General features: G+C 38.7%; 1 protein-coding gene and 1 non-coding gene across 11 annotated transcripts; both read right to left on the bottom strand.

Moving 5' to 3' along the window:
- Positions 1–34,373: 34,373 nt before the first annotated feature.
- LOC131024359 (uncharacterized) lies at positions 34,374–56,767 on the bottom strand. 10 transcript variants are annotated; one of them, XM_057953864.1, is made up of 23 exons: positions 56,428–56,764; positions 56,008–56,220; positions 55,850–55,880; positions 55,580–55,764; positions 55,153–55,285; positions 54,538–54,634; positions 53,502–53,671; positions 52,829–52,995; positions 51,513–51,701; positions 51,324–51,431; positions 50,792–50,872; positions 47,737–47,880; positions 47,481–47,563; positions 45,154–45,295; positions 44,982–45,065; positions 42,724–42,885; positions 42,556–42,643; positions 42,118–42,195; positions 41,911–41,977; positions 41,735–41,834; positions 35,781–35,897; positions 35,596–35,649; positions 34,374–34,697 (listed from the first exon to the last, which is right to left on the bottom strand). In XM_057953864.1, the coding sequence occupies exons 1-23, from the start codon at positions 56,536–56,538 to the stop codon at positions 34,572–34,574; spliced, it is 2,730 nt and encodes a 909-aa protein (XP_057809847.1). In that variant the 5' UTR covers positions 56,539–56,764; the 3' UTR covers positions 34,374–34,571. The 10 variants fall into 10 exon arrangements, 3 of the variants coding, with proteins under 3 accessions (XP_057809847.1, XP_057809849.1, XP_057809848.1); XM_057953866.1 differs by having other exon boundaries at positions 51,324–51,413; XM_057953865.1 differs by having other exon boundaries at positions 55,859–55,880.
- Positions 56,768–68,314: 11,547 nt separating this feature from the next.
- On the bottom strand, positions 68,315–68,420 carry LOC130987237 (small nucleolar RNA R71). Its single transcript, XR_009089629.1, has one exon. It is a non-coding gene; the product is annotated as a small nucleolar RNA R71 (small nucleolar RNA).
- Positions 68,421–72,089: the final 3,669 nt, after the last annotated feature.

Here is a 72,089-nt window from a genome sequence, read left to right as displayed (position 1 = left end):
TTTTTGAGACGTCTCACTCCAATAAGCTCGTTTTTCATTTTCAGTAAAGAAAGTACTTAATTGGTGTAAACCACGCCACTTACTCCTGAAAAGTAAGTTTCTTAATAACCAAAAAATTTCTGTTAATTTAAATATTAGTATTTGATAATTTATCAACTTACTGGAGTAGGAGTATAAGTATTAAATTTGATGAGTATTGTATAATAATTAAATTTACTGATTATAAAGCATATAATTTAAGGAATCTCATTTTGAGCAAATAACACTAAACTATCAATAACAATATTAATAGACGTCATACAATAATTTTGGGCTCTTAAAAATACGACACTGCATTATATTAAAGTTCATATTTAAATAGCCCAAAATAATTACAAAAATAGAAAAAATACGAATAATATAAAAACAAAATATAACAACAAATATGTTATACAAACAATAAATAATTTGTACTATTATTAAATAAATCAATATTACAATTTAAATTCTAATTTTAAAATAATGTAGTGACCCGCTCTTTTATATATTTTAAATCCAGTAATGAGTGTTTATTTTTGTTCATCAGTGAATGAAAACGATTATTATCCTGATATGAATTCAGCTTATGATCCTGAATTTATATGTTTAAAGCAGTCAATAATTATTATTTCCAAGTTATAACTGACTTAGCAAAGTCATGTTAATTATTAATCAAGAAATAGAAGCAGTTATATTTTATTAGTGCTACTAGAAATTGAGGATTTATTCCGACAGCAAAGCAGATTAAATCTACGGATTTTAATTTAAGTCATATTATAGTTTTTTTTTCAATATTGGAAAATGAAGGAAGCAGATATCAAATAGATACAGTAACGGATGATAGAGAATAGAAGCCAGTATTTTATTACAGTTCACGAATACAGTTCTACTCCAGCTTGGAGAAAATCGTTATAGTATTATACAAGGTTGAATTTACGTGGCCACCTTACTCGCCACTTCACTCAGTTGGCACAACAATTAAAGAAGAGAGATAGAAGTCAATAAAGCTAGTAGAAAGAAAAAAAAAAAATGTGCACCACAATCCTTTGACCCACCACCACGTTTTTCCCTCCCTCAGCCAACCACCACCACTATCTCACTTTCCTTTAAACTTTACAGCCAACCACCACCTCCATGTTTTTTTTAAATTCAGCCAACAAACTAATCCATTTCATTTCCTTTGAAAAGTTTACCTGCATTAAAACGAGAACCATAGTTCATTTCAGTAATCTTCCCAGTTACAATTATTCAGCTTTAGCAATCAGTTCAACAATCAAACAAAGCAACTTCAAGGTGAGTTATTCTTAAATCTCCCACTACTGCCAAAGTCTCCTTCATTAGTTAAGGGCAATGGCAGTAGTTCAATTCATTTCAGTTATTGTACAATACGTTCAACCTCCAACAACAAGCAATCAGTTCAAGCATTTGAGGTAATTCACAATCCCAAATAATCTTCAGTTCGCATTCATATCAGAGGCATAATCATATTTCACATGACATGAATAAACAATAGAAAAACTCATGCTTTTCACCTTACTGCACTCTTAGGAGCAACAAGCTTGAGAATCTCCCTCCTTAACAACTAGAACTAGAGAAGAATAGACAGAGTGGAACTTAGCTTTTAGTAAGGGAGGGGCCGGCTGCCCAAGGGGCAGCGAACCACCTACTGCTGACGGGAAAAGAAGAGGGCGGCGAACTCTCGTCGTCTTGCCTGCATCGGAATAACAGCAGCGGCGCGGTGAGAGGCGTAGGCCTTCTTACTCCAGTCGCCGGAAAATCAGAAATATCAAAGCGGAAGCGGAATGGCTGAGGAAGGAGACCAACCGGTTTCAGGGACCGGAGCAGAACTTACACGACGACGAATGAGCTTCCGTTGGCGTCGGAACTAGGCGCAGGGACAGCTGACGCCGGCAAGATCAGATCTTGGCCGAGAAAGAGGGAGAGGGAGGAGAACGCCGGGGATTTGACGCGTCGACAGATGACGACGACCGAGCAGGCGGCTGGATGGCCGGAGAAGAAGACGTCGAGCGAGCTGGGAAGGGCCGATCGACTGGTTTTGAATCAAGAAGAAGAGCAGATTTGGGGAGGAAAGAGAGAGAGATCCGACTGATAGGAAAAAGGGAGGAGGCACGACCTTGCCGGGCTTAGGGCGGCGACGCCGACAACCTCGTCGGAGCCGAGGTCGAGAGAGCTCGACTGGATTTTGAGTTTTTCAGTGAGAGAGAAAAGAGAGAAGCGTGCGTCTGAGAGAGAGAGACCGAGTGGGAGAGATAAGGAAGGATTTGGGCCATTTTATGTGGGCCGAATTTTGGGCTTCTTTTTATTTTAAGTTGGGCCGAAATTTTTAAAGATTTGGGTTTTTTTTTATGTTGGGCTTGATTTTAATTTAATTGAATTGGGCCAAATTTTTGGGCTCTATTTATTTTAATAATTGGGCCGAAAATTTTACCTCTTATTTATTTTCTTTGGGCCTTGTTGTATTTATTTTCATGTGGGCCTTTATTGTTTCTCTTTGGGCCGAGTTTACTAATGAAAGCCCAACTGCATTTTATTTTAATTGGGCTTTATTTTAATTTATTGGGCCTTTGTTATTTATTCAAATTGGGCTTTAGTTTAATTCATTGGGCCTTTGTTATATTATTTCGTTGGGCCTCGTTTGATTTATTTAATTGAGCCCAGCTAATCAAATTATTTATTTATTAGACCAAGATTTATTTAATTACTTGAGCCGATGAATTATTTCAATTGGGCCTCTCATGTTAATTATTCAAGCCCACTACTTAATTAATTATTAGGCTGCCTTATGTTGAGCCTTTTATTATTTAATCTTATAACATTACTTTCCTATTTATTAAGCCCGATTAATTATGAGGTTATAAAGCGAATAAGTTGAAGTATTTATTTATTTTCTATTGACTACGAGGAGCGGGGTTTATTTAATTGACGGATTAGAACACCCTAAGAGAACGGATTAATTTTTGTTAATTATCCGGCTTCATGAGACGAGACTTAGCTTTTGTTTAAATCCGATAGCCTGGATTAACAATAGAAATTCCCTAATTATTATTTCAGAATAATAATTCATGCATAAGGATCATGCATCATTAATTCTGTATTCTCATTATTTGAGGATTTTACTCGAGCAGTATCTTATTTATATTCTCGTAATAAAGGTCAAGCACGAGATTAATCGGTCAAGGAGCTACTGTATCACAGAAAGTTTCTATCAGGTGGGCATTACTTTCATATATATCAAATGAGTTTAAATGTTACGTTCAAGCAAGTTATTTCATGACTAAATTAATTGAAGTTATTTCAAATATTGTCTTGCCATAAAATATTTAAATTTCAGTATGATATCTATCTGATGTGACTTTATCATGTAATCGAATTCGGGTCTTGAGCAGTTGATAGCTATCCTGCCAGGGCTAGTGTACACCAGTGACCGTGAGTCATCTAGCGGGTTGGCCGGTCAAGTGACCGTGAGAGGTGGCCACCTCTCCGGCACACAGTTCCAGATATGATAGATTACAAGAGAACTTAGTCTGCAGACGAACTTTAAGAATCACAAATGAATTTAGTAAGCTTGGGCCTTTTTAGCGAAAAACTCCCTTGCTGTACTGATGATGGCATGACAATTTACAACTTTACGAAGCATGTTATATTTCATAGTAGGCATATGTGCCCACTGAGTACTTTTGTACTCAGCCCTGCATATATTTCTAAATGTGCAGGTTGAGCAGCTGCCGATGGTGATGAAGTGACGAGCGGGACTCTTTTGTCTTATTGTATTAATGAACTCTAGGGTTACATGTCTTCATACATGTAATCAGAACCTTATTCCGCTGCGTACTCAGAAGTTTTATGTTATTTTGGATAAGTCGGAGTTATCCGAACTTACTAGTTATTTGAGTCTATACGACTAAAACTCCGTTATATTATAAATATCCCTGTTGTTAACAATGATACTGCGATCCTTTCTTGTTTGATTATCCCCTTTCTACCCCGCTTCTAATCTCCCTCCATTAGTCACGGTTTCCCGGCTTAATTATCCTTAATTAGGACCGGTCGTGACAGAGTGGTATCAGAGCAGTTCATTTGCTCTGAACCCTAGAGTTACCATTTTTCTAGTATGATCACTAGTATGAAATAGTCAGTCGACAAAGCTCACACTTCATCACATCGTCATGCTCAGCAAGAAAGAAGGTGGTAATGATTTTAAAACATTGAGAAGTTCACGTTTTATATGAATGTACTGATGCTTACATTCAAGTTTATGCTTATTGATTGATTAGATATCTCAATGAACTTAGATGCGTTAAGAATGCATGATCACTGTTACGAGAAGAACAATAGAAGCTAGAAACTCAGTTATATTTCACTATAGCCATGGTGAAGAGCTAAGAAAGAGGAAGAGAATCCATGAAAGCAGTGCAAGCAGAGTGCCACGCACGAATCACTGAAGCAGGCATAGTTCTTCATTCAGGTTGTTCACGCGAGACGGAACACCGAATCGACTATTGCCTTATTGATGATAGTTTAAGTATGATATTGCTATAGCGATGAGTGTGACTTATGTAATCAGTTAGCTATCCTAATAAGTTGAGACTCATTCTAGCCTCGATTATCACAGTTATGGCATGAAGAGAACCTTCATGATTTATGTTGAACTTAGAGTAGACTCATGGTATAACACTTTGTTATGATGTTATAGCATGCGATTAGAACTTCAACTTACATTCTGATACGGAACCTATTACATTACCTATTACATTACACGGACATGGTTTAGAATCCCTATTGATTACGATCACCTGCTACAAATCGAAAGGAGGATAGGTGCCATGGGTAACTAGAAGTTACCAACCATTATGATTGACTAGAAAAATCTATACAAGTGCGTAAGACGGGAGGAGTTCCTGAAGATGGTTTGGAGTTTAACAAGAGCTAGAAATATCGACAATGGTTCGATGTTAAAGTTAAGAGATTGAGATTATGATGAGAGACTAAGCAGGTTAAGTATGCATACCTTATCGATCAGAGACATTCCCCAGTTAGAACATTTTAGAAAACATTCAGTTTAGTAGCCAGAATGCAAGCATTGACTAAGGTCATTCCATGACTTAGCATTACACATGGGGACACATACCCTATAAAGGTGCTCAGATGAGCAAAAGCTATTTCCTTATTGAATGCGTGATGATTCAGAAGGTCTTTTGCAATAACACGGAAGAGTGCTTCAAATTATATGGTTGCATTTCAAGCGCTATGTGAAGGAACACTAAGTACTAGAAGTACTACATTAAGATCATATAGAGGAACATTATTGAGTAAGGTCGAGCCTACCTTATTTCGCCTATAGAAGATGTTTAAGGATTGCATTAAACTAGGAGGCAGACTCCAAGTTTGAGAAGCTCTAGAATATTCTCAAGGACATGTTCAAGATATTAAGAAAAAAAGGTGATTTTAGACCAAATATACCTTTTGCAGCCAAGGAACAAGAATTGCCAAGTTGGAAAAGTATTTCCGAATGACTGAGAAGTAGTTGTGTCGGACCTGGCCAGTCCACATGGCCAAAATCTCAGTAGTCGTCATATATGGGTCTTTAAACCTATATATTTTAAACCTTCATCTGAAAAGCCAAACGGGTTCAGACTATTAGGTCATTTCGTTTCGACCTTTCAGTCAATTCATTTCTACCCTATGGTTATTCATTTTCAATTATTTGGCAAATTATTGAAACATTTGCCTAATTGCCATTTGTGATTTGAATCATTGTGATCTACTAGCTGTTGGTAGATTTTCTGTGACCCAAGGAAAACAGATACTCATCAGATTAAATCAGTCAAACACGTATGCTTCAACCCAAGGGTCAAGCACGTAATGCATACAGACATTCTCTTGTGCATTTAGTAGGACGTTATTTGTGTACTTCGAAAACGATGATCATTTCGATGCTTTTGTATGCCCCTGTTGGCTTAGTTATTTTGACAAGTATTAGTACGAAAATGCTGGTTCATAGGGCATTTCGGAACTGAGCTCTTTCATGATGACCTTGCTAGATAGCTAGTTCATCGTGTATAATGCTTGGATAGATCACCAGATCTATATTCAATTGTTGATGAAATAGTCCTCATTGATACTAATTTCCCATGTCTATGTAGCGACCCTATCAGTCTTTTGCGGCAAGTCACTTCCGCTATGTTATTTATATACTTTCATGAGGAAGAGTATGAGCGAGATTTGAGAATCAAGAAAACAATTTACAGAATCGATGATATGCATCTGTGTATTACATTGGTGACTATATGTCGACTCATCGGAATGCCAACAAAGCAAAGGCGTCCGAGAGAAGTTGGATAGAACGATAAGAACAATAGTATGCCTTGTGATGTTGCATTAACAACTTGTGTTTTGACCTAATAGAATGCCGCCAAAACGAGGACGACCAAGAGGAGGGGGCAGGATTCCCCGAAATGAAGAAGAGACCCAGAAACAGGGCCAGAACCAGAAACCGAAATAGTTCAACCACCTGTTCAGCCAAAACGATAGATTGAAGAATTATTCTTGCGACAGAACCCACCTACCTTCAACGGGACAGGAGACCCGGCAGAAGCTGAAACTTGGGTTCGCGCTATTGAACGCATTTTCAACTTCCTGCGTTGCACCGACCAAGAACGTCTGACTTGTATGTCCTTTCAGTTGACTGGGTCAGCTGATTTCTGGTGGGAAGCAAGGATGAAAACGATGACAGCAAGCAGTTAGAAAACCTGACTTGGGAACAATTCAAAGCCGGTATATATGACAAGTATATACCCAAGAGCTACCGCAAGAAAAAGGAGGCTGAATTTTACAATCTGAAACAAGGGAAGATGTGGTAACTCAATACGACAGGATGTTCTGCGATATGTCTAGATATGCGCCGGAACAAGTTGACACAGATGAGAAGATGGCTGAAAAGTTTTGTGCCGGACTGAGGCACGAGATTAGGATGGCTTTGACAAGCCACGGAGGATTGTCTTACACTGAGTCGCTCAGCCGAGCGTTAGACATTGAAGCAGCCATGCCAGGAGAAAGACCTGCAACTGTACCTACGCCAGCACCTTCACATGATCAAAATCATAATCAGAATTTTAGAGGAAAGAGGAGATGGGACAACAGTAACCCGAACCAAGGCGAGAAGAGGCCATGGCAGGGACGGGTTCAAGGCCAAACCCACCTATCCAGGCTCCACATCTGCGAGCAATTCAAGCTTTGCCCCAACCATATCCAAGGCAGCAACCACAGTATCAGCAGCCACAGCAGCACCAACAGCTACAGTACCAACCACAACCTCAACAACAGTATCAGCAACAGGCCCGCCAACAACAGCAGCGACAACAGAAACAACATGAAAAACCTCGTCATGCTAGAGCCTATGCTATGAGGCAGAAGCAGGAGAACAACCAGGGAAACCTGGCAGGTATGGGCATGCTACTCAATACTCCTGTTGTACTTCTATTTGATACGGGCGCATCGCATACTTTCATTTCAAGTACATGTGTTGATACATTAAAACTTAAAATGGAAAGAGCTGACCAGGAGTTGAGTATATCATCACCTATAGGAGGGATGACGACAGTAGATCATGTGTGCTTGAACCTAGAACTGAACATAGGGTCACACAAGTGTTGGATTTGTATACTGAAAGCAAGAACGTTTTATGCTTGTATACAATGTTTCCTAAGTTCACTATCTAATCTCCTATCTGATTGTGTTCATGATTGCATATGTATGTTCTTTATCTCTATATAAGTAGATTATATGGTGTGTTGTAGATCACAGAAGACCATATAATTGGAATAACCTTAAGAGATATAATATGATCACAGCCGAAATAACTCTAGGACAAGTTATTGGTTTAGGCTGCAGTATAGATGGAAGTAGTTTGTCTTGGCTACTTATCTATACTGGTACGTCATTACGTATTGATAGGACCAACAGTTGAGATGTATTCTTCTATCTGACTTAAGTGAAGAATCAAGATCTCGGTGACTCATAAATCTTAATACTAATAAGTATTCAGATATATATGTTAATTCGTATATCACTTTGACTTACTATGGGCGAGAGTTAAATGCTAACTCGAGTACTCTGTATCTTGGGTGATAGCGGTTAATATATGATATTTGATTATCTGTATTAGTACCCGTATCCGGTATAGGATAATGACATCCCCTTAAGGAGCTCAATAAGGTTTATTACGCTAAACCCTGCAGGTTGATTAAGTTCAGGCGTAATAATAAAGTTTGAGTGGTACTGCTTAAGGATTTATAAAGAGATTAATTAATTTAAGCTGTCAGAGCTCTAATTAATTAATGGATGTCGGATATTTTAAATACGGAGATTTAATAAGTCTAAATACAAGCCCCCGACTCATCACCGGCAATAAAGGGGTAAGTCAGTATCGGTTCTCTAGTGGAATGAACTGATATTTATAAATTAATTATGGTCTGGGCTGACCATAGATAAATTAATTTATTTGAGGCCCATCTTTATTCCTTGTATCTGGTCCCTGGACTGGCCCAATGTCTCCTAGCCCAAGAAGAGAGAATTCACGCCTCCTACACCTAATCTGTGCCTACACGTATTTATTTTATTATAAATACAGCTGTCAGCTCTCAGGAAAACACACTGATAAAATATTAGGGTTTTGAGAGCTGTGGGGCGCAGGGAAGAAAAACGTGTGGGGCTTATTTCTCTCTTGGGACTTTCATAGATCGTTGTCCATCCAACGGTGAAAGCTGAGCGGGATACAGTCGAGAAGATCAGAGCTGGAGTCAGATTTTCGCAGGAAACCAAGTTCTGGCAGTCTCCGTAAAATGGCCATAACTCCCTCCACAGAACTCCGATTCAGACGAATCAGGCGGCCACGGAAAGCTCTCTCCAAGACGAAGAAGTCGTATTTCTGGGCGAAATACGATTTGAGGACGTTTGAGGCTTCAAACGAAGGCTTGAAGCTGACTGGTCTGTTCAGATGCGAATCTGCGAATTCTTCTGAATTCTTCAGGTATTTCTGAACTCCAACATGCAGCTGTTAAATTCATAGGAGCATGTTAGGATTAATCGTTGTATGATAAATTAATAATAACCAAGAAACGATCATCGGGCAAAGCGGAACGTTAATTCAGTTTAATATTCCTTCAATTGGTATCAGAGCCCAGGATTAATTTCTTGGCTCTATTATTAATTTATGTACGATTAATAATGTGCGTTGTTTTTACTGCTGTTGTTCTTCGTGGTCTGTTGATTCGTGGAATACGTCGTTTGACGTTGTAATCGTTTTTCACCACGAGAAAATCCGTGGTTAGATTAGGATTTCAATTGTATTTGTTTTTCCGTTGTAAATCTGTAAAACCGAGGAACGAAACGAGGATGACGACGAATCAACAACGAGGAACGGTGTTTGGAGTAACGGAGGCACGAAGGGCACGGAGCGAGCAAGGCCGCCGGCGCCGAGGGCCGCGCGCGCACGATCGCTTGCGCGCTGTGCGTCGCGCGCCTGGGCCAGCGCCGTGCGCCCTTGCTGCTGCTGCTCGTGCGGATCAGTTGGGCGAGGCCGAGGCGAGGCTGGGCTGGGGCGAGCGGGGGCGGTGCACGCCTAGGGCTGCGCATGTGCGCTTCGCGCGCTGCGTGCCCGGACGGCGTCACACGGCCGCTGCTGCCGAGCTGCTGCTTGCGCGCCGAGGGGCCGGAGTCCGCTGCTGATGGCGCGGGTCAAGGCGTGAAGGAGGCGAGCAATGGGGGCAGCGCGCGCCTCGGGCAGTGCCTGCGCGCTGTGCGCGCGGGGTGCCCGGGAGGCGACGCATTGCCGCTGCCGCTGCTGCCGTCCAGTCCGCGCTGGAGCCCGCTGCTGGTGGCTGCGCGCCTGCTGCTGCAGCTGGTGGCGCCGAGAGCTGCTGCCGAGCCAGCGGGTGCCGCGCCGGGCTGCTGCTCGTGCCGAGATGCGCGCCGGGGTGCTGCGATGCACGCCGGGAGCTGCTGCGGCGGCGCTGTCCAGCGGCTGTCGAGGAAGGGAGGCGGCGGCGCCTAGGGTTCCAAACCCTAGGTGGCCGATTTTCAAACCCTAGGGGGCCCAAACCCTATTTTCAAAGACGGGCCTGATGAAGATGTTCGGGCCGAGTTTTTACGTTTTTGAGCCTTTTCTTTTCTGTTTTAAATGTAATAGATTAGAATTGGGATTCCACGAATGGGTCACGAAGAACTTTATTGTTTTAATTCTGTTCTTTGCATGTCGTGGTGTTAATCCTTTATGCTCTTTGCATGCTGTTTTTGTCTTTGCTTGTTAATATGTGTTTATTAACTGCGCTTAGACAAGCATGCTAGGTTTATCGTTTTCTTAAGCATGTTTTAGAATTCTGCGAGCATGTTTTACATGTTGCGTTCTAGATGAGCATGTTTAGGATTATGTGTTGAGCATGATCAAACCTTTTGAAAGAAAAAGACTAAGCTGTATTAATAATTTTATAGATGATTAAAAATTATTTAGATTTCCACAAACGGTCTCAAGACAAAGTGATTGAGAATATAAGTAAACGTCCACACAGCGTGGCTTACTTCATATTTGATTTCACAAGTTTGTTAAGTTGAGACTTCTATTAAAAATATTTAAATCCATTTAAGTAGTGGGAGTTATGCGGTAAACGTCCACACAACGTGGCTTACTCGTATGATTTTCATAAGTACTTTAGAGGATGGATTTTAAATAAGATAACTAAGAAAGTTAAATTGAATGCGGCATGGTCCTAGTGAGTATGTCAAAATTCGAGAATTTAATTTCAGAGTTAGATTGTGGTTATTACCTAATGATTTTTATTCTTAAAATTATGTAGACCTCCACATGCGGTCTCTAGACAAAGTGATTAGCAATGTGAGTAAACGTCCACCCAACGTGGCTTACTTCATATTTGTTTTTCATAAGCTTGTCAGAAGAGGTTTCTATAAAAATATTTAAACCATTGAAGTAGTGGGAGTTATGCAGTAAACGTCCACCCAACGTGGCTTACTTGTGTAATTTTCACAAGTACTTCGGAGAATGGAATTAAATAAGATAACCAAGAAAATTAAATTGAAAGCGGCATGGTCCGAGTGAGTATGCTAATTTCGAGAATTTAATTTTCAAGGTTAAAATGTGGTCATTGCTTAGATATCATATCAAGTACAATGTACAACTCCCAAAGGAGTCCCTTCTTGATGATGATATGGTCTAGTTAAGGTGCCAACTATTAATTTCTTTTGTCAAAAAGGTTAAGTTGACATGGATGGAAATTAAATGACTAGGTAAATAGTCTGGTTGAGGAGTTCGTGTGTAAACGTCCACCCAACGTGGCTTGCACATGGGATTCTTTGAGCGGTTGGAGGTTTCATTAATATTGTTTTATCAAAAGGTTACAATATTATTGTTACGAATTATGTGCTTTATGTTCGTTACTTTCAGATATGCATGTCTATGTCTCCTGTTTTCTTTATTCTTGCACAAAGTCTTTTAACCGGTCCACATATATAAAATGGAAACGCAGTTTTGGTTTTTTATCTTTATCACAAACTAACACAATTTTTGTGTTGCTTACTACTCCACGTTCTTATGGTCCGAACAATAGTCAACTGATGAGAAAAAGGAATTACATAAAAGGTGGCGTAAGACGAATAATGTGGCTATATGCTATATTATGAGTATAATGTCACGAACCTTGTAGCTCTAACATCAGGGCATGGACGATGCTATTAGCATCATGCTGAATCTTAAGAAAGTGTTCGGAGAGTCGGACTGAGCTGCTCATTTAAATTTGATGAGAGTAATCTTGTTATTTTTATGAGTGAGCACAGCTCAGTGCACGAGCATGCCATGCAAATTTTGACGGACTTGACTTGCTCAGTGGGAGTATCGACGGTGAGGCAAAAGTCGATATTATCCTGAACTCTCTTCCCAAGCCTTTTAATTAAGAACTTCCGCCTCAATGCTGTTATGAGCAAGAAAGATACTTCTTTTGAGTTACTCTAGTTACGGCTAAGGAAGTTGTGGGAAAGAGATGTGCAAGCACTTGTTATTGCCAAAGGTGAGCCATCTTCTTCGTCGAATGACGGGAAGAAGAAGGGTCCAAGGGGCAAGAAAGACAAGGGAAATAGTGGGAGTAGTGGTGTGATAAGATTGAGTATTGGAAATTTCTTCTTTCAATACTCAAGGCAAAGGGTTAAGGTATTTCACTTGCTATAGTAACTGAGACATGTCAGCTCGTTTTCTACTCAGTTGTGAGTAGTGGATAACGAAAGAAACTGATAATGATTGTTGCACCTTGCATGGCTTTTAGGCTGACAAGGAAGCTGAAAAGTGATGAGATGATTGTCTTCATAGGCAACGTGACTAGAGTCGCAGTTGTTGCAATTGGAGACTTGTCTTTAAGTTCTAGAGACATAGTTTAGTTTTTGAGAGTTCCTTATCATGTTCCAAATTTTTGAATAGATGGATCTTATGTCTTTTTTGATAGTGGTGTTTCTATCATAAGAAATGACAAAGTTGTCTATTCTGGTATTTTGAACATCTCTCTTCATACTATAACTTGTCTACAAAATACCTTTATATTGCATTTACATCATCGAACAAAAGAAAGAGAAAAAGTTAAGGCTAATCTCTCATGAGGATCTTACACATATATTGATACCCTAGATTAGGTCACATCTATCTTAACAGGATCCAAAGGCTCGTGTCTAAATAGTACATTGGATTCAATCCAGGTTGTACTATTTGGAACCTGCGAATCCTGTATAGAGGAAAAGATAGAGACCGGGTCATTCATGGCAAAGGGGATAAAGGGCCAATAATGTGTTAGGAATGATCTTTTCTGATTCATTGTCAGTGTTTGGGATTCCAGCCCAGTTTACTACACCGTGTAATCCCTATATAAGATGGTGTGGTGGAGAGAAGAAATAGGTCACTCTTGGAAAAATATGTCCGATGATGAGTTATGCATCTTTGCAATTAGTCCTAAAGAATCAGAAGGTGGTTATTAGCAATGACACACGATTCTTAGAAGTGGACTATGGGAATAATTACTAATCCAAGTCAGATAGTGTGTTTCAAGAAATTGAAGACATTAGACAGGCGATTCCATCACCCAAGCCAAGTATGCAAGAGTTTTGTACCACAAGACACTGCACGCACTGTTGACACACATGTGCCACCACAGATCCATTGTAGTGGGAGGGTTGTGGGACAACCCGATCGATTTATGTTCTTGGAGAGAATCTTTGGATTCAGTCCCTGGTAGTGAATATAAGAGAATCGACCCAGATATCTACTTGGAATTAGTGGAAGACGAGAATGTAGTTTTCTGGCACGCCTCAATGGAGCAATCCATTAAGAATATGGTTGTATACTAAGAAAATCTTGCTACCAGAATGCCGTAAGGCCGTAGGTTGCAAGTGAGTATACAAGAGAATGATAAGTCCGAATGAGCAAGGTCGTAGCTTTTAAAGCTAGACTGGTGGCGAAAGGTTATGCCTAGTGTGAAGGTATAGGTTATGATGATATTTTCGCCAGTGCCATGCTCAGAACATTCGGATCATTTTACCCATAGCAGCTCACTTAAACCATCGACGTTACGTGAGGGAGGGAGAGAAACATCTCGTGTCAATCGCTCTCGTGTCATCGGTGATGTGGTTTATCTTGCATTTTATGTAGATAATATCCTCCTAATTGGCGACAATATGGAGCTATTATCAAGACATAAAGCAATGGTTATCCGAACAGTCTCAGATGAAAGACTAAGGAGGTACAGTATACGTCTCTGTGATCAAGGTTATAAGGGATCACTAGAAAAGGATGTTGGGCTTATCTCGAGTGTCTTACATTGATACTGTGAATGCTCGTTTTAGTATGAATACCGCCAAGAAAGGATTGCTACCTTTTAGATATGGCGTTCCTTTATCTAAAGACTATGTCTTAAGATGCCTGTTGAGGTTGAGGAAATGAAGACAGTATTCTACGTTTCCGCAGTAGATAGCTTCATGTATGGATTACTATGTACGAGATCTTATTTTTGCTATGCAATTAGCATGGTTGTAAGATATCAGTATAGTCCTAGTTAAGACACTGAACTGTGGTAAATTATATTCTCAAGTCCATGACTAGAGAATAAGGATAGTTTACCAGCTAGACAGTTTAGTTCCCCTTTTGGATTATACGATTTCGGATTTCCAGGCTGACCGGAACAAAGAATAATTACCTCGAGCTATGTGTTTTTTCTTGGGAGGTAAAACCTTTTGGTTTGACCACTACCTCCAGGATCTAAGGGTAATTCCTAGTTTGCGTGGGAGCATCACCTTCGTGATACCTCAAGTGCAGTTGCGAACTCTAAGGAATCCAAGAACCACAAGGGGTCAAACACATGGAGAGTAAGTACCAAGTTATACGATTATTCGTAAATCGAGGTTATGTGCTCAAAGAATAAATTCTCACATATTGGAGAAACCTACTGATCTTTTCACAAAAGGCTTATCGCAAATGGTCATTGAAAGATGGGAATGCGATTGATGCCAGATTGATGCCACCCACTTAGGAAACTTTAAGTATAAGTGGGAGAAGTGTTAGGTGATTGGTAAATAGACGCATTGTATACTAAAAGTTTGCTTTAGTATAAGTGGGAGATTGTTGGATTTGTATACTGAAAGCAAGAACGTTTTATGCTTGTATACAATGTTTCCTAAGTTCACTATCTAATCTCCTATCTGATTGTGTTCATGATTGCATATGTATGTTCTTTATCTCTATATAAGTAGATTATATGGTGTGTTGTAGATCACAGAAGACCATATAATTGGAATAACCTTAAGAGATATAATATGATCACAGCCGAAATAACTCTAGGACAAGTTATTGGTTTAGGCTGCAGTATAGATGGAAGTAGTTTGTCTTGGCTACTTATCTATACTGGTACGTCATTACGTATTGATAGGACCAACAGTTGAGATGTATTCTTCTATCTGACTTAAGTGAAGAATCAAGATCTCGGTGACTCATAAATCTTAATACTAATAAGTATTCAGATATATATGTTAATTCGTATATCACTTTGACTTACTATGGGCGAGAGTTAAATGCTAACTCGAGTACTCTGTATCTTGGGTGATAGCGGTTAATATATGATATTTGATTATCTGTATTAGTACCCGTATCCGGTATAGGATAATGACATCCCCTTAAGGAGCTCAATAAGGTTTATTACGCTAAACCCTGCAGGTTGATTAAGTTCAGGCGTAATAATAAAGTTTGAGTGGTACTGCTTAAGGATTTATAAAGAGATTAATTAATTTAAGCTGTCAGAGCTCTAATTAATTAATGGATGTCGGATATTTTAAATACGGAGATTTAATAAGTCTAAATACAAGCCCCCGACTCATCACCGGCAATAAAGGGGTAAGTCAGTATCGGTTCTCTAGTGGAATGAACTGATATTTATAAATTAATTATGGTCTGGGCTGACCATAGATAAATTAATTTATTTGAGGCCCATCTTTATTCCTTGTATCTGGTCCCTGGACTGGCCCAATGTCTCCTAGCCCAAGAAGAGAGAATTCACGCCTCCTACACCTAATCTGTGCCTACACGTATTTATTTTATTATAAATACAGCTGTCAGCTCTCAGGAAAACACACTGATAAAATATTAGGGTTTTGAGAGCTGTGGGGCGCAGGGAAGAAAAACGTGTGGGGCTTATTTCTCTCTTGGGACTTTCATAGATCGTTGTCCATCCAACGGTGAAAGCTGAGCGGGATACAGTCGAGAAGATCAGAGCTGGAGTCAGATTTTCGCAGGAAACCAAGTTCTGGCAGTCTCCGTAAAATGGCCATAACTCCCTCCACAGAACTCCGATTCAGACGAATCAGGCGGCCACGGAAAGCTCTCTCCAAGACGAAGAAGTCGTATTTCTGGGCGAAATACGATTTGAGGACGTTTGAGGCTTCAAACGAAGGCTTGAAGCTGACTGGTCTGTTCAGATGCGAATCTGCGAATTCTTCTGAATTCTTCAGGTATTTCTGAACTCCAACATGCAGCTGTTAAATTCATAGGAGCATGTTAGGATTAATCGTTGTATGATAAATTAATAATAACCAAGAAACGATCATCGGGCAAAGCGGAACGTTAATTCAGTTTAATATTCCTTCACTCTGATGGTCTCCCCTTTATGAGCATGGGAAACCTCGCGGGAAGTCTTTGGTTACCCCAATTACTTCATCCCGTGAAGATGGCCTTCAAAGTGAAGTTTCTAATCAATTAATTTAAGAAATGAGATTCATAAAAGTAATTGCATTAGGAGACTCACTGCCAGCGGAGAATTGGGTCTGACCGGATTGGTTGTTTTTCTTGATGTTGCTTCTCTGTGCCTTGCTCTGCACACTTGATGAGCCCAGGGTTGTGCTCGATTTTGTGTTTGTTTTAGGTCTAGATCGAGTCTTTTTCCTTTAATTTGTGTTGTTTGGTCACCTGGGAGGGCGTAGTTCTGTGGTAGGACCAGCTTGTGGGCAAGAGGTGCTCCAGGGGTCGAAACTGCTGTCACCTTTCGTGAAAGAGGTATGCACCGGAAGTGAAGGGGATTCGGAGGCAAAATCATCCCTTATGCCCTTAAGTACCGCACGAAAGCTGACAGGCAAGAGGAGGAAAGCAAGGCAAGAAGTCAGGAGCACAACAGACGGGCGAAGCAGGACTGCAAGTAGGGGCTTGATATGGGCCGAAGGCGGCAGTTATCCAAAAGAGACCGATGAGGCCAAACCACCGCCTTATCCAGAAGGAAACAAATCTTCAAGATACTAGGTCTGAAAATGGATAGCATCTCCATGCCTTGCATGGATCCGGCCGCAACACTATGGGTTGGGCCTTCTGTTGCCCTAATCGCACCTATAAATACCCGAAGAGCTTTCAAAGCCAAGGGTGCTGAAACACCGATCTGTTGTGAAGTTTATTTTCATTCGTGAAGTTCAAGCTAGCCCAGGCTGTGGGCATAGTTCTAGGTTATTTGGCACATGTTTTGCACGGCACTTTTGGCCGTAAGTACTCATATTTCTCTTTAAGTAATTTCAGTTTGCTTTAATCATGTCTTTTGCTTTTGTTATTTACTTTATGTTCGGCTAAGTTTTATATTCTGATTTGGGCAAGACGATCTAAGCATGAACACTAAACTCGAGAGGTCTAATTTGGGCATAACAACTGTATGAGCATATTCCCGATACACTAGGTTTGATTCCAATAAGGTTGTAACAACTTGGTTAATTAATTGATCACTAGTTAACTAGGGAGTTCTGGCCACAAGTAATACTTTGGGCACAAGGCGAAACACCATCGACCTCCAAAATAGTACAACGAGTGTTGGAGCCGTGACTGCTGTGAAATATCGGCGTAAGAGTCAAGTGGGTCTATCTAATTCTTAAAGCATTCTGGGCAAAGCACAACTAGCGATAGGCCATCGCAGAGAGCGTGGATGTTGCCCGGGGTAGTTGATTTCCATTAACTAAACCTTCTAAGGGATCATAAACTGAAAGGATAGATTAGGCAAGAGGTTTTTGCGTGCGTGACGAGTGACAATAGGGGCGCAACAATTCTTATGCCTATAACCATTGGTATGTGAGTATAGTGATTTATCTTTGCACCAATGATCGAGTGACCAGTTCATGTTTAGTGATTCAAACCCAAGTCAGAATTGTTTTGTTATTTGATTTATCTACCTTTGTTATTTCAGTTTAGGTTGGAAACCCCGTTCTGCCCATAAGCACGTTGTGGTCAGAACACTGCAGGATACAAACCCCTTTTAGTGACACCCTTGTAGGAGGAGTTACTGCTCAGTTCCCTGTGGATTCGACTCTGGACTTATCACTAGCTAGTCTAGTTGTGGGCACAGGATATTTTATTTGCGCGAAGCTAAAACGACGGCTTCGTCAAATTGGCGCCGTTGCCGGGGAACTGAGAGCGCTAGTAATTTCTTTTGTAATTTAAGTGTGAGTTTTACCTTCATGTATGATTCGTCGTACCAGGAGTGCAGGTAACGAAGATCTTTTGTTCAACGCAGAGATTAAGCGACTTGTCCGATTGAACAACGGTAATAGACGCAGGGCAGAACAAGAAGCACGAGCGAGGGAGAGACAGTTAGAAGCAGAGAGAGAGATGGCAGAAATTCCGGAACCAGCAAATGACAATACCAACAAGACCCTCCGGGACATGATGTTCCCGAACAACCTGAACCTCCGGCCGTCAGCCATAGTACTACCAGAGATCACTGGAAATTGGGAGCTGAAACATACACTGATTCAAATTTTGCCCAAGTACAGTGATATGCCCGGGGAGGACCCTCAAAGGCACCTCCAAGACTTTGAGATGGCATGTGGAACAGTGCGCACCGCTAGTCAAGCTCTTGGCGAGTACATCCGACTCCTCACTTTTCCGTTCTCTCTATTAGAAGGAGCGAGGGAGTGGTTGTACGATTTGCCCGAAGAAAGCATTCGGACCTGGCAGGAGCTGCAGAGCAAGTTCTTGGAGAAGTATTTTCCAGCTGCCCGAATCCAAAACTTGAGGACTCGGATAAGCAACATCAAGATGGGATCGGGAGAAATCCTCTACGAGTACTGGGGAAGGTTCAAACAAATGTTGGCCAAATGTCCGCAACATCAAATACCGGATCATGACCTTATTCGGTATTTCGTGGGGGGACTTCGAAGGCAAGACAGGCAATGGTTGCATGTCGCATGTGGAGGATCGATCCTGAACAAGTCCGCAGCGGAGGCTTTCAAACTCATAGCCGATATGGCCGAGGAATCAAGGGATGAGGAAGGCACTATAGTCAGAACTGCTCCGGTACCAAACCCTTCTGCCCAAGACGATAAGTTGGATAAGCTATGCAACATGTTCAAGAAATTCATGACAAACCAAAGGACCCCCAACATCCGGAAACCTGTGAAGGCATGCCAACTTTGCATGGCAAATTCGCATGCAACCGATGAATGTCCACAACTTTTCGAAGATGAAGAGCTAAATGCTATTGGGCAACAGCCAGGAGAAAATAATGGGGGACAGCATCAAAAACCCTTTGAACCTTACAGGCAGCAGTACAGCAATCAAGGGTGGAGACAGCACGAAAATCTTAGGTACGACAATAATAAGTTTTTGGGGCCAAACCAAGGGCAAACGAGCAATCCACCACAATACTCGCAACAACCTCAACAGGCAAGAGGGTCCTCCCTGTCAGAACTTGTGCACCAAATGGCACAACAACAAGTGAAATACCAGCAAGAGACCGAAAAATTCATAATGGAGACAAGAGGAGGGATGCAGAATGTGAATTCCCAACTGTCACATCTTGCCCAAGCGGTAGCTCGACTTGAAAGCAAACAAGGGGAACTTTCTTCCCAAGTGGAGGTAAAGAAAGTGAATGCTATGACACTTGGAGGTGGAAAGGAATTACCCGACGTTGTTAGAAAGAAAAATCAAGAGGAACCAGAGGTCAGCAAGGAGGTTGGAATGGGATCGGCAGATGAGGAAGAACTTGCCCAGGAAAGAGAAACCAAGAATAAGGCAATAGGGAAGGGCAAAGAGAAATTGAGCCAGGGTGAGCCCATAATCCCCTTCCCAGGCAGAATGGCCAAGGAACAAGAAAAGGAAGAACTAACCGAATTGGTGAAAATCTTCAAAAATGTGGAAGTCAATATGCCCCTTCTAGTCGCATTACGCCCTATGCCCAGATGTGCGAAATTTCTCAAGGAACTCTGCACTCGGAAAGTCAAATACACTGACGATGTAAAATTTCAAGTGGGCGGGTCAGTGTCCGCGGTCTTACAAAGAGATATGCCCATAAAATGTGGGGATCCTAGAATGTTCTACATCTCTTGTGTAATAGGAACCATGAAGGTGGAGAAGGCAATGCTTGACCTAGGGGCATCCATCAACGTTATGCCTTTATCCATGTATCAGGACCTGGAGATAGGACCACTGAAGCCTACCCGAGTGGTGATTCAACTGGCGGACCGGTCAAACGTATATCCAGAGGGAATATTGGAAGACGTTTTGGTCAAAGTGGAGGAACTCATTTTTCCAGCGGACTTCTACATTCTTGACATGGGGAAGTCAAAAGCACGCGATCCAGTTATGCTTTTGGGGAGGCCATTTCTAAAGACTGCCAGGACACGAATCGATTGTGATACGGGCAAACTGACGTGTCAGTTCGAAAGGGAGACAGTGACATTCGACATATACAACGCCATGAAACATCCAGCTGATACAGAGATGGTAAAAAGTGTCGACATGATCGAGAAAGTTATTGAGGAGGTTTTGCCAAGAACAGCATTCAAGGAACCTTTTGATGTGATAATCCAGAATGGCATCACCGATGAAGATATGCAAGAGGAACCACTGCAGGAGGCGGTGAAGATGCTAAATGCGTGGAGCGAAGGAGTCAACCACACGGAGGCTCTGAAAATCCCTACCCTGAAGGAGGAAGACCGATTGGTACCCTCAATCCATAGGGCCCCCAAGCTCGAACTGAAATCTTTGCCCAAACATCTCAAGTACATCTTTTTGGGCGATAATGACACTTTGCCCGTAATCATCAATTCAGAGTTGACACTCGAGGATGAAAACAAAGTCAAGAAGACCCTGGGTAAGTACAAGGAAGCTATTGGATGGACCCTTGCCGATATTAAGGGCATAAGCCCTACCGTATGCATGCACCGCATATTGCTAGAAGAAGATGCAATTCCAGTCCGGGACCCCCAGAGGAAGCTAAATCCAGCCATGAAGGAAGTTGTGATGAAGGAGATACTCAAGTTATTGGATTTGGGAATAATATACCCTGTGTCCGATAGCAGGTGGGCAAGTCCAGTGCACGATGTGCCCAAGAAGTCCGGCATACAAGTGGTGGAGAATGAATTCTGGGAATTAATTGCTACAAGGTTGGAAACCGGCTGGAGGGTGTGTATTGACTACCGCAAGCTCAATCAGAAAACAAGGAAATGTCACTTTCCTTTGCCTTTCATCGACGAGATGCTTGAAAGACTTGCGGGAAATCAATACTTTTGTTTTTCAGGATGGATATTCGGGACATATGCAGATTTGGGTTGAAGAGGAGGACCAAGGCAAAACCACGTTCACTTGCCCTTTCGGCACTTTTGCCTATCGGAGGATGCCATTTGGGCTATGCAACGCCCCGAGCACGTTCAAAGGTGCATGATGAGCATATTCTCGGACCTCCTTGAAAACTACATCGAGGTGTTCATGGATGATTTCACCGTCTATGGGCAAACCTTCGATTCATGCCTAGCCAATCTGGAAAAGGTACTCAAAAGGTGCGTTGACAAGAGTTTGGTTTTGAATTATGAGAAGTGTCACTTTATGGTCAAAGAAGGGATTGTGCTCGGACATGTGATCTCAGGCAGAGGAATAGAAGTGGACAAAGCCAAGATTGAAATTATAGCCAAGTTACCATACCCAACAAACATCAAGAAGTTGCGAGGATTTCTTGAGCATGCTGGTTTCTACAGAAGGTTTGTCAAGGATTTTGCAAAAATCGCTCAACCCATGACAAGGCTACTCCAAAATGAAGTGGAATGGAATTTTGATGAAGACTGCAAGGAGGCTTTCCATATTTTGAAGAATCATCTGATCTCCGCACCCATAATACAACCTCCAGACTGGGGGATGCCTTTTGAGGTAATGTGCGACGCCAGTGGATATGCCATAGTGGCAGTTCTTGGGCAAAAGCGGGGAAAGGAAAGTCATGTCATCTACTATGCCTCAAAGACCCTGAATGGAGCTCAAATCAATTATTCCACAACAGAAAAGGAGATGTTAGCAGCAGTGTTCGCTTTCGAGAAATTCAGGTCCTACTTACTTGGGGGAAAGACCACAGTCTACACCGATCATGCGGCCCTGAAGTACCTTTTGGCCAAAAAGGAGTCTAAGCCCAGGTTGATCCGATGGGTTCTCCTTCTGCAAGAATTCGACATGGAGATTAAGGACAAGGCTGGAGCACAGAATCAAGTGGCCGATCATTTAAGCAGGATCGTGAGGAAAGAAGAAGGGGAACCAATCAAGGAGATGTTCCCCGACGAGAAGCTATTCTATTCTCAAGAAAGAAATGAAGACCCTTGGTATGCAGATTTGTGCAATTACCTATGTTCTGGATATGTGCCCCCCGGGTACACTTATGCCCAGAAGAAGAAATTAGCCAATGAAAGCAGGGAGTACATTTGAGACGAACCATATATGTGGAAGCAATACGGGGACCAAATGTTACGAAGATGCATCCCACAAGAAGAGCAAAGAAGCATCCTTGAGTTCTGTCATTCAAAGGAGTGTGGGGGACATTTTGGGCACAAGAGGACTGCAGCCAAAGTATTGGAATATGGATTCTACTGGCCAATAATTTTCAATGATAGTTACACTATTTGCAAGAACTGCCCACAATGCCAACGAGAAGGGAACATAACCAGGAGGAATGAAATGCCCATGATTCCCATCATGCCCATGGAAATATTCGACATTTGGGGGATGGATTTCATGGGACCCCTTCCCAGTTCGAGAGGAAACTTGTACATCCTACTTTTGGTGGATTATGTCTCCAAGTGGGTGGAGGCAAAGGCGTCCCCGACGAATGACTCAAAGGTAGTGGTGAGTTTTTTAAAAACTAATATTTTTTGCAGGTTTGGTGTGCCCAGAGCAATCATCAGCGACCAAGGATCCCATTTCTGCAACTTCTCAGTTGAAAACATGTTCAAAAAATATAGCTTCCAACATCGGGTCTCAACAGCCTACCACCCACAAGCCAATGGACAGGCAGAACTATCAAATCACATTATCAAAACGATCATGCGAAAGACCGTTGGCCCTACAGGGAAGGACTGGAGCTTAAAGCTGGAAGATGCCTTATGGGCATATCGCACTGCATACAAAACTCCATTCGGGATGTCACCATATAGAATGGTGTATGGCAAGAGATGTCATTTACCGGTGGAATTGGAGCACAAGGCTTTCTGGGCAGTCAATAAAGTGAACTATGACTGGAACAAGCCAGGGCAAGCAAGAAGGCTAGAGATCCAAGAGCTAGAAGAAATCAGAAGAGAAGCATACGACAATGCTGTTCTCTACAAGGAAAGAATGAAGAAAAGCCACGATGCCTTGATCACAAACAAGCAGTTCGGCTTTGGGCAAAAGATACTCCTGTACCAAACACGGTTCAAATTTGCAAAAGGCAAACTGAGTACCAAATGGGCCGGACCTTTTGAAGTACAAGTCCAATTCCCAAATGGGGCCGTCGAAATCAAGAATCCAAAGTCAGAGCAGTGTTCAAGGTGAATGGACAAAGACTGAAGGCCTATTTGGGCGCTGTTTATTCCAGTGCGCCGGTCCATTGTGACTTGGTGCGTTATTCTGGACAGGCTCCCTACGGCCAGTTCTATGCGTCGCTCTGGTTACATTGGTCCGGGTTGGTGTCCTCTTTGCAGGAATGCGAGCGAGGATATCAGTCATCTATTTTGGGAGTGTGCTATTGCTAGACAGGTTTGGGGCTCCCACTTCACTTGGTTCAGGGTGGATGGTACGTCGATCCAGTAGATTGGGAGTTTGATCATTTGGGCTATGAAAAGGCCTGTGAGCAAGCAGGTGAACAATCTCTGGCGGGTTGGTGTTATGTCTGCCATTTGGAGCCTCTGGAATCTCAAGAACAGAGCTATTTTTTATGAGGCTCCGGTTTCTGCTGTGGCTCTGGCTATTCAGGTCAAAGCCTTCATCCTCGAAGCCTCTCATTTCAGTTTGGGGGAGATGGCTAATTCTGTTGAGGAGCTGCTTATTCTGCATGGACTTGGGGTGCCGGGTAGACCCCGTCGCCCTACTTCTTACATTTATGTGTTCTGGCTTCCTCCTCCTCATCCTGTTGGATTTGTATACTGAAAGCAAGAACTTTTTATGCTTGTATACATTGATTCTTGTATTCACTATTTTATCTCCTATCTGATTGTGTTCATGATTGCATATGTATGTTATTTATCTCTATATAAGTAGATTATATGGTGTGTTGTAGATCACAGAAGACCGTATAATTGGAATAACCTTAAGAGATATAATATAATCACAGCCGAAATAACTCTAGGACAAGTTATTGGTTTAGGCTGCGGTATAGATGGAAGTAGTTTGTCTTGACTACTTATCTATACTGGTACGTCATAACGTATTGATAGGACCACAGTGAGATGTGTTCTTCTATCTGACTTAAGTGAAGAATCAAGATCTCGGTAACTTATAAGATCTTAATACTAATAAGATTTCAGATATATATGTTGATTCGTTTATCACTTTGACTTACTATGAGTGAGAGTTATATAGTAACTTGAGTACTCTGTATCTTGGGTGATAGCGGTTAACATATGATATTTGATTATCTATATTAGTACTCGTATCCGATAGAGGTTAATGACATCCCCTTAAGGAGCTCAATAATGTTTATTGCGTTAAACCCTGCAGGTTGATTAAATTCAGGCGCAATAATAAGGTTTGAGTGGTACTGCTTAAGGATTACAAAGAGATTAATTAATTTAAGCTGTCAGAGCTCTAATTAATTAATGGATGTCGGATATTTTAAATACGAGGATTTAATAAGTCTAAATACAAGCCCCGACTCAACACCGGCAATAAAGGGGTAAGTCAATATCGGTTCTCTAGTGGAATGAACTGATATTTATAAATTAATTATGGTATGGGCTGACCATAGATAAATTAATTTATTTGAGGCCCATCTTTATTCCTTGCTAGACAGGTTTGGGGCTCCCACTTCACTTGGTTCAGGGTGGATGGTACGTCGATCCAGGAGATTGGGAGTTTGATCATTTGGGCTATGAAAAGGCCTGTGAGCAAGCAGGTGAACAATCTCTGGCGGGTTGGTGTTATGTCTGCCATTTGGAGCCTTTGGAATCTCAAGAACAGAGCTATTTTTGATGAGGCTCCGGTTTCTGCTGTGGTTCTGGCTATTCAGGTCAAAGCCTTCATCCTCGAAGCCTCTCATTTCAGTTTGGGGGAGATGGCTAATTCTGTTGAGGAGCTGCTTATTCTGCATGGACTTGGGGTGACGGGTAAACCCCGTCGCCCTACTTCTTACATTTATGTGTTTTGGCTTCCTCCTCCTCATCCGTGGCGGAAGATTAATATTGATAGCTCGGTTCATGGCTCCCCTCCCCTCATTCATGCTGGAGGGGTTTCTCAGGATTCCTCGTCTGTTTTGGGTTGCTTCCATTTCTCTGCTGGCCGTGGCTGGGCGTTTGAGGTGGAGCTTCTTGCCCTCATCATTGCTTTAGAGCAGATTGTGGTGCAGGGTTGGGATTATGTGTGGATTGAGACGGACTACACTTACATGGTCGATCTCTTCCGTTCACGTTCCCACACGGTTCCTTGGAGGTTTTTCAGCCGTTGGCGGAAGGTACTTTCTTCCATTGCTGAGCTCTATATTATTATCACTCACATTTACAGGGAAGGGAATCGTGTTGCTAACTTCATGGCCTCTTCGGTGGAGGAGGAAGGACTCTGGCCCTTTGCGATTCCAGATATCCTCCAGCTGGTGCTGATGCTGATGCTGGTCTGCTCTGGATCTGCCGAGCTGATGCTGGTCTGCTCTGGCTCTGGGGAACGGGTGTTGGCTGCTCTGGTGCTTGCTGCTCTTGGAGTTGCCTACTCTGTCTGCGTCTGCTCTGGCTCTGCATCTCCGGGGTTGGCTGCTTTGGCACTTTTGTGCTCTGGCTCTACTACTCTGCTCTGCTGCTCTACTCGGTGCAGCCTTGCCCGCAGGGATGGCTTGCTCTTCCTTGTATTGTTTTGGCTTTGCGTTGTTTGCTCCCGTTTTTGCAAGGGTTTAGTTGTTTTTTCAGTTTTTTTTGGGTTTTCTTTTTTGAGGCTCATCTCCTTGTTTGCGCCTGTGCTCTCAAGGTTTTTTCCAAACTTTTTTTTTCAATAAAATTTCCATTTCAGCCTAAAGATTTCTTCTTGATTTTTTTTTTTTCCTTTCTTCATTTACTCTGCTCTCCAATCTCGCCATCCTTGATGAAGCCGGCGATTAAGTCAGGCAACATTTATCCATGCGCTTAAAAATCATCATCTTTGCGAATAATACCTCAGACAGCGACGAAACAATGAAAATTATTGACGAAAGAGGCCGACAAAATCATTGTGCTGCACAATTTACTCGACGATGGGAAAGATGAATACGCTGATAGAGAAGAGATATGGCAAAAAAAAGAAAAAAGAAAAAGAAAAAAGAAGAAGAAGAAGAAGAAGAAGAAGAAGAAGAAATACAGAAAAGAGAAGAAGATGCAAAAACAAAATGAAAAGTAAAAACTGAAAAATGCAGCGCCGTTGGAGTAAAATGAATTAGGGTTGCACTACGTTTTGTTTTAGAGTAGGAGTAATAATTGTATTTATTTTTATTTTTTCTATCAAGTTTCTGTTTTTAACTTTTGTTTTTGTATTGTTAACTTAAGTATAATAAACTTTTAAAAATTTGGGCTTTTGATTTTTGAGCTATTTAATTACGGATTTCAACAATATAATTTGGACTTAAATAAGTGTGGTTATAAAACCATAACAATGATATTAAAATAAACTTAATAATACACAATCACGATGTACTAAAAAAATGAACAATTTTAACTAAAAAATCTATCAATTCGGAGTCTCAATTTTAGCTATTTTACTGTTTTTAATTAGTATCTACGGTAGTTTGTTTTAATGTATTTTATTTTTCAAAGTATGTACATTTTATTGATTTAATAATTATAATTTTATTACATTTATATTTATTAAGAAACAGATTTTGGTATAATACTTTTATGAAATTAATGATTGAATTTTTTTTGGGTGAATGTGTAATCTATATCTATATCTATATAATATATAAAAGAGCAGTATAACAGCTACTTTTTCCCACCAAAATTTCTCTCTCCTCACTTTTCTTTTTTTTATTTTGATTCTCTTTTAAAAATCATAAACTTTGATTCATAAAAAAATATTCAATATAGATGTTAAATTAAAGATGATGACAAGATCTTTAATTTGATGTAAAAATTATATAAAATAATTTTAAAATAAATAAGTTATTAGTATTATTTAAAGTCATAAAATTATTTTTTTCTCTCTTCTCTCTCATCCATCCTCCTCTCTCTCCTATCTTCTTTCTTTAAATGCTATGGTTCTTCATTTTTTTTTTCTATTTCATTCCTTTTTCTATTTTTATTTTATTTTATTTTTTTGTTAGAAATTATTTTTAATATTTTTTTATATTTTTTCTGTTATAAAAATTTAAGGCAACTAAAAAGATTAAACTTATATTTGTTCATTTTTATCAATTATAAATAATTAATTGGTAGTTCAAAAATTAAAAATTCAAATGTTTTCAGATTTATGTGTTTATTGAGATTATGTTGTTCATAACTTCGATTTTTTTTAGATTTATGTTTGCATTTATTTATATTTAAATTATATTTAATATATGTATTTATTTATTTAAAATATCGTTCAATTTTAATATTGGTCGTGCATCGCACGAGCGGGCATACTAGTAATATATAAAAGGGGAGTTTTTTCCCTCCATATTTTTCCTCTTTTTTTTTCTTTCTCTTCTTTCATCATTTTTTAATTATTTTTATCTCTATTTTGTTATATATAATTTATTTATTTTTTCTAAATATAATCAAATTTGATTTATGAAGAAATATGCATCTTAAATTTAAGTTCGTGATTAAATATTTGATATTGCATAAAAATCATCAAAAATGAATTTAAAACAAATAAGTTATGAAAACTTCAAAAATATTTTATTTTCTTTCTTTCCGTTAAAGTTTTACAATTTTTTTATTTAGGTTTATGTATGGAAATGCTTATTTATCTATTATGTGTAATACTCTATACTAATAATGTGTAATGTTAATTTTCATTATCAAATGATTTAAAATCATTTAATAACTATAATTATCATATTACTTTATACAGAGTTGAAAATTTAGGTTTTTATTAGAGCAAATATATAAAACTGGCCACTTTCATATTGTAAAGATAAAAAATGTCCACTAAAATAAAAATGATAAAAACTATCCACTTTGTAGTTGAAAAGACAAAAATACCCTCTCTTAAATACATGTACTCTCTCTTTCTCTCTCTCATTCTCTTCTCTCTCCCTCCACGCATCTTCTCCTCTCTCATTCTCTTATCTCTCTTTCTCCACGCATCACCGTCGCCGACCTCCGCCGCATCTTCCACATGTGCCCGGAGCTCCTCCACCGCCGTCCGTGCCACCACCTTCTTCCTCCGTGAGGCCCGCACGCCGCCGACCTCCTCTACGTCGTCCACCGCCGCCCCTGCCTCATCGCCTGCGGCGTGGAGTGGTAGATCTAGGGTTCCAGACTATCTTCATCTCCATCGCCGCCGCCGTCTATCTCCACCGCCTTCATCTCCGCCGCCGCCTTAATCCTTAGGTTGCTGGTTCAAATCCGGCAGTGGTTGTGGGGGGATGTTGTAGATCTAGGGTTCTAGACTTCAAGGCGTGGTAGATCTAGGGTTCCAGGCGGCTTGGGGTTTGAAATCTGAAGCGTCGCCGCCTCGGCCTCGTCGCCTCCACCATCTCCTGCTTCGCCCCCTGCCGCGAAGCGCCGCCGCCCCCGACCTTGTCGCCTCTGCCATCTTCTGCTTCACCCCCCGCCGCGAAGCGCCGCCGCCCAGGCCTCGTCGTCTCTGCCCCGGTCTCGTCGCCTCCGCCATCTCCGACGTCAGGTAGGGGCGGCGCTCCTTCGGCTTCTTCTCCGCGCCGCCGCCACTCGATCTCCGGCAATCGCAGCGGCAACGCCCCGTCGACCTCTCTCGTCGTGAATCGGTTCGTTTAATCTTGCCCTGATTTCATTTCTCTTTTAGCTGGAATTCTTCTTCTTAATTTCATATGCCTGCTATTCGTTATTTCATATGCCTGATTCGTTATTTCATATGCTATTTCTTGGGACGACAATTCGCTTACGAAATTCATTATTTTGTTGTATTATTCCGGGAGTTTTGTTTCTCTGTTCCCTGTTTCGATGGTGAGGTCAGGGGAGGTACGGTTGTTGCAATTTTTGTACAGAGTTGTTTGATGATGCTGTGAAATTGGGGATTTCGCCCAGTGTGAAATTGGAGGCGGAATTGAAGAAGATGGCGCCGGTGAATGGAAGGACGGTGTTGATATTCCACTCGATGAATCCATGGCAGCAGCAGAGATTCAATTTTTTTTCTTGTGTTGGTGATTGGAAATTTATATTACATGTGCTTGATTGAAATGAAATTTTTTAGTTATTGTAAGAAATAAAATGAATAATATTTTTTTTAGTGATGATTTGTGGATTTTGTTAAAGAGATTTGATCGATTGAAAGAGAAATATATTTTGGATAATTGATTAATGTTCTTGAATTCACAACCAAATTTATGAATTCATAACATAATATTCTTGAATTCACGCTCAGATCTATGAATTCACAACTTAATGTTCTTGAATTCACAACCAATTCGATGAATTCACAATTTAATATTCTTGAATTCACAACGAGATCTATGAATTCACAACTAAAATAAATGTTAGTTTTAGTTGTGAATCCAAACTTTAAAAACTCAAATTCACAACTATTTGAATTCACAACCAAAATAAATTCTAGTTGTGAATTAAATTCAGGTTGTGAATTCGACTGATTGTGAATTCACAACCAACATAAATCTGGTTGTGAATTAAATTTTGGTTGTGAATTCGTTTGTTGTGAATTCACAACCAAAAAATTCTAGTTGTGAATTAAATTTTGGTTGTCAATTCGACCGGTTGTGAATTAAATTTTGGCTGTGAATTCGACTAGTTGTGAATTCACAAACAAAAAATTCTGGTTGTGAATTCGACTGGTTGTGAATTCTCAATTCACAACCAGTGTGAATTCACAACCAAAAAATTTTGGTTGTGAATTCACACTGGTTGTGAATTACGGGATTTTTTAAAGGGGTGATGTAAAGTGGACATTTTTTTAATTTTTAATGTGAAGGGTATTTTGGTAACAGTGGACATTTTTTAAGTTTTTTATTTTAGTGGACATTTTTTATCTTTACAATATGAAAGTGGCCATTTTAAAAATCCACTCTTTTTATTAAGTACTTGATATAAATTATTTTATTTTATAATTAATCTATTTATACTAATTTATTTAAATATATCATTTAATTTGAATGTACATCGTGCATCGCACGAATGGGAGTACTAATTTTATATAAAAGCGAATAAAAGTATCATTATGCGCATTTGTATAAACGCAAATTATTGTGTGCGGTCAACCGCATAGTAGTGTGCGGTCAACCGCATACTATGTGGTTGACCCATTTATGCACGTATATGTGCCAGTTTTTGAGAAACAATAGAGAAAGTAATGTAGTGGTGCACTGCTAGGCGGTAGTGCCTTATTATTTTCCAGAGGTCACGTGTTCAAAACTCCCTTACCCCCACTTTTTCGATTTTTTTCTTTTTTTTTATTACGTTTTTTATGTTTTTTTTATTTTGTTTCCATTTTTTTTATGTTTTTTTTTCCTTTTCCTGTTTTCTTCATTTTTAGGTTTTTGGCGATTTTTTTTCCTTTTATTTATTTATTTATTTTAGATTTTTTTTTCTGGTTTTGTTTCCATTTTTTTTATGTTATTTTTTCCTTTTCCTGTTTTCTTCATTTTTTTTGAATTTTTTTATATATTTAGTATTTTCTTTTTTTTCTTTTGCATTTTTTTTATATTTTGTTTTTTATCCTTTATGGTGTTTTCTTTGTTTTTTCGTTGTTTTTTATTTATTTATTATTTTTCTTTTGTATTTTTTATATATTTTTGTGAAAAATATAATACTTTTAAAATGTTACATTTCTTCCTATTACATTTCTTCAAAAACGTTACATTTCTTCATGTCAATAATTATATTTTCTTGTAAGAATAATTATTTTGAATAATGTATAAATAAATCCTAGAATAAAGAAAAAAATAATCAAATAATTATTCAAGTAATCATTGTTATAAGGAAAAGTAACTATTGATATGATGTAATGTAATATTTCTAAATGATTACATTTGTTCATGATAATTGTTACTTTTATTTATGAAAATTTTTACTTTTAGTTATTTGTTCGAATAAATATTTTTGTAAGTAAGTAGTTATTGATGCGAAGAAAAGTAATGTTAGTTTCACTCGTTAATACTTTTATTCTTAACTATTTGGCCAAGTAATTATTTTCGTAACAAAAAATAATTATTGTTACAATGAAATGTAATGTTTCTAAATTATTACTTTTGTTTCTAAATTATTTTCAAAAAATACATTTGTTCACGATAATACTTACTTTTATTCAAGTAATCATTGTCGTAAGAAAAAGTAACTATTGATATATTATAATATAATATTTTCAAATTATTACATTTGTTCATGATAATTATTACTTTTATTTATGAGAATTTGTACTTTTAGTTATTTGTTCAAATAAGTATTTTTGTAAGTAAAAGTAGTTATTGATGTAAAGAAAAGTAATGTTATTTTCTTTAATTAAATTTCAAATTTCTTAGTATTTTGCACTTTTTTAATAATATTTGTATCATGATTTAGTATTCATGGTTTAGGGTTTAGAGTTTAGAAAATATAATAATTTATAGTGAATGATATGAAATACTTATATTGACATAAGTATACATTTGTGCAAAGAAATGTATATATATATATTAGGCTAAATAAAAGTAAATATTCCCATTAGGGTTTAGTATTCTAAGGTTAGGGTTTAGTGTTCAAGGTTTAGGATTTAGTATTCACTATTTAGGGTTTATTGTTCAGTGTTTAGGGTTTACAAAATATTGAATGATAGTAAATATATACTTATATTGACATAAATATACATTTATGCAAAGAAATGTATATCTTAAGATAAATAAAAGTATAAAAGTAATGTTATTACATTTGTTGTAATTATTATTGTATTAAAAGTAATTATTATTATGAAGAAATGTAATGTTTCGAAAACATTACATTTCTTCATAATAATGTTTATTTTTATTCATAAGTATATATTTGTGGGAACAAATGTATACCTTATACTATTAAAAGTAAATATTCTTATTAGAATTCATGATTTAATATTCAGGGTTTAGTGTTCATGTTTTAAGGGTTTAGTGTTCATGTTTTTAGGGTTTAGTGTTCATGTTTTTAGGGTTTAGTGTTCATGGTTTAGGGTTTAGAGTTTAGAAAATATAATACTTTATATTGAATGAAAGGTATAAATATTATAATACTTTTGAATGAATTAACTGCTTATATTAACATATGTATACATTTGTGCGAACAAATGTATATCTTATGGTATTAAAAGTAAATATTCATATTAGGGTTCATGATTTAGTGTTTAGTGTTCAGGGTTTAGGTTAGTTTTCAATGTTTAGGATTTAGAAAATATAATACTTTATATTGAATGAGGTAAATATTTCTATTAATATAAATAATTCATTTGTGCTAACAAATGTATATTTTATACTTATTAAAAGTAAATATTGTCATCACAAAAAGTAATTATTCATAAGAACAAATGTATATCTTATGTTTATTAAAAGTAAATATTCTTATAAGGGTTCAAGATTTAATGTTTAGGGTTTAGGGTTTAGTTTTCAGGATTTAGGATTTTAGAAAAAATATAATACTACTTTGTATTGAATGAAGGTAAACATATGTGCTAACAAATGTATATTTTATGCTTAATAAACGTAAATATTCCTATTAGGGTTTAGTGTTCAAAGTTTAGGGTTTAGTGTTCAGGGTTTAATGTTTAAAAAACATAATACTTTATATTGAATAAAATTAAATATATATATTAACATAAGTATACATTTGTGCGAACAAATGAATATCGTATGCTTATTAAAAGTAAATATTCTTATTAGAATTTACAATTTAGTGTTTAGGGTTTAGGGTTTAACTTTCAGGGTTTAGGAGTTAGAAAATAACAATACTTATATATAAAATGTATATTTTATATTTATTAAAAGTAACTATTGTTTTAATAAAAAGTAATTATGCATATGAAGAAATGTAATATTTTAATATCATTACTTTTTTCACAAAAATTGTTATTTTTACTCACGAAAACTTGTAATTTTAATATTTGGTTAAATAATTATAGTCGTAAGAAAAAAATATCCATTAATGTGAGTAAAGGTAATATTAAAAAAAGCATAAATAAATGGGAAAAATAGAAAAATGTTTAAAAAGTGTTGAAAATAAAAAAATTAAACAAAAAAAAGCATAAAACAAAAAACTGAAGAAAAATGAAAAAATGAAAAAGACAAAAAACTGAAAAAAGAAAAATAAGCCAAAAAGGAACCAAAAGAAAAAGAAAAAAGGAAAAAAACGATAAAGTGAAAGAGGACCAAAAAAACCGAAAAAGAAAAAAAAATGAAGCAAAAAATGGAACCAAGAAAAACAGGGCAAAAGGATTCAAACCCTTGCCCACTTGGAAGAATGCACACAGTTATTACCAGTGCACCAGAGAGTACTTTTGGTTTTGCGTACTAAAACCTTCTATATAAATATTGGATCCGGGTCTGGTTGGAACCCAACCGCATACGATGCGGTGACCGCACACAAGACTAGCCCTTGTGTAGTGCATTCATTGTATACAGTCATTTTCTGTCTCTTTCACTTTTTCACGCAAAAGATGGTAAATACAGTTGTTTCACAGCTTTAGTTTACATAACATTTAGAGGGTGTTTGGCTAAGCTTATTTTAAAGAGTTTATAAGCTCCAAGAGCTTATAAGATGTCATTTTTAAGAGCTTATAAGTTGTCAAAGTGTTTGGATAATTCAGCTTATAAGCTAGAGAGAGAATTTTTTGGCTAGAGATAGAAAAAAAAAATTAGAGAAAATCGAAGAAAAATGAACTTAAATGATTAATTATGAAAATAATAAATTATAGTTAAAAAATATTTGTAAAAAAATTGTTGCATATGAGATTATAAAAAAATAAATTAGGGTAGAGGAACTTATTTTTTAGGGAGCTTATAAGCTGTTGATGAGCTTATTTTGCCAAATACTTTGAAGGAGCTTATAAGCTCTTAAACAACTTATAAGCTCAGCCAAACACCCTCTAAATTAACGATTTTCTCCTTCTCTTTACGTTGTGTATTCCTCTTCCTTCTGTCTTTCTTTCTCTAATATATTTATGGCTTCTTTCTCTCAAAAATTCTCTCTTGCTCTTGATAAAATTCCAGTGATATACATGTCATTGAGAGAGTATATTAAATAAATGCTATGGTTAATTGTTTATTGAAAAAAAATTTCCTTTGCAAAAACAATGTCAGTGATGCCTAGTGTTCTGTGTAGTTTCAATAACCATCAACTGTTGCTTTCTCCGGATTTTGACAGACAAATCATACAACAATATACAAGGCTTCCAGCTATGAAAATCATACACCTGATTCCAGTCCAAAACTACACTACAAATGGAACTGGGAAGCATCTAAAAAACGTAACGTAGATTGTAGAAACTTGTCGTCCGCACTGTAGCATGACTTGGCTATTTCCACCAACTTGGAGCATACTTCTAATGTTTCGTCAGACACCTAAAAGTGCATTAAGTGAAAATAAAATAAGCAAATATATATACATATACAAGTATGATTATACAAGGTTTCACATCACAGAGACAATAGCCTACAAATACTTGCATGCTTGCTAGTCTGTCTCTCTGTTTTGCGTATAAAAATAATCAAATTAGCAGACTTAGAGGGTGTTTGGCTGAGCTTATAAGCTCTTTAAAACACCTTATAGGCTCTTTCAAAGTGTTTGACACCTAAACAGCTTATAACTGCTTTATAAGAGCTTATAAGCTCCCAAAAAATAAATTACTTTACTCCAACTTATTTTCTTATAATTATCTTATAAGCAACACTCATTTAATAAAAATGACTCAATTATAATTTCTTACTTTCATCATATATCATTCTAATTTCATTTTTATTCGATTTTCTCTCTAACAAAAATTTTCTTACACTAACTTAAAAATCTTTCTCTAGCTTATAAGCTCAATTACCCAAACACTTTAACAATTTATAAGCTCTTAAGAAACTACATCTTATAAGCTCCAAGAACTTATAAGCTCTTTAAAATAAGCTTAGCCAAACATCCTCTTAGTTATATACCAAGTAACATACATAGTTATGCAACACCATTTTTTCACGCATGGCCATCTATCAAAATTCAAGTTTTGCGCTACATGCACATACCAGGTTAATCTAAGGAAACAACTTGGAAAGAAAATGGGGCAGACTAGGGGTAATGGTGGAAATCCACACTAGACGGAAACATATGGGACACAAGCAGAATTTGTTTCCATGGATGAAAAATGCGAAAGCACAAGTTTTCCAGGCACATCTCTATTTTTGGAAAACCAAGAACATAGGCATTGCAGTTTCTTACATGGTTAAATAGAATACCATCAAATTTTATCTGTTTACTAACCATAAAGGATGAAGCTACACAGTTACAACTTTCGAGAGCCAATTTTCCTCGCGCCTGCAAGCCAGTATTCAAGTTCATCATACTTATCACTATGAAATGAACTCGTGCTTAAAAAACAGAACATCAAGGAAGAATTGACAAAAAGGAGAATGAAATAGATGAAAAAAGAATCCATTCTATGCTACCTTAGAAGACTCTTGCATCACAATATTTACAATTCCCTGAAGAGCAATACCAGACAACGACAACAGTTCTTGATGATAGGATGATATTCCAACAAATAATTGGTAGTCACAAATAACCTGGATTGACAAAATGAAAATACATATTATGCAAGCAAGAACCCCATCCAAGACATAATATTTATAAGTCAAGGGAGCTGGGACGAAATAAATTTACACAAACAAAAAAGGACTTTATTTTCAAAATAGAAATGCATATGACGGGAATAGAACTCTGAGGTTTTTCCTTAGGAACGTAGTTGCCTAGCGATTCGACCAAATAAATTAACAATCTTCCTACCCTAACTGAGGACTTACATCATATTTAACTACAAATTCCTTGGGCACAGAGACAGTCCAACACCTGGCTGGCCAAAAAATTTACCGAAAAAACAATTACATAAACAAAAAGAAATTTAACAGAGTACCTCTAAGGGTGTGTTCTCTTTGATGGAAAAGAGTGGAAAACATATATTTGACCATTTTCCCATTTATCCACCCTTTCCACATGTTTTTGTAGGGTGGATAATTTTTCTGGGCGGCATGGAAGAAAAAAATGGGCAGCCAGGGACGGTTTTAGAGGCCAGGCACCCTCGGCGGCTGCCCAGTCAATTTTTTTTATATTACCTATATATGATTTTAAAAAAAATTATTTATATATATTAATCTCGTCCGGTCATGATTGTGTAATTTCAAATAATTATTTTAGGACCAAACCCAATTTTCTTTACTAAAAATTCATTAGAAGCATCCAATGAAATCTGGCCCGGTCATTATTAGATTCCTAGATCCGGCAGCCCCTTTTCCCTATCCTCAAGGTTGTAATATGGTGAAACTACCTTTCTAAGTTAACTGTGCTTTGTAAGCTGGATAATTCTCCCGGGCAGCATGGAAAAAAAAATTGGGCAGCCCCTTTTACCTTTCCTTAAGGTTGTAATATGGTGAAACTGATAGACCGTGGCTTCTGCTTTCTTTTATTTTTCTTTTTCTTTTTTAATTCAGTTATTTATTCTTAGTATTTCTTGTCAGGTAGTTTGGGTTAAAAGGCTTGTACGTTTGCATGGGCTTTTAGGGTTAGGGTTTCCTTTTTCCCTATTTAATAAGCCCAACTTGCAGCCATCTTGGCCGCCGTCTCTTCCACTGGAAAACAACCCCTCATTGCAGACGAAACCAACGACTCTTCCACTGGGAAACAGCCGTTCGTTGCCGACAACACCAACCCCGACACCGTTGTCGAGGACGCACTGCCCCTTACTGGTTCCACAGAGCACACTATTCCGCTTCAAAAGTCTGACTTACCCGTGTTCGATGGATCTGATCCAGTGGGCTCGATCGCTCGAGCCAACCAATATTTTCTCGTCCATTGCATTCCTCCGGCCAAGAAGCTACAGCTTTCTATTATCGGCATGTCTGGCGCAGCTATATCCTGGTAACAACTACTCCAACCATTATTGGCGATGCCTCCACGCTCAATACCTATGAGGCCTTGTTTCTATTACATCAAATAGGATCTTTGCAGGATCACATTGCTGCTTTCGAAAGCTGCGTGGCCCAGCTGCCTCCCCTTTCGGATGACCAGTGCTTAGATTATTTTGTAGGTGATCTCAAGCGTTCGGTGCGAGAGTAGATACATGACAATGCTCTAACTGACTACCCCTCTGCAGTAAGCGCAGCGCACCGTGCTGAACGTCCTAGCCCCTACCGTGTTTTCCCACTGTGTTACCCCTCTCACAGTGCCAACAACAAGCACTGCCGGCCAACCAACCACCACAGCTACCTTATCTTCCGATTCCACGATTTATGCCGTCTCACTGCCTTTAAGCAAGGCCAAAACCTATCGCCACCTGCCGCAATCAGAGATTCAAAAACATCTAGCCGCTGGCACCTGCTTCCGTTGCGGTCTGACTTTCGAACCCCTTCACCGTTGCCCGTCTAAGACGTTGAACGTCCTTGTGTGTGATGAATTGGGGGAGCCCGAGCTCACAGATGCTACACCAGCATGCGACTGTTGAGGTATCCAGTTATCCGTCCATACTTCGGCCTTGAGGACAAGGCCTGTACGTTTGCATGGGCTTTTAGGGTTAGGGTTTCCTTTTTCCCTATTTAATAGGCGTATCAGTGGGAGCCAATCGTGTGGATCATAGTATTGTTTTAGGGACAGTTATTTCCGTACGCCGGTGAGGAGTTTCCTTTAGTTTCTACCATTTATAATATTATCGGTTCAGTTCTCGTTCACTCCACCTTTACTCTATCAGAAACTACCTTTCTAATATGGTGATACTACCTTTCTCTGTCAACTGTGATCCACATGATCCACTCTGTTTCATCCTTTTTAACAATAGCTATAGGCAAAGATTAGGATAACTACTATGTCGAGGGTGGTACAGCTCACATAGGGAAGAAAGCCCTTGACCTATAGGTTCAAATATTTGTCATGTGAAAACTAGCAGGTATCCCAGAATAGGTTGGAACCCAAAAATGCCACCAGATACATGTGTTGGAGCTCAAGAAAGTGTTCTAAGGGTAGCTACTTTGTCCATCCCAACCACAGTGAATGAAGACGTGCAACCTCAGAATGAGGCTGAGGAAAGATAGAAGAACCAAGGGTGAGGCTGAGGAAAGAGAGAAGAACCAAGGGTGACTTTTGGGTTTAGGGTTGTAAATTAATCAAATAATTTTATTCGATCCGATATTCGTATTCGAATTTGATTAAAAATATTTTTTTTTATTTGATTAGTAAACAAATACAAAATTTGATTCAATATTCATATATATGAATCAAATATTTAAAGTGGTAATTGACAGTAAATCTAAAAAGTTTTAACGAATTATGAAACTACACATATTCTTTAAAAATTTCCTCATGATCTATAACCTTTTGTTTCTTCTAAATTATGTCCGGCCATCAACTTTTTCCGATGTGGCAGTTGGAAATGACATTGTGGCCATCGGAAACGACACACTTGGACAAAAGAAAATGACACTCGGGCTGAAAAATACTCCCTCCGCCCATAACAAGTGTCCTACTTTTCTTTTTGAATTGTCCCACAACAAGTGTCCTCTTTCTAAATAAGAAAGTAGGCTCCACCACTTTTTACTTTTTTACCTTTTAATCATCTCCACTTTAATTCTATTCCTCTCAAAAAATAAAAGTGGACTCCACCACTTTTTATTTTTTTTACTCTTTAATCATACCCACCTAAATTCCAGTGCCAAAACAAACTAGGACACTTATTATGGGACGGAGAGAGTATATTTTAAAAACAAAAAAATAAATAAAAAAATTTCCCCCACCCCCCTCCCCTTGTCGTGTTCCCCTTTCCCCCTAATCCAAGTATCATTTTTTAGTACAAGTGTATTTCCTGCGGCAACAGTGTCATTTCCGACCGTCACAATGTCATTTTTTCTACGTCCATGTTGGAAAAAACCGATGACAGGATATAAATTAAAAGAAAACAAAAGGTTATGGATCATGAGTAAATTTTTAAGGAATAAGTGCAATTTCAGAACTCGTAAAACACTTTTTAAATTTAGGTAAAGGATCAAGTGAGAACCACCTCTTTCTAAGAACCATGCACAAACACATAAAATACATAAACAAGAAATGACTAGATCATGAACAATTAAATATAACACATGACTACATCATCATATATATTATAATTATTCACGATCTGACTATATTTTGTAAATGTATTTTATGTGTTTGTGCAGGGTTCTAAGTTCTCATGAAAAGATATAATTTCTCCTTCAAATTTTCAGATCGAATAGTTTCGAATCAAATCAAATAGTCTAAAAAATAAATTGTATTTAAATCAAATATTTTAATAGTATTGTTTCAAATACACTCCAATAATATTGAATCTAAAATTAGAATAGTTTCGAATTATTCGAATATCATTTCGAATCAAATGCAAATCGTATTTAATAATCGAATATCGAACAGAATATTAAAAAATATTCACGAATACTGTGAAATTCGTTTCAATTTGTTTACAGGGTGTCAAATGTACCCGATATCTTCATAAGGTGAAGGATTCACTGTAGGATTTCATAGTATAATATTTCAAATATTAACATGCAATTTATTCACATAACTACCACAACACGAATAAACGACACATAAGTTTACGCGGAATAAAACGAGCTCTAGCATGCTTCTAGAGTTTGATTACTAACCTTGTGTGTCGAATTCTAAATTGACGATTTCGATGTAGATGGCTAGAATTCCCGCCGTTCTTTAATTCAATCCCACTTCAAAATCCTCTAGCAAACCCAAATCTCGCTGGAATACTTCAGAGCCCTGTTTGAGCCTTCAAACGATCTCCTTTGCTTCTCTACCCAAAAATAAGATCTCTTTGTCTTTCAAATAGCTGTCCATGGCCACCTGAATGCGTCAATCGGAGTTCTGTAGCAAAAATTATGACAGTTTTACGAAAACTAGTGGAACCTATTTCCTAGTTCCTACAAGAAAATTGTTTTTGCGAAGTTTGTGTGACATTGCTCTTTGAACCCTTTTCTAACATGGATTCAGGCTCCACAGAATATTCACTCCATTCAACTAGCTTATTTCCTTCCTACACACCAAATGTTGGATGCATAGCGAACGACAAGCCTTGCACCATGGGAACTATGAGGCGCTACCTTTGCTTTTCTCTTGGAAATTTTGACCCTCTCCTTACGGGGAAGCGAGGGCCACAAAATTTTGACTCCTCTCCTCACCGGCAAAGTGAGTGGAGGAGGAAAACTAGTGGAACCTATTTCCTAGTTCCTACAAGAAAATTGTTTTTGCGAAGTTTGTGTGACATTGCTCTTTGAACCCTTTTCTAACATGGATTCAGGCTCCACAAAATATTCACTCCATTCAACTAGCTTATTTCCTTCCTACACACCAAATGTTGGATGCATAGCGAACGACAAGCCTTGCACCATGGGAACTATGAGGCGCTACCTTTGCTTTTCCCTTGGAAATTTTGACTCCTCTCCTTACGGGGAAGCGAGGGCCATGAAATTTTGACTCCTCTCCTCACCGGCAAAGTGAGTGGAGGAGGCTCCCCATAGGTCCTATTTATAGGATTTACGGGCTAAGCTAGGAATTCTAAGAGGATTAGGACCAAATCAGCTAATGGGCTTAGTAATATTATGTTGAGCCTAACTTAATTAAATTCATTAATATAGCGAACGTGGCATTAATTTTAGCAAATCATCAAAACACACTTTGAATTGGGCCAACTTAACCCCAATCGTGTCGATACCGTTCTCTTTTGTTCGTATCCATTTATGTCCTAGCATGACTGACAAAGAGAACAGCGGGTAAGACCAAATTGATAGGGTAGTCACCTCAAATTAACTAACGCAAATGATAAAGGAATTTTATATGAATAATACTTCAATTAGCAGGAAAAGAAGAAAAATAGAAGGGAGAAAGTTCCCACTGTTACAATACCAGATCAATTACCAGATCTCCTTAACTAATATTATGTCTTTTTGGAAAGCCCAAAAGCGAAGCCATGCAGTTTCCAAGCTAGAACGGACAAAATATATTACTGGTGTGGAGATAAGAGGTGCCCTTACTGTATGCTGGGAGCCCAACAGCAGTATCAGAGCCATGCCCCAAACTTAATCATGATAGGATATCTCATAAGAGAAAGTTGGACTTCGTTTGAGAGGGACTCGATGGTTTTGCAAGGAAAGTCCCACAACGCTTAAACATAGGGATGGTATTTAGTTTATAAGTGTGGATCACATCTCTACAAGTACAAACCCTTTTGGGGAAACCTAAAACAAAACCTTGTGGCTCAGACACAGAAACAACAATATCATATTGGTGTGGAGATGTGGGGTGTCCATACTTTCGAGGTAAATCATGCGCACAGAAAGCCTGAACTGTAATTGGAGTAATAACCTAACAGAATTACCTTTCCACTCACAGCATGGTACAACAGTTGATTCTGGGATAGTGCTGCAGACAAGAAAACAATTGCAGATAATACCTTGGCCTTCATTCTCGGCAATACCCTAATATATAGGACCAGATTACCACCAAGAATAAGTTATAAATTAAGTTTTACAAATAGGTGAGTAGAAGCATCACCATGCTTGGGAGTCTAGGAAAGACAACAAACGCTTGGGAATGTAGGCTACTTCTTGTTCAAGACCACCTTCAGTGACAAAGTAGCACATCAGCAGAATTTCAAGGTAAAAATTTCAGAGCTACATCAAGCTCGTTCTTGTAAAACTTACATCACTAATCAATAAGCAGTCACCAATATGCAAAATATAAAAACAGAGCAAAAGTTACCTGGAACCATCACCAACATGCCGCATAACTTACATATTAATGAAATGGTTCCATCACCATCTTCTGCCATCTGCATAACTACAGTAAGCACACTGATTCAGCATCTCATTTGAAGCCAGAAAACAAGTAATAATAAATAGCTGCAATAACATAAACTTTGGTAGTTACTGAATATGAAAAGGTGCAAATGAGGCCAGAGAATAAATGAACAGGTAAAGTAACTGTACATATTCAATTTGGGATTATTAGATATATCAGATCATACTCGGTACTTGCATTGACTTTCACCTTTGCTGCATGAGGCTTTCTTTTGTTATCACTAAAATATGACCTACTAGAGTGTCTACTTCTGTTTTCTGATAATGTTACTCTAAAGCATTTTCAGTCAAAATCTGCAGCAAATTACAAGTTTTTCTGGTAGAGAAATATATATCTAACCATTGTCTGGATCATTCATTTGCAAGCAATTGACTGCTGCATTTAAAAGCCCATCTAGATGAGAAACAAAGCCACCCAGCACTGCTACCTGGTAAGCAGCAAAAATAAGAAGAGCAAGCATATAGTTGCAATAATAAGACTGATGAATATACAAAGCAGAAATCGTACCTCTGCTGTTTCAATATATAAGTTCAACTGCCTTAAGTTAGTTGGAATAGCAGGTATTGTGACATCATTAAACGCCAGACATGATTTGACAAAGCTGATGCTACTATTTCCATCTCTCATTGCTCTAACGGCTAAGTTATTGCTGGAATGAACAAGATTCTCCTGCAAATTTAAAAAACAAATCATTGCACTGGGATTTTCATGTTTATCAGTGTGTGACAAATGCAACAAAACAATGTCAGAAAGAATGTTAAACAGTACACAGAAAAATAGATTAAAACTAGAGGCAAATATTAAAAAACTATTTTTGTTAAGCAAATATTAATAGTCATCACAAAAATAATACTCCCTCCATCCCCGAAATGTTGTCCTAAGAGAGGGAGGCACGTGTTTTAAGAAAATGTGTTGTTTATTTAGTTAGTGGAGAAAGGGCCCACAAAGGAAGAAAAGTGGAAAAAATTAATTAAGTTAGTGAGTGGAGAATGGGGCCCACATGTTAGTGAGTTGAGAAAAGGGACCCACAAATTTACTAAAAATAGATTATGACAACTTTTTGTGGACGGACCAAAATGGCAAATTAGGACAACATTTCGTAGACGGAGGGAGTAATATATTAATTATAGACGGTATTACTAAATACCCATTTATTATTTTATTTTACTATTTAGCAATAATTTAAAATCTAACTTTCTATTTCAAAAGTTGAAATTTGAGAAAAAAAACAAATCATTTCCCTCGTCCAAAAAACCGTCCACCTCCCTCTGCAAGCCAGACGAGCTTGCGCCAACACCAAGTCGTCTGCAGCACCCACTGCCTGCATCTGCAATTTTCAAAATCTCAAACAAAAATAAAAAAAAAATTCCCCCACCATCCCATTTTCATTGCCTCCCTCTCGTACCCAGACGAGCTTGCAGCTGCCGCTGGACGAGTATTGTCCCCTCATCGCCGTCAAGCGTGAATATAACCTTAAAGCGACTTTTTCGACAAGGCGCGGGAGGCCATGTGTGGCGGGGAGGAATTGGCGCGACGAGCTGGTGGTCGTGTGATGTAAAAGGGGAGGTCCCTATCGATGGGGTAACTTGCGAAGAGATAAAAAGGGGGATGGAAGATGGGGGAGAGGGGCGCAACGGGGTGAGGTAGTCTGGGCTTGGGGAGGGAGGGGGGTGTTCAGAGGAACAAATGATTAATTCACATAAAAGTTTATTAGAATTAATATGTTTTAATTTTTATGGATATCATTAACCTTTTGTTAAGCAAAATGGTTGTTTAGAACTATTAACACTTAATAATAAATATCAAGTTATCATCAACGATCCCCACCCTCAAGTTGAAAACAAAACAAGAGGAAAGAAGGTAACAATTAACCCAATCAGCAACATGCAACAGTAAAAGAAAATAGTATTGGAAGAATTAGAGCTGAGTCATACAACTGTTATCTTGCTCTATGAAGCAACTAATTTACAAGAATCTTCAGCAGGTTCTCCCCTGTCAGGAGGTATAGGATAAATAGGAGGAATGGAGTTAGTCTGTTTATGAATGGTTCAGTAGAAAAATCCTTTTGTTACTCCCTTATTAGTTTCAGCTGAGTTCATGCATTTATTAGTTTAAGAAGAGTTCATGCAGGAAGACGATGTGGTGAATGAAGTATCATTATCTTGTGGAAGAATGAGTTCAACCACAGGCAAAAATGATAAGATTCCAAAAAACACTGATGTTCTTTTATTTACACCAAAAAGTGCTGATATTCTCAGAGCAGTTTCTAGATTATATTTAAAATAGAACCTGCGTGAAACTATCTTTTCAGGGCACCTGTGATGAATTTAATACGGCATGCATTGTGTAATTACTAATAATAAAAATAATTATTAGTCGTGATGAACATCAATTGAATTAGATATTATGATACCTTTTTCATCACATATATTATTGAGTAAATATCTATAATTCAAGACCTGTTTATTACAGTTCATAGAGTTTGTAATTATTAATCTAAGCCAAATATAATATGAAATGACAAAAGTTTATATATTATGAGTGCTGCAGATTTTTTTCCGTTTCACTATAGATAACTGGTTGCAGAACCATAAGCTATTCTATAACACAGTGGACCAGTGACAACTGCCTTGTTTGATGGGACAAAAGTAACCAGCCCTTGAGCCGGAAGATCAAATCATTGAGAAGAACAATCAATGGTTCGACACACTACACAACAGAAGAAAAAAAAATGAAATCAAATCAAATTAAAGGGGATCAGAAACCTGGAGTTCACTAATGCTAGAAAAAGCTCCACGACATTGGGCAAGGAACCTCAAATGGCACTCCACCTCCGTCCCGTGGTCAACCTAACAGTTACAGGTGCAGATGTCCGGTAGAGAATTTTTGATAGCCAATACTAACAAACAAAACCTCTTTACGAATATATTAGATTACCATATATACAAAACGGGAAATCAATCGAGATGGATGCTGATACTCATCCTTTCTCATATTTGAGAAGTCTAAGCCATCGCATAAGGCCTGAGCAACTTCAAGTAGCACCTCAATGATGATCGGATCTTGAATTTCACCATTTCTGAAGAGGGAGTGGGGAGAGAAAGAAAGAAAAATAAAAGAAAAAAAAAAAACTTAGTAAGCTTGCAAAGCTGAAAAGTTGTCAACATATTCAGAAATGTTTATCTTCCAGCATATACACAAATATTAAGCAAAACTTAACAATAGTAGAGGGAGGAATCATCAAGATTGATATCTGTTCAAGTATTGTTTTAACAAAAATAAGTAATAAACAATTCCAGGATTTAGTACTCTGTCCATGGACCATGAGTACATGGACCAGGATGCCATCCATTACCCATGTTTTTGACTAAAACCTTAAATCCAATCACCTCAAGGCAAGGCGCAAGGATTCCACACCATATAAGTTTATACGCTTTTATGAGTATTTCATTTATTTACGCTTTGGTTGGTCTGAGGCGGCGCCTCAAGGCGATAAAACCGTGAGGCGATATTTGACGCGTAGTTAAGGCGGTGGAAACATGAATCACAGCTTTGACACTTTATAAACTTTTTTTTATTATTTTAAAAGCCCATCACAGCCACAACTTTTTTATTAAGTGGGCCGATCTAAAGAATTATACTTTTACCCTAATTAGTGGAGTATATTGAAAGTATATATCAGAGTAGTAATTTTCGTGGAAAAATACATAAGTTACGAGCAGCAGTCAAGAACACATTTCTGAGGCTGAAATTCATCTGTAAGTTCAATTTTTAATATATATTCAATTTAAATTAGTTTAAATCGGATTTAATAAATATTGATATTAACCTGATTATATCAATTTTACTAGGATTTTTCAATCATGAATCGAAAGGATCCAGCATGGGACAGAAATTCCAAATCCACCAAGAAAATTATATACTTGAATGCAACTTTTGCAAACAAGATATTAAGGGTGGAGTTGGTAGAATGAAGGATCATCTTGCTTTCATACATAATAAGAATGTCAGGGCTTGCCCAAAAGTTCCGTAGGAAGTCAAACAAGAAATATGGAAGAACAATCCAATGATATGGTTGATTCTGGAGTGTACTTTCATGGCATTTCGAAATTGATTCTGGAGTGTACTTCCATGGCAGTTTGAAGTTGATTCTGGAGTGTACTTTCATGGCAGGTCGAATCCTACACATGTTGATGGTGACACAAGGAACAAATTTGGATGGCAATAATGATGAAAATGAGGATCGTGATGATTGGGATGATTAAAATTTTATATATTTGACAAATCGGAGAATTTGTTTTTAAAAATATTTTCAGCTTTGAGTTTGATTATTTTAAGGGTGCTTTTACTTTGATGGAAAATGGGAGAAGAAAAATATGTTTTCACTCATTTTCCACCATTTTCACATGTTTACTATGGTGGAAAATTTTCTCCGTGCAGGGTGGAAAATTTTCTTGGGCAGCTCCTTTTCACTCCTTCTCTCTCTAATGTTGGATAATATTATCCTAAGGAAGAGGTGTGAAAATATTTCCAATATTTTCTCATCTTTTCATCTTTAATAAATATATGATAAAAAAGGAGAAGAAGTTAATATTTTCTCATCTTTTCTTATCCATCATTTTCCAATGAAAATTTTACAACCAAAGTAAACGCACCCTAAGAATTATAGACGCACAATTTGTATGTTTTTTTTTTATTTCTATATTGTGTTATTTGTTGTTTAAAATTATTATGATTATTGTTTGTGCTCGGTGTGAGGCTTACGCCTCAAACCGCCTCGATGAGGCAAAACGCCTCATCCCGCCTTAAACTCAAGCATATTATAAAGAAAACTAATGGGAGAAGGTCAAGCATATATAGAAATTCAATAAAATGTAACAGGAAAAATTTGGCCACATAGTATTACCATGCATGCTTGAGGACCTTAATTTTACATCTAAAGATGTTATTAAGCTGTCAAGTTTTGACCGAATCTTAATCACCTATTTGTTTTTCAAACCTAGACAAACAATATTTTTGTTTTCTTCATCCTTTGCATTGGAAGCATTTCTCCATACCAATTTATTGTGTAAACAATTTATGACATGCAAAAATCCAATGCTCAAATGATTGACGATAGACTTGATAGAAATAAAATAAGTCAATCATTGCTACTACCATCAGAACAAAGAGCTTGGCATCGACTAACTTGGGCTTCAGTGAGAAACGTTAAATGGATATGAAACAATTGAAGCCAAATTTCAATCAATAGGACTCGATGATACCTGGTTGCCATATTAAGCATGTGCACACTGATAGAGTTTCTTGCGCTCCCATGCATCAAATCTAAGATGTCAACAAAATGGTTCTGCAAAGCATTAAATATGATTCTAATCAGTCAAAATAGTTTATAAATAGACACGCCAAGCATGACCTTGAGCTCTAATGAAATTTGGGATTAAACTATGTTGAAATATATGGAAATTGGGGAATAGAAAGCCAGCTGAGTGACAATAGAAGAAAAATCAGTTAGAACCATACCAGTGACAATATTTTCTCTATGTCGCCAAAATGAGTAAGAATTTTCAAGAAAACTGACTGCAGTATAACCAACTCGTTTTCACCAATTTTTTCGTCCCTCGCACGTTCCAATATTCCATCCAGTACTACATTTAGGATCATGCCCTGAAAAATCAGTTGGAGGGAGCTTTTTTGAATCCGGGCACTAATAAACCCACATCAAAAATGAAGTCAAGGAGGAATGTCAAGTGTCTCAAAACATCATAAATCTACAAGAACCAACAAGATTATCTCAAAAATTAAGAAAAATATACTGGACACATACATCTAATTAGTTAGACCAATATAACTTTACCAATATACTTGATGAAAATTGAAGATGTTTTATACCCGCCTTTCATTTTTCATCAAAACTAAACCACCAATGGACAAATATTAAAATATTATTTTTCTTGCCTTGAAACTTGATAGACTGAAGAGATTTAGATAAATGAACAGAAAAGAAATCAACTCAAAATATATAATGAAAAGGGAAAACAGAGAGAAACCCTCCTCTTGCGAGGCCCTACAACGAGGCTGTCATAAACTCCTCTTGAAAGGCCTACACCCAAAATGATAATACTAACCCTAAATCACTCGCTAATAACTTTTAAAGACCTAAAGAAACTTGAGGCCCAAGTAAATAACTAGGAGCACACACAAAAACCTGACCCATTACTTTATTCTAGCCCTATATAACTAGATAAATTAAAGAAACAAAAAATAACTATAACTAAACAGCGATGTCATCAAAGGTATGAGAGAGCACTTTAAAAGACATCCTAAAGTTGCTATGTCTTCAAGCTATTTTGATTAGGAAATTCATAATCCCCTTGTCGCACAGAGATCCCAGTGTAGTTTTTCTGCATAAGTTTCTAGTGTTAAAGAACTACTCAGTCAATTCCTTCCAATCTCAAAGAGGAATGTTGGTGTCAACCCTTTCTAGTGCAGAGGGCTTTATTGGCAGAGGAGCAACCCCTTGAAGGAGGGAAAACGCTAGTTGGGAGAAAAGCAAGAACAATAGCATCTGGAGGGGAAAAAAAAGCACCAGAACCACTGCATTAAAAGAGATGCAGATTTATTCACGGAACAAGATGTGGAGGCTGCGGAGTCATCACGGGTGTAGGAGATAGAGGCAGTGGAGTTGTCATGTAAACAGGAGGTGGAGGCAGCGAAGGTGTTACTGAAACACGAGGTAACTGCAGCGGTCATAGAAACAGAAGGTGGAGGTGGCAGAGTCTTCACGAGAACAGGAGATGGAGGCAGCATGGCTGCTGTGGCTCTATTTTGGTTACAAGAAACACAGGGAAGGGCTTCATTTTTCTTGATCGAACTTCAACAACTCAATGCGATTGAATTTCTTCATAATTCGATCAAATGTTGCCAAACACTAGTCAACACCTGATACTGATATTATTTAGTTATAGTTATCTTTTGTTACTTTCATTTATTTCGTTACTTAGGAGTTAAGTTTTTTATGGCTAAAATAAAGTAATGGGTCAGGCTTTTGTGTGCGATCCAGGTTATTTACTTGGGCCTCAAGTTTCTTTAAGTCTTTAAATAGTTATTGTGAGTTAGGATTTATTATTCAGGTATTATTATGATAGTTTTAGGGACAGGTATTATCTACCGCAATTGATTTCTTCTTTTCTCAATCCATGCACTCTATCAATTGGTCTGATGTGCCGGATATGAAGAGAATGAAGAAGACGATAGAGAAGGGTCGCGAATACTCGAGTTTCACAATATTTGATCGAATTATGGAGAAACTCAATCGCATTGAGGAGTTGTTAACAATTCTATCAAGAAAAATGAACCCAGCTCTTGTTCGTTGTAGCCAGAATAGTGCCATGCTATCGCTGCCTGTTTTAGTGCCGCCATCTCCAGTTTTGTTCCCACTGCCGCTGCCACGTCTTGTTTCTGTGAGTACTCCATTGCTTGTGCAAACGTTTCCCGTCCTCGTGACGACTTTGCGGCCTCCACCTCCTCTTTTCATGACAACTCTACGACCTATGTCCCTTGTTCCCATGACGACTTCGCAGCCTCCACCTCCTGTTTTCGTGAAGAAACCTGCATCTCATCTCTTATAAATGCAACGGTTGTGGTGCCTTTTTCCTCTCCAGATGATATTGTTCTTGCTTCTCTCCCAATAAGCGCTTTCCTTTCTTCAAGGGTTGCTCCTTTGCCAACAAGCCCCTGTACCACCAAGGGTTGACACCAACTTTCCACTTCAAGATTGGTAGGAATTGATTGAAGAGTTCTTCAACACTAGCAACTTATCCAGAAAATATAATGGGATCACTTTGAGGCAAGGAGAAAATGGATTTTCTAATCAAAATAGCTTGAAGACATAGCAAATTTGGGATATCTTTTGAAGTGCCCTCACAGCCTTGAGGACAAAGCTGTTTTGATCGGTGAAGGAATTGATACAGATCATTATTTAGTTATAGTTATCTTTTGTTACTTTAATTTATTTAGTTTGGGCTAGAATAAAGTAATGGGTCAAACTTTTGTGTGGACCCCAAGTTATTTACTTGAGCCTCAAGTTTCTTTAGGTCTTTAAAGAAATCAACTGAAATATATAATGAACAAGGAAAACAAAGAGAAACCCCTCTTGCGAGCCCTATAATGAGGTTGTCCTAAACTTCTCTTGTGAGGCCTAAAGAGGATTCTGTTCCAGAATAATACTAAAAACAATAATACTAACTCTAACTCGCTAATAACTATTTAAAGACCTAAAGAAACTTGAGGCCCAAGTAAATAGCTTGGAGATGGAGCCCACATAAAAGTCTGTCCCGTTACTTTATTCTAGCCCTAAATAACTTAGGCATAAATAACTAAATAAAATAAAGAAACAAACGATAACTATAACTACATAATGATTTGTATCATGCCATTGTTGACATTATGGACTACACAAGGAAACTGTACAAAAATGTGGCATCTAGCCTTTCTCATATGATATCAAGAAAACATGTATCAAGAGATGAAAACGCGTACAACAAAAATAAAACCATTATGACAAACTTTGTATTACCAAATGGTTCTCCAAGATTATATCCAAATAAGCATCCGCAACCATCAAGTATGCATGAAGATTTGCATAACAAAATAGAACCTGAAATGCAGATATAGTTAAACAATAAGAAAGAAACCATTGATGAATTCAATCATCTGAATACCTTACAAGAAAAACACTAGAGAAAGCGAGCAACATGCAAGTAGAATATATAGACAACTTGCATGTTCTACCCTGCTCCCTTTGTGCTTGGTTGAAGTTGGATGCAACTTATAGTTTAAAATTAAGTGAGACATTGTGTGCGAGATGAGATCAGCAGGTTCAAGGTATGAGTGATAATCAAAATTAAGTAATAAATGTAGTACTAGAGATCAGAAAATGATTCTCGGGATAACAAAGCCAGGAGAAGATCAATATATCATATAGAATAACTTGGGAGAAACAAAAACAAGTATCTAAGTCCAGGATAGATGCAATCTGTAATCAGCCAAAGCAAGAAATAGGATGAATGATACAAAGAATAAAATGTTCTACAACCATAATGAAATACCTGGATAATTTTATTGACCAATAAGTGGACGTCACTCAGTTCAGATACCAATTCACATAGCCTATGTCCAAGTAATTTGAAATTTAAAGCCTGCAGTGAAGAATAAATCTGTCGGAGAATAACTTCAAAAGAACAATAAGGTATTACAAATGCAGGAACCCCACTGTATTCAAATTTGAAGGCATGTACCTGATCAAAAGACCTATCATCAGTGGCCTCTATAAGATGTAGCAACTCTACAGCATTAGAACAAATATATTCAACTGGAAGCTCCTTGAGTATATAATGAAGGACAACCGATATGGATGAATGATTTTTAGACGAGATTGACGGGTTCCTCGACATTCCAAGTGCAAGAAGCATTTTACTAATTTCCATCTGCAAGGAAACATCATAGACAATCAGCCAAAGTATTTCTACAACCATCCATGGAAGAGAAAAAATTCCAAGAAAAAATTACAATAAGGGCTCGTTTGATAGGCAAGGAGTCTTGCTAAGGTAAGTATCATAATTCCTTACTTGTATCTTGTGTTTGGTTCAATTTCAATACATAATGGAAAGTAAAAAGATTTCCAAAGAGGCAATGGTAAGGAACGTTGTGCAACTTTCCCGAATTCTTGTTACCTTTTGTTTAAGGGAATCTTGTATATTAGACCATTAAATTGTGATTTTTCATCAACTATCTGGTTGTGTTCTTCCAAATTTATTATTATTAAATTTAGGTTAAGATATTTTCAATAGAGATATATAGAGAAAAAGAAATACTTGGAAAGAAATGTGTTTCTTATTTTTTTTGGGGGGGTAAAATAATGTACAATTTCTGATGTTATTATCGAACCCTTATTTCATGTGACAAGGTGTTACAAAATGCACATTAACTTCATATATAAAACCATAAATGTATCATTGACTTTGGGAATGTTTGTCTTTAATAAATTGATTAATAACTAATGAGAATTGATGCATACAATAGTTGAGATCCTTTAATTATGATAAAAAAAATATCTCACCTTGATTGTTTATCATTTTAATTTTCACATTATGCATTTATTTTGATTCAAAATGAAATATGACACCAAATTCAAATATTGAAAAAAGAAATATCTACAATAATATTACTTGGAGCAAGTTAATTTAAGATTTTTGTTATTTGAATTCATCATTTTGATTTGTTAACAACTTCTGCACTCATTTGCTTATTTCCTTTTTTTTTTCTTGTTAAGGAAGGATGAAGAAAAAGCTAACCCACATTTATTAATAAAATAAAGCAACTATACAGCACTAAACTACCCACATGGAAATATAAGATACCATGAAAGTTGATTATGTGAGCAAATTTTTCCCATACCACACCACCCAACCAGCCAAAAAAATGTCTCGTGTTTGATGTCATTTTTTGTAAGAAACAAATTTATGAGAAGAGCACAGCCTAGCATCACCATGTTTAACCCAACCATCACAATAGACCAGCAAAGGAGCAGAATCAGAGAAAGATCTAGCCTGACCTTTTTTAGATCCTTGAATAAGCATCTTATGATATACTCAATAGCAGGTTCAACCAGAGTAAGCAGTAATTCACTATTTCGAGAAAGATTCCCATTCACGGCTTCTCTTGCAGGTATGAAGTGAACGAGTAGCAGTTTCAGATCATTAACGCAAGCGATAAGAAAACCTGGCTCAAGAGGCAGAATCCATTGCTATAAGGGGCGGGCATCAGAATTTGATAGAAAAAAAAAGAAAACAGAGAACCAGCTACAAGTATAAAGATCAAATCTACAGGGAGAACAGAACTTAAAAACAGCATGTCTTTCAATTTTCAGGCATTGAACTTGTCCATGTGCATAATGCATCGAGAGTGTTGTTAAATTGTACATTTTGATAAAAATGTGCCCCCAAAATTTTACTAATGAGGAAAAGCATTGATAAAACTGGATCTGTTACATATTATGAGGATAAGTACAACCACTTCTACTAGTAATTACAAGATCTAGCATTCTCCAAATCATTTATCATAGAGAAAAGCTAGAGATGAACTTCATCAGGCATAATACAATCCACTTGGTTTAGTAGGATTTGTCTAAGCACGCAGAGTATAAGTCGTAACTAGTAACTATCCTAATCCTATTGAGTGAGCACATATAAAATTATATAAAAGTAATAAAGACCAGGAATCAGCACCTGTATCATGCTGGGATAGTCTTTGAGAGCATTGAACCAAGTATAGGCGACAATAAGCCGATGCCAGTGGATCAGCAATGCCTCTAGTCATCTCCAACAAGCGTTTAAGGATATTCTCAGGATGGTCATCAATGAAGCGCCAGCAAGGTAATATTGCAAGTTCTAAATAGCTTAAACAATCAAAGAATAACTATCAGGCTGGAAAATAGTGAAGCACAAAATGTAAAACTTAACAGACAAGAAATTAAGTATTGCAGCTCTCAAAAGGATCCATGAAAGCTTCGTCATAGTGTTCTCTACAACTTTGGAGGAGAGTTCAATTTTAATTCAGACCTTAAATAATTTAACTTAGATCAATCCCTCATGTATGTCCTATTCAGGTACTTGTCATTCTATGATCAAGAAATTGACCAAAAACTTTACTGTTACTTTATCAATTATGAACAAAAGGATTAGTATTAAGTTGAATGCATCAAGGTTAGACTACAATGAATAGAAAATGGGGCAGTGAAGGACCTCTGCAGAATTATCGTGTAGATAATAGTAACAAAATTTGTTACTGGTTAGCAAAAAAATATCAATAATGTCGCAGCATTAACCTAGAAAGTGTAGCAGGATAAATGCATGATAGCAATCCCCAGATTCGAGTCTACCACCATAAGAGAAAGATACTGGCAGAAGCATAGCAAGCCACCAAGCCAGATATTGAGAAAAATAGAATGAATATGGATCAAGATAAAATAAGATCCCTCAATATCTGGCTAGCTACACTTCTGCCGGTATCTTCCCTTGTGGTGGTAGACAAGAATCTGTGGATTGCTATCAAGGCATGTGTTGTTTAATAAGTGAACTGATCCTTCTCAATATCTGCAAGCTGAAAAAGCTGTTAAGTGCTGCCACTTTATGTTGTAGTGATGTTTAACAGAAAATCCACCCACTTTTAAAATTAATTAACATTGATATCCTGGAGTCAAAGTAACAGAAACATCTTGATGATACTGTATGCCAGAAATAATGAGAGAAGTAGAAGATTCACATGCGAGGAAGTAGCTCCCGAACAGAACCAACTTTGCAGAACCAGTTATTGCAGGTTCCTTTGGCATCGAAGCATATTTCACCAGTTTTGAAGTTTTCTGCGAATAATAGAAGGTATATATGATTTGCAGTTTTACAAACTTTCCAGCTGTTTACAAATAAATAATATATGGAAGGGCATCATAGTAGGGCAAAGATATGGATACACTAGATCTTTCATAAATCCAATTAATTTACCAGCTTCAAGGTTCAATTGTATAAGTCTTCCTTAGTTATTGACCATCACCAGGTATTAACATTATGTATCTTTTAGCATCACACCATGCCTACCCCCCAAACTAAAGAAAATAATACAAATCGTTGACTTCTTATGTATAGTCTCTGTACTGTTAACATTTCTTGTGCACAAATACATCTCATGCCACTAAGACCTAGTAAAATTAAATATGCATCTGTAGGCAGTGCATTTGAGCATACATAGTTCACAAGATCTTGGTAAAAAGACACGTAAAGCGACAGAAATGGGGGGTGAGAGGAAAGATAAAGTAAGTCAATGCATCATAATACCAAACGTAAGGGAAATATTTTCAACAGCATTCGTGACAGAGCCGCTCACCTTCAGTGATCCCTGCTTTTTGCTTGATGCGGTTCCACACCAGATCACCAAGCATGTCCATTATATCAGTTGCTAAAACAAAAAGAGTTGGATAAATCTGAACTGCAGATGAGTCCATTAGAAACCTCACAGCCTGCAAAGAACATTTTGCTGTCAAAGGTACTTAGTTTAAAGATATGTGCTAGAGCACAAAAGATGAAAATCATCTTTTCGACTCCCTCATAAACACCATGATCTTAACAGTTCAAAATTTTCATGAACAACATGACTCTCACTTGAGAACTAAAAAAACAAAGTATTAAGAAAAGAATGCAAGCCATAACTCAGTAGTATACATATGCATTGTATATAGTCAAGGTGTTCTGCTATCAAGCAAGAAGAAGCCTAATGATGTTACATCTTCATAGAGGGGAATTCGGAAACTCGCCTTTATTGACAACCTTAAAGACGTTACACGATCATCAGCACACCAAGACTGATTAATTTCATCTTTCAGTCCCTGCAACTTTGACAAACACTCCTGTTGACCGATCACTTTAACATCTTCGTCATCGAAATTTTTGTCATCATCCAACTCTCCAGAATGCAAATCTTTTGATGATTTCTCAATTGCTGCCAATATCAACATAGTATTATATACAAGCTGTGAATCAAAGGGCAGCAGGAAAAAGGTTGATGATCATAAGATATAAGCTACCTTTGTTACCTTTCACGAGCACACCAGATGCCTGTAGGGGACAAGATTAAGCAGCTTGTTAAATGATTATAAGAATGCATCAACTCAGACATAGTTACAATAATGGTATAGTTGACTAAGATTTCAAAACATCTTAGAAAACGAATAGATATAGCTACCACTGATATTGGTGATGTTTTAGACACGGGAAACCGTTGCATCAACATTTTCTTAAAAGAAATCCATTCCTTCCTCGTTCTCAGTTGAGAGGGCGCTGTTGCCTCAGTACTAACATCTTCACGGTGTACATCACTGGAAGACATTGCCATCGACCAATCACTTGCTCTAAGCGGATCGCAGAAATCATCTTTTCCACTTCTAGATTCTTCCACCTTCAACTCAATTATATGAGACACCATTATCGTATGAACTAGGGTAAAAATAGAAAACAAAGCTACACGCAAAATGCACAAGCTATGCAATCGATTCCAAAACACCAACCGCATCGTAATATACAAAAAGTCCTACACATTCTTAATCAATACTACTGAGGCCGCAATTTATATCACAAATTCATAGAATATCGAATTGTGGTTGACCTGGAGAGGTGAAGAAGAAGCGGAGAGAGGGTGAGTATCAGCACGCGTTCTCTGGAGAGGGCGGGCCTGCTCCTCGGCTCTGTAGTCTCGGCGCCTGAATTCAAGCCCCATCGACTGTGTTCAACACAAGAACAATAGAAGTGACTACAACTTGAGGCGCTCCGTTTTGATCAACTGTCGTGGCTTTCGGCCATCACCAGCTCGTCGTCTGCTGTCAGCACCTCGCGAACCATTCCGAAGAATCGCGATGGACTTCACCTTATGGCTTTCTGGTTGAACTCACGATACATTCTGTTATTTGTCAAATAGAGTGCAACCCCGTCCAGTTATCATTTAGGTCGCGATGGAGTATTGTTTTATGATCATACCATATGAAATACTCCATCCGTCCCAACGAAAGCAGTACGTTTTTTTTTGGCACCGAATTTAAGGAAAATAAGATTGTAGTCTAAAGATGTGTGGGTCATATTGTTTATAGTGTAAAATTATTACCAAAAAAAGAAATGCACAACTTTCGTTGGGACGGCTCAAAAAGAAATACGCACCGCTTTCGTTGGACGGAGGGAGTAGTTATTTTTAAGAGAAAAATTTTGAGATAGCCAAAATGAATCATGAAAATCAACTTATGGCCACTTTTTGAAAAAACTTAAATTCTGGTCATATTTTACAAATTCGGACGTTTTTACCCTTAATGAGGCGGACCGGGTAGGATCAGACACGCGGGTCGCGTGTTGGGTCGGGTTAGGCATGTATGGCACTATTAGTGTCATAAGTGCCAAGATTTTACTTTGTTTTATTTTTTATTTTCGTTGGCACTTATGGCACTATTTAAAATAAAACTAAGTAAAATGGTCATTTGGGCACTTTGGCACTAATAGTGTCATACGTGCAGCACAAATACAGAAACAACAACATCATTTAAACTCTAAGGGCGTGTTTGATATTGACTAATACACTATATTAGCTAATTTAGTACAGATCAGTCTAGTGTTTGGTATTATTTAGTAATAATGCGGATGACCCGGTTTAATCCCACGACCCAGTATTATTAATCCAGATTTCTTAGGATTAATAATACCACCTCCCTCCTATGATTAACTTAAACCAGGATATTCTATATTTAGCCATGATAGCAAACACCAACTCAGTATTAATAATCTGTCATTATCCACGCTAAATATCCTGGTTACAAATTATCCTACATAATCCTTTACTGAAAACCAAACGAGGCCTAAATGGATAATTTAAACCCTAAATGGAACATCTAAACCCCAAATGGATAATCTAAACCCTAAATGGAATATCTAAACCCTAGGGGGAAGTGTTTAAAATGGTCTTTTTGGCACTTATGGCACGCACAAATACATATCAGATCAGATCTGTTGATGGCTAAAATCGAAGGAAGTGACGGCTACTGTTGCAGCATAGATCAGATCTGCCGATGGAGGAGGCGGCGCAACGATGATCTGAAGTCGGAGGAGGCAACGTAACGTCCGTCGCGATGACGATCTGGAGCCCGGATCCTCCGCCGCCGCGTTTAGACCGAGGACGAAGGGTAGGTGATTTATGCTTAATTGTTCATATTTTGGGGGGTTTGATTGTGTTATATTTGAGTTAAATATTCTGGAAATTGGTGCGTTTATGGGTTTGTTGATGCTTTGTAGGAGCTTTTGATAAAACAGGAAGAAGAATGCTAAGTTCGAGTTTTTGGATCAGAAAGTGCTATTGTAGGCTCAAAGTGTAGCCAGAGCTAACAATCCCAAGCTAGAGCTGAATTCCAGAGTCAACAGAACTGACCGAAACTCGACAGAGCTAAAGTTCAGAGCTGACCAAGCGAAGTTCCAGAACTGACCAATCTTGACAGAGCAGACTTTCCAGACTTCCTTTGCCAGAGCTGGCATTCATGTGTGCAGAGCTAAATCTACAGAGCTGGCATTTATTCGTCCAAAGCTGATACATTTCCAGAGCTGACTACTTCTACAAAGCTGACTACTTCTACAGAGCTACCTACGCCAACACTATTCTAGAGCTGACTACTTATCCAGAGCTGACTTTGACTCAACCTAAAACACCTCTAGATTGACTTGCAATAGAACAAGGACACTCTAGCAATGGTAAGTTGACTCAATGTCGTCTCTCAAGGAAGATCTTAAAGGGCTTCTAATTATGTCACGAGAAAGCAGTAAAGAAGGATTGAGAACAATAAAATTAAACTAAAGCTTGGAAATTAAAACTTAACTAGAAACTTAAACTTAAGAATTATCTAGGCGGAAAAGAATTATTAACTAGTGCTTGTAAATTAAACTTAACTAAAAACTTAATCTTAAAATTACCTAGGCGAAATAAACTATTAAACCCTAGGCAAAATTAAATGAAACATAAATACGAAACAGAATTAAACTATTAAACCTAGGCATGATTAAAAGCATAAAGTAAAAGAATTAACTAGGCGAGTTGAATTTAAATAACTTTAACTAAAAGCTTCTAATCTAACTAGGCAGAAACGAAATTGCATAATTAAAAGCAAAACATAATTAAAGTAGAAGCAAGGAAATAAACGTAAATAAAATAAATACCGAAATCGTCGAGAAGCAAATCTGTCACTTGATTACAACTCGAACGAAGAACTAACTAAAACTTGAATTGAAAGCTAACTAAGAACTAACTAAAACTCGAAACTAAAGAGCTATCTAAAACGAGAATTAAACTAAGAATGATTTGATTGCCTAACGTCGAAGCTACTCTTGGAACGAAGGCTAAAGGATTGATTTTTCATGAAGAACATTGAGCCCTATATATAGATTTTCTTTCAACCCTAATGCTGATCAAAAAGGCCTTGCAAAACTGGACTTTTAAAGATAAGCATCGTGAAATCAAAGGAAAGTCCAGCTGACAACGTGCTCTGCAAGTAACGGCATCTCTGGCAAATATTTGCTACTCTGGAACCGTGCTGACTCTGGCGAATATGGCAGAGCTGGAAGTCAGCTCTGGATAGTTCAGCTCTGGCGAGTAAAGTTTTTATGGAACATTCAGCTTTGGAAATAATGAGCTCTGACTATGGAAGTCAGCTCTGGCAAGATTGGTCAGCTCTGGAGATTTAGCGAGCTCTGGAAATAAAGTCAGCTCTGGAGATAAAGTTCAGCTCTGGAATATTCAGATCTGGAGATGGTGAGCTCTGCTCTGGCGCGGCCTTTTCATCTCTGCTCTGGTACCACTTTGCGCCAGAATATGCAATTCTAATCCAAAATCTACAGAGTATCATTCTTTCTCCTATTTTATAAAAATCTCATACAAAGCATAAAACAAACTCATAAACGCACCAAATTCCAGAATATTTAACTCAAACATGGCACAATCAAACCCCCAAATTAAGAACAATTAGGCATAAATTAACCCCCCCACACTTAGCCTTTTGCTTGTCCTCAAGCAAAATCAGTATGAATCTAAGGAAGAGAGCGTTTCACGATGATTATTTCCATCCAAACATTCAACAAGTCAATTCAAAATTTTCCAATCAACATATCTATCTCAAATCATGCAAGTAACTCAAAGTTTAAGAAACAACACAGCGGTAAAGCAAATAATTCGATCAGACCCAATTCTCCGCTAGAAGTGAATTCCCTAATGTGACCGCCTTTATAATCAGTATCTCCATATTTCACACTTTGTGTGCTTAATCACTTAAATTTCAACAGTTGAGCCATAATTCATGAAATAAAATCATTTGGATGTAATCCTAAGTCTTTTCACGTGGTTTCCCATGCTCATAGTTTAAACTAGAGGAGTAGAGACTCAGAGCTGTCAATTTCAGAGCTGGCCAGTTCAGAGCTGGCCTTTTCAGATCTGGAAATTTGTTCAGCATTTTAAACATTTCACAGATAAGGATACGATCGTAGGCAATCACAATGACAACACTCCTTCTAGCATCTACCGGACAAATCACGTTTTACTTACTTACAACCGTGTTGCAACAAAACTCATAATTCTTTGCACAATCAAGAAACATATATCAAGAGTAAAACCAGAATAACCACCATTCAATCACAAACCCGAAATTCACATCAAAAACATCTCTTCCACACATTCATAACAATTAGCAAGCATCCAAGAATAAGTTAAGATCAGAGGGACCAATCGCCCAATCGAAAACATGCACGCATCAAAACAAGTCACCCCCCCCTAAACACTTAAAGAAAGCCATGTCCTCAGGGCAAAAGATATAAAGAGTTAGAAAAACATCCTGATTATTGGCACTGAAAAGCACAAGCACTGTGAGAGGCGGCGAAAATTAGGGTTTGCGGCAAAGTGGAAATGCCAGCGCTGGCGGTAGTGTCAGAGTTGGCGGTAGTGTCAGAGCTGGTGGCTCTCTTCAGCGCTGGCTTTTCAGAGTGGAAAGTCAGCGCCATAGTGTAAGTTCAGCGCTGGAAAAAAGGGTGGAAATTCAACGCCAGAGTGTAAGTTCAGCGCTGGAACAGGGCTCTGAAGGAATATTAAACTGAATTAATACTCGATTTGCCCGAAGACCGTTTCTTGGATTATTATTAATTTTTCATACATGATTAATCCCTAACATGCCCCTATGAATTTAAGTGCTGCACGTTGGAGTTCAGAAATACCTGAAGAATTCAGAAGAATTCGTCAAGCTCGCAGCTGAACAGACCGTCAGCTTCAAGCCTTCGTTTGAAGCCTCAAGCGTCCTCAAATTGTATTTTACCCAGAAATACGACTTCTTCATCATCGAGAGAGCTTTCCGTGGCTGCCTATTTCGCCTGAATCAGAGTTCTGTGGAGGAAGTTATGGCCGTTCTCCCGAAACTGCCAGAACTTGATTTCCTGCGAAATCTGAGCTGTATCCCGCTCAGCTTTCACCGTTGGATGGACAACGAGCTGTGAAAGTCCCAAGAGAGAATTCTGCCTTTCACGATGGCGCTGCTCTGTGCTCTCAAAACCCTAATATTTTGTTGTGTGTATTTTTCCTGAGAGCAGACAGCTGTATTTAAATAAATAAATCACAGCTGGGGCGCCAGTTTCCTTGTGCTGGACGAAAATAAATAAATCACGGCTAGGAGACTTTGGGCCAGTCCAGGGACCAGATACAAGGAATAAAGATGAGCCTCAAATAAATTAATTTTCCATGGTCAGCCCAGACCATAATTAATTTATAAATATTAGTTCATTCCACTAGAGAACTAATACTGACTTACCCCTTTATTGCCGGTGATGAGTCGGGGCTTGTATTTAGACTTATTAAATCTCCGTATTTAAAATATCCGACATCCATTAATTAATTATAGCTCTGACAGCTTAAATTAATTAATCTCTTTGTAATCCTTAAGCAGTACCACTCAAACCTTATTATTGCGCCTTATTGAGCTCCTTAAGGGGATGTCATTATCCTATACCGGATACGGGTACTAATACAGATAATCAAATATCATATATTGACCGCTATCACCCAAGATACAGAGTACTCAAGTTACTATATAACTCTCACTCATAGTAAGTCAAAGTGATATACGAATCAACATATATATTTGAAATCTTATTAGTATTAAGATTATATTAAGTCACCGAGATCTTTGATTCTTCACTTAAGTCAAATAGAAGAATACATCTCACTGTGGTCCTATCAATACGTTATGACGTACCGGTAGTATAGACAAGCAGTCAAGACAAACTACTTCCATCTATACCACAGCCTAAACTAATGACTCGTCCTGAAGTCATCTCGGCTGTGATCATTTTTATATCTCTTAAGGTTATTTCAATTATATGATCTTCTGTGATCTACAACACACCATATAATCTACTTATAAAGAGATAAGGGACATACATGTGCAATCATGAACACAATCAGATAGGAGATAAAAAGTGGTAACAGGAAACATTGTATACAAGCATAAAACGTTCTTGCTTTACAGTATACAAATTCAACAATCTCCCACTTATACTAAAGCAAACTTTTAGTATACAATGTGTCTAAATACCAATCACCTAACACTTCTCCCACTTATACTTAAAGTTTCCTAAGTGGGTGGCATCAATCGCATTCTCATCTTTCAATGACCATTTGCGATAAGCCTTTTGTGAAAAGATTAGTAGGTTTCTCCAATATGTGAGAATTTATTCTATGAGCACAAAACCTCGATTTACGAATAATCGTTTAACTTGGTACTTACTCTCCATGTGTTTGACCCCTTGTGGTTCTTGGATTCCTTAGAGTTTGCAACTGCACTTGAGGTATCACGAAGGTGATGCTCTCACGCAAACTAGGAATCACCCTTAGATCCTGGAGGTAGTGGTCAAACCAAAAGGTTTTACCTCCCAAGGAAAACACATAGCTCGAGGTAATTATTCTTTGTTCCGGTCAGCCTGGAAATCCGAAATCGTATAATCCAAAAAGGAACTAAACTGTCTAACTGGTAAACTATCCTTATTCTCTAGTCATGGACTTGAGAATATAGTTTACCACAGTTCAGTGTCCTTAATTAGGACTATACAGATATCTTACAACCATGCTAACTGCATAGCAAATATAAGTTCTCGTACATAGCAATCCATACATGAAGCTATCTGTTGCGGAAACGTAGAATACTGCCTTCATTTCCTCAACCTTAATAGGCATCTTAAGACATACTCCCTCCGTCCCAAAGGAAATGTCCTCCTTCTTTTGGGCACGGTTATTAAGGATGCATAATCTGCCTAATCTAGTATGAAGAGAGATGTTCAAAAATACCAGAATAGACAACTTTGTCATTTCTTATGATAGAAACACCACTATCAAAAATGACATGTGATCCATCTATTCAAAATTTTGAAACATGATAAGGAACTCTAAAAACTAAACTATGTCTTTAGAACTTAAAGACAAGTCTCCAATTGCAACAACTGCGACTCTAGTCACGTTGCCTATGAAGACAATCATCTCATCACTTCTCAGCTTCCTTGTCAGCCTAAAAGTCATGCAAGGTGCAACAATCATTATCAGTTTCTCTCGTTATCCACTACTCACAACTGAGTAGAAAACGAGCTGACATGTCTCAGTTACTATAGCAAGTGAAGTACCTTAACCCTTTGCCTTGATTATTGAAAGAAAAAATCTCCAATACTCAATCTTATCACACCACTACTCCCACTATTTCCCTTGTCTTTCTTGCCCCTTGGACCCTTCTTCTTCCCGTCTTTTGACGAAGAAGATGGCCATCCTTTGGCAATAACAAGTGTTTGCACATCTTTTTCCCACAACTTCCTTAGCTGTAACTAGAGCATTCAACAACTTAAAAAGAGTATTATATTTCTTGCTCATAACAGCGAGACTTGGGAAGAAAGTTCTGGATAATATCGACTTTTGCCTCACCATCGATACTCCCACTGAGCAAGTCAAGTCCGTCAAAATTTGCATGACATGCTCGTGCACTGAGCTGTGCTCACTCATAAAAATAACAAGATTACTCTCATCAAATTTAAATGAGCAGCTCAGTCCGACTCTCCGAACACTTTCTCGAGATTCAGCATGATGCTAATAGCATCGTCTATGCCCTGATGTGGAGCTACAAGGTTTGTGACATTATACTCATAATATAGCATATAGCCACATTATTCGTCTTATGCCACCTTTTATGTAATTCCTTTTTCTCATCAGTTGACTCATTGTTCGGACCATAAGAACGTGGAGTAGTAAGCAACACAAAAAATTGTGTTAGTTTGTGATAAAGATATACTCCAAATGACGTTTCCATATAAAAAAGGACCGGTTAAAAGACTTTGTGCAAGAATAAATAAACAGTAGGAGACATAGACATATCTGAATGTAAACAAATAAACATGTAAGAACATGAAGCACATAATTCGTAACAATAATATTGTAACCTTTTGATAAAACAATATTAATGAAACCACCAACTGCCCAAGGAATCTCACGAGTAAGCCACGATCGTGTGGACGTTTACACATGAACCCCTCAACCAGAATATTTACCTAGTCATTTAATTTCCATCCATGTCAACTTAACCTTTTGACAAAGGAAATTAATAGTTGGACCTTAACTAGACCATATCATATTCAAGAAGGGACTCCGATGGGGAGTTGTACATTGTACTTGAAATGATATCTAAGCAGCGACCACAATTTAACCTCGATAGTTAAATTCTCGAAATTAGCATACTCACGAGGACCATACCGCTTTCAATTTAACCTCTTGGTTATCTTATTTAAAATCCATCCTCTAAAGTACTTATGAAAATCATGCGAGTAAGCCACGATCGTGTGGACGTTTACCGCATAACTCCCACTACTTAAATGGATTTAAATATTTTTAATAGAAACCTCAACTTAACAAACTTGTGAAATCGAACATGAAGTAAGCCACGATCGTGTTGACGTTTACTCACATCCTCAATCACTTTGTCTTGAGACCGCATGTGGAGGTCTATATAATTTTAAGAATAAAAATTATTAAACAATAACCACAATCTAACCTTGAAATTAAATTCTTGAATTTGGCATACACACTAGGACCATGCCGCATTCAATTTAATTTCTTAGTTATCTTATTTAATTCCATCTTCTAAAGTATTCGTGAAAAATTATACGAGTAAGCCACGATCGTGTGGACGTTTACTGCATAACTCCCACTACTTAAATGGATTTAAATATTTTTAATAGAAATCTCAACTTAACAAACTTGTGAAATCAAATATGAAGTAAGCCACGATCGTGTGGACGTTTACTCATATTGTCTATCACTTTGTCTTGAGACCGTTTGTGGTAATTTAAATAATTTTTAATCATCTATAAAATTATTAATACAACTTAGTCTTTTTCTTTCAAAAGGTTTGATCATGCTCAACACATAATCCTAAACATGCTCATCTAGAACGCAACATGTAAAACATGCTCGCAGAATTCTAAAACATGCTTAAGAAAACGATAAACCTAGCATGCTTGTCTAAGCGCAGTTAATAAACACATATTAACAAGCAAAGACAAAAACAGCAGGTAAAGAGCATAAAAGATTAACACCACGACATGCAAAGAACAGAATAAAAACGATAAAGTTCTTCATGACCCATTCGTGGAATCCTAAATCTAATCTATTACATTTACAATAGAAAAGAAAAGCTCAAAAACGTAAAACTTGGCCCGAATATCTTCATCAGGCCCGTCTTTGAATTTAGGGTTTGTGCCCCCTAGGGTTTGAGAATCGCGCCACCTAGGGTTTGAAACCCTAGGTGCCGCCGCCACCTTGCCTTGATAACAGCCGGGTCAGCGCGGCAGCAGCAGCCTCGGCGCAGAGTCCCGGCGCCAGCAGCAGCAACCCGGCGCGCAGCAGCAGCAGCCCGGCGCGCAGCCCCGACGCAACAGTAATCGGTGGAAGACGGACGGCCGTGTAGTGCAGCGCTGGGCGCGCAGGCACGCGCGCGCGCGCCGCCTCAGCACGCACAACCCTCGCTCCCAGCAGACTCCAGCAGCCACGCCTCCTCGGCAGCAGCCCAGCACGGAGAGCAGCAGCGGCCGCGTAGCGCCTGACCGGGCGAGCGGCACACGGCACACAAGCGCACACGCGCACGCAGCCCTCGCTCGCCCCGGTCTCGGCAGCAGCCTTCCATCCCGATAGTGTGTGCACGCGCCGTGGCGCACGGGGCTCGCGCAGTGCGCAGCCCTTCGTGCCCTCGGCGCCCGCCGCCTCCCGGATCTCTCCAACCTCCGTTCATTTGATGTTGATTCGTCGTCGTCTTCGTCTCGATTTTCAATTTTTACAGATTACAACGGAAAAAAAAATACAATTTGAAATCCTAATCTAACCACAGATTTTCTAGTGGTGAAAAATGATTACTGATATATGCTTAATTGTGCTAAAATTTGGGGTTTATATAAGCTTTATTTTAAGAGAATCTTCTGGAAATTGGTGCGTTTTATGGCTTGTTTGATGCATCGCAGGAGGATTAGGTTTTTAGATGGAAGAATACAATTTTGGAGATTTCGGGGCTAAAGAGGGTGTTTTTAGCATAACTCTGTAGCCAGACCAGAGAAGTCAGCTGAAGACCCGCGTCAAAGAAACCAATCTCCAGAGCAGCGAAATCACCAGCCAGAGCAGTGGAACCAATCGCCAGAGAAGCAGAGAAATCAGAGGAATCGAATCGCCAGAGGAATCACCAGTCAGAGAAGTCGCTAGTCAGAGGAATCGAGAAGCCAGAGCAGAGGAATCACCTATTCCTCTGCCGAGAAGCGTGCATCCAGCTGGAAGTTGCCTTATTTTGCACGATTCTATTGCCTTTAGAATTATTCTTTGCATGGCAACTTCCGTGGTGATCCTTAAGAATTTGAAGTCTATAAATAGGGCCATACTTTTCATTGTAAAAAAAAAAAAATCTTTTGCCCTAGTTTTAGACGCCACCTTGCGATTTGTTGGCATCAAAAGCTCAGGAATTTCATTGCTTTCTTAGTTAAAGGTTTTTAGTATTCTAAGTTAGATTTTAATTTCGTTTTTAGTTTAGTTCTTGGATTGTGATCGAGTGACACGATTATACGTTCAAGACAGTTACGATATTTAGTATTTAAATTCAATTTACTTTCGTTTAATCATGTTTACATTTTTCGTTTATGCTTTCTTTTCAATTATGCAATTTAAATTATGCACTTTAGTTTCACGCCTAGATTAGAAGTCTCTAAATTTACAAGTCTTTAATTTCTTAAGTTAGGTTTAATTCGAGTTGTTTAAATTATTGCCTAGGTTAAGTTTAAGTTCAATTTACGTTTAAGTTTAAGTTACGTTTTTAAATCAAAACCTTTACTGCTTTCTTTTATTGCTTTTTCTTACGATACTACTAAAAGCCCTTAAAGACCTTCCTTGAGAGATGACACTGGGTCAACTTACCATCGCTAGGATGTCCTTGTTCTATTGCAAGTCAACTTAGAGGTGTTTCTAGTTGAGTCAAATTTTGGCGCCGTTGCCGGGGATGGTTTTAGGCGTTTTAGTTGTGTCGTTTTTACTTGCTTTATTTAATTTCTGTTTTTAAGTTTCTTCCACTCGGTGCGTTTAATCCGTTTGTTCAGTGTTGTGCATGCAGGGACGCCGTAGTCTTAAAGGCAAATTGGTGTCTCCTTTGCATAGTACGAGCGAAGGGATTTTCAGGAAGAATAGCTGCAAGGGAGTGATCGGGAACGACAGAGCAGATGGTTCAAACTCCAGTTTTGACGGAGAAACACGTGACAAAACTGAAGATTTCTTCTCTGACTCTGAACCTGAAGTTCCAGAGCAGACTGTAGAAGAGGAAGAAGCCAGCTCTGCCAAGTCCTACTCTGATTCTGAACTACCCGAGCAGAGCGCAGGAGAGGAGGAACTAGATTCGCCAGCCAGCTCTGACTCGGAGCCTTCAGAGAAGTCAACGAGAGAGGACGCCAGCTCTGCCGATACAGAGCACACGACAGCCACGGCAAAACACACTAAAGAGGAGGAGGCCAGCTCCGCCAATTTTTGCACCAAGCAGAATTTAAACAAGGAAAAGAAGGAGATGGCCAAGAACACGGAATATATGGGAGACTTCACCAGGCCGGTAATTGGAGATACCAACACGTCGGCAATCGTGCTCCCCGCTGCTGTGAGAAACTACAATCTCAAACCTAATGATTCGAATCTGCTGCCGGTGTTCCACGGGATGCCAAGCGAGGATGCGCTGCAATTCATCCGGGATTTTTGCACACAAGTGCAAACAATCCCTCTACTTACTCAATTACGGAGGATCAACTCAAGCTCAAGTGCTTCCCCTACGCACTTAAAGACCGGGCGAGGACGTGGATGCTATCTCTGCCGCCCAACTCTATCACTACGTGGGGAGATGCTTGTGAAAAATTCATGCTGAAATACTACCCAAGTCACAAGACACAGGAGCTGAGAACGAAAATAATGGAGTTCACCCAAGGAGCGGACGAACCTTTGCATGAAGCTTGGGAAAGATATGAAGAACTCATCCGCCAATGCCCTCAACATCAGTTCACTAATGTCATGTTGATGCAGTTCTTCTACGATGGGTTAGTACAAACTGCCCAATTTATGGTGGATAGCACGGCAGGAGGAAACATAGCTCGGAAGACAGCTGCAGACCTGAAAGAAATTTTCAAGACCTTGGCCGAAAGCTCCCAACAGAAGTCCGTCCGTGGAAGAAGAGTTGAAGCCAGTGCTGTGACAAATCAGTTCGAGATGCAGCAACAATTGGCTTCGATCATGCGAGAAGTTCAACAGCTCAAGATGGAAAAGATGGAAAATTCTCCAGTTCAGAGCTCAGCGCCGCCGATGATAACTCAACCGAATCCAGCTCTGCCAATGTCAACTCCGCAGAACCCAGCCATACATTATGTTGAGCCGTGTGGTATCTGTGGAGATTTCAGCCATGGAGCTAATGAGTGCCATAGAATGGGAGAGTTTACCCCGGAAGGACAAGCTGAGGTCTATGCAGCACAAGGATTCCAAACCTACAATCAAGTGCAGAACAGACCATATGGCCAGAGCATGAATCAAGGTCCACAAAATATCGTTGGAGGATGGAGGAGTCAGCCGAATGGAGGATGGGGAAATCAAAATTTTGGGGGGAATCAATTCCGTCGACCACCCCAGATGGGCTATCAACAACAACAGTATTTCCCACCACCACAGGGGCCTTCTCAACCATACAGACCACAATACCAACAACAGCAATCCATTCCGCAACAGAATACGCCGTCGATTCCACCACAAAAATCCACGCTCGAAGAAACACTGCAAGCCTTTATGGAGATGAGCAAACAAAGTATAGAGTCTCAAGCTTCTACGATCAAAAGGCTCGAGACTACGGTTGGACAACTTTCCGGTGCCTTGAATCAAATCCAACAACAACAGCAACCCGGGAAGTTTCATGGTCAACCTGCTCAGACGCATCAAGCTCTTGATGTAACTGTTCTTCGCAGTGGTAAGATGGTGGATAACAAAGTGGAGGTTCCTAATTTGACCAGTGCAGAGCAGCCGAACTCTACCTTGACCAGCGCAGAGCAGCCGAGATCTGCTTTCACCAGCGCAGAGCAGCCAAGCTCTACCGTGACCAGAGCAGAGCTGCCGAGTTCTGTCCAGCCTAGACCAGAGTTGCCGAGCTTAGCGCTGACCAGCCCGACTGATGGAGAGACGACAGACAAGCAAAAGGAAGGAGAGAAGGAGAAGGAGGTCAAGCTCCACAAAGCTACTGCACCATATCGACCACCGATTCCTTTTCCGAACAGATTGAGAAACGAGAAGCAGGACCGTCAGTTTGAAGAATTCTACAACATGTTGGCCAAGGTAAATGTGAATTTGCCTCTTCTTGATGTGATCCGAAATGTGCCTGCATATGTGAAATTCTTCAAGGAATTGGCATCCAACAAAAGAAGGTTCAGTGACAATGAGAAGGTGTTGGTCTCCGAAGTTGCAAACGCAATCATGCAGCAATCTTTGCCACCAAAGCAACGCGATCCAGGTAGTTTTGTGATTAATATTGCTTTGGGAAATGGTAAGGAAGCCACGGGTATGTTGGATCTGGGGGCTGGGATTAACTTGATGCCTTACTCTATTTATCAACAATTAGAGTTAGGTAATTTAAAATCTACTCGCATGTGCCTCCAACTTGCTGATAGGTCCGTCAGGTATCCCCGTGGTATAGTAGAAGATATCCTAGTTAGAGTCGGGGGTCTGATAGTGCCCGTTGATTTTGGGCAGTGCAGGTTTGCTGGGCAATGCAGGTTTGGGCAGTGCAGGTTTGGGCAGTGCAGGATTGCTGGGCAGGTCAGCGCTGCCAGGGCTGAAGTCAGAGCAGCGAAGCTCTCGCGTCAGAACAGCGCCGAGCTCTTCAGTTTCCCGCGCTAGTTCTTCCATGTCTGCTGATCCAGCGCAAACTTCCTCGCATTCCTGCTCCTGTAAAAATACCTTCTCAACCAAGCCATTAATAGCATCTATATATGAGCATTCATTCATAAGGTTGACCGAAGGCATAGCCCGATTTTCATGCACTGAGAAAGACACCGACTCCCCCAACACTGACATTTTAATAGTTCCATTTTTTACATCAATCAACGTGTTAGTGGTCTCCATAAAGGGCCTTCCTAATAGCAAAGTATGATCTCTACCATTCTCGTGCACATCCCCAATCTCCAGTACGACAAAATCAACTTCCTCGCATTCCTGCCCAGCAATCCTGCACTGCCCAAACCTGCATTGCCCAGCTTAGAGGAGGAACAGGTGGGGGCAAGGAAACCAGCACTCGAATTGAAGGAACTCCCAACCAATCTCAAGTATGTCTTTTTAGAAGACGGAAATGAGAAGCCAGTCATCATCTCGTCTACTCTGACTCTAGAGCAAGAAGAGGCGCTGCTCGAGGTGTTGAAGAGAAACAAAGCAGCGCTGGGATGGAGCATAGGTGACATACGTGGCATTAATCCAGCCACATGCATGCACAGGATCAACCTAGAAGAAGGAGCAACACCCAAGCGAGATGCCCAGCGACGCTTGAACCCTATGCTGATGGAGGTTGTGCGCAAGGAAATCCTTAAGCTTCTTGCCGAAGGGATTATCTATTCAGTTGCCGATAGTGAGTGGGTGAGCCCGGTGCATGTCGTGCCAAAGAAAGGAGGAATGACGGTTGTGCGCAATGACAAGATGGAGTTGGTACCGACGCGCCCTACCACGGGATGGCGGATGTGCGTCGACTACAGGAAACTCAATGCCGTCACCAAAAAGGATCACTTTCCTCTTCCTTTTGTTGATCAAATGTTAGACCGTTTAGCAGGACATGATTTTTATTGTTTTCTAGATGGTTTGTCAGGATACTACCAAATCGCAATCGCACCGGAAGATCAAGTCAAGACTGCATTCACCACGCCTTTTGGGACATTTGCATGGAAGAGGATGCCGTTCGGATTGTGCAATGCGCCCGGGACGTTTCAACGATGCATGATGTCCATATTCTCTGATATGATTAGTAAATGCGTGGAGGTTTTTATGGATGATTTTTCGGTTTTTGGGCAGTCTTTTCAGGATTGTTTAACTAAGATTGATGTTGTGTTGAAAAGGTGTATTGAAAGTGGCCTAACTTTGAGTTGGGAAAAGAGTCATTTCATGGTTACTCGTGGGATTGTCTTGGGTCATGTGGTGTCTAAGCATGGACTAGAGGTCGACAGAGCTAAGGTGGAGGTAATCCAAAAGTTGCCACCCCCTATTGATGTCAAAGGGATTAGGAGTTTCTTAGGTCACGCCGGTTTTTATCGACGTTTCATTAAAGATTTCTCTAAAATTAGCCAACCTCTATGCAAACTGCTAGCTCAGGATGTTCCTTTTAATTTCGATGACTCTTGCATGCATGCCTTTGAAACATTGAAACTTAAGTTGAGCTCTGCCCCGGTTGTAATTGCGCCTGATTGGTCATTGCCCTTTGAGATTATGTGTGATGCGTCTAACTCTGCTGTAGGAGCGGTGCTAGGTCAGCGTGTGGATAAGATGTTACGTGTGATTTACTATGCTAGTTTAACTCTGAATAGTGCACAAGTAAATTACACCACTGCTGAAAAAGAGATGCTTGCTGTGGTCTTTGCCTTAGATAAATTTCGAGCATACATCATTGGGTCTAAGGTCATTGTCCATAGTGACCATGCTGCACTTCGATACTT

The sequence above is a fragment of the Salvia miltiorrhiza genome, chromosome 5 (genome assembly GCF_028751815.1).
Source record: "Salvia miltiorrhiza cultivar Shanhuang (shh) chromosome 5, IMPLAD_Smil_shh, whole genome shotgun sequence".
NCBI lineage: Eukaryota > Viridiplantae > Streptophyta > Magnoliopsida > Lamiales > Lamiaceae > Salvia > Salvia miltiorrhiza.
Note: the sequence above shows the minus strand (reverse complement) of the source record. Positions and strands in the feature narration are given on the sequence as shown.

Coding starts and splice junctions, on each gene's coding strand:
- LOC131024359 (XM_057953864.1), bottom strand. CDS start 56,538: ATGGGGCTTGAATTCAGGCGCCGAGACTACAGAGCCGAGGAGCAGGCC. Junction 50,873..51,323: donor TGGTCAATAAAATTATCCAG/GTATTTCATTAT, acceptor TCTGCATTTCAG/GTTCTATTTTGTTATGCAAA. Junction 42,886..44,981: donor CTAGCATTAGTGAACTCCAG/GTTTCTGATCCC, acceptor TTAAATTTGCAG/GAGAATCTTGTTCATTCCAG.